The sequence below is a fragment of the Ambystoma mexicanum genome, chromosome 3p, assembly GCF_040938575.1.
Source record: "Ambystoma mexicanum isolate Mex_15411 chromosome 3p, UKY_AmexF1_1, whole genome shotgun sequence".
Classification (NCBI taxonomy): Eukaryota; Metazoa; Chordata; class Amphibia; order Caudata; family Ambystomatidae; genus Ambystoma; species Ambystoma mexicanum.
In genome coordinates, this window is record NC_090925.1 from 1129657482 (window position 1) to 1129729570 (window position 72089).

The window sequence follows — 72089 nt, forward strand, 5'->3', positions numbered from 1 at the left end:
GGGTAGTGGGTGTGTGGGGTGGAGGGCTTGTTCACTTTGTTATGGTTGTTTAATGCACATTTTGGTGACTCATGATTCACATGTGTGGACATTGCTTAGTGCGTATGTAGTCTTTATTGGTGAACAGTCTACATTGTCCATGTCCCGGACACACCCAGTGTCACGAGTGCCACATCCATGTCACACTCCACGTCCATGTGTGCTAGTAACATTGGTTGATCAGTGGCTGACGCATGTCACGTCCCTCCTGTGCATCGTTGCCTCCCTGAGGTGCTGCCCCATCCCCACCCTCCTCATCCTTATCGTCAGGTGGTTGCAGTTCTGCATCAGGGGGCAGGGGCACATTCCGTCTGATGCACATATTGTGTAGCATGACACATGCCATGACGAACTTGGCCACCTTCTCATGGCGGTACAGGAGTGCCCCACCAGACCTGCTGAGGCAGCGAAACCGTGCCTTCAAGAGGCCAAATGTCTGCTCAATCACCCCACGGGTAGTATGTGCACGATTGTAGTCCTCCTCGCGCCTGTTCTGTGGGTTCCAGACTGGGGTAAGGAGCCACCTCCTCAAGGGATAGCCTGCATCACCTGCATGTGGGCAACAATGCATAAGTGTAAGTCATCACATCATATGTGACCTTGATCAATGACACCATAGCATGCATTGATTTCCTGATTGCAACCACATTCCCATGCATGAATGGAGACACACAATGTGACTGCTATGTGTGTATCCTCTTATGGACTGGTGTGCGTGCCATTGACTAGTGGGCGCTGGGGGGTCCAGTTCATTGTAGGTGCTCATGCACTGTGTTAGTCCACGCCAGTTGTTTTCATGATCTGGCTGATGTGCAGTCATTTGTATGCTTTCATCCTGGCACCATTGATGTCAGTCTCATGATGATGTCACTATGCAAAAAAATGATGTAATGCACTTTTGTTGGACCTCTGTGTCAGTGTAGTGGTGCATTAATGTATTTGGGCCTCATTTGATTCCTATGTACGCAGTAATGGGGGACTGTCCTTTCAGTTGATGGTATTTGGTGCTGTGTATTGGCCACAGTAGTTGCTTGTAGCTGCATTGTGTTGAGGGGGTTACAGTCTGATTCGGTACAGTGCACATGTAGATGGCTATGGAATGGTTGTGACACTGCATCATTTACATGTTAGGGCAGCTTTCATCTTTCATTATGTGGTCAGGTGTCAGGTCCAGTCTGGGCTGCTTTGGGGTATGAGCATGGTCCATCCTCTCTGGCACTCGCAGCCAGGTGAAGTATGCATCTCTACCCCCCCTCTCCCATCTCAGCCAGGTGAAGTATGCATCTCTACCCCCCATTTCAGCCAGGTGAAGTATGCATCTCTATGCCCCCATCTCAACCAGGTGAAGTATGCATCTCTACCCCCCCAATCTCAGCCAGGTGAAGTATGCATCTCTACCCCCCCATCTCAGCCAGGTGAAGTATGCATCTCTACCCCAATCACCTCCCCACATCACATTTCCATGGGCCTAACATGCGACTCACCGAGAAGCCAGGATCTCTGCCCTACATGTCGCTCCATGTAGCGTGGTATCGTGGAGTTCCGCAGGACCATTGAATCATGGGTTGATCCGGGGTATCGGGCACAGCAATGTGTGATGAACTTGTTTGAGTCACATACCATTTGCACGTTGATTGAGTGGTATATCTTACGGTTGTGGGACCACCAATTCCACATAGGTGCAGTCGATGGCGCCAATGCAACCAGGGATGCCGGCCAGTGAATGGAAACCAGCTTTTGTGTTTGAGATCTCCTGGGCAGACTGTGGTAAGTAAATGTGGTTGCCTGTGTGCTTCAGGAGGGCATCAAGCACTTGGTTCAGCGTACGTGAGAATAATGGTTGTGATATGCCATGCATGTGCCCCACTGTGTGCTGGTAGGTGCCTGTGGCCAGGAAGTGGAGCACAGACACTACCTTCAGTAGGGGTGGGATGGCGGTGTGTGATTCAATCAGGCTGACAATGTCGTCATGTATCATATCCACAATGGTGGTGATGGTGTCCCGGTCCAGACGGTACAGGGTGTGGATCTGCTCAGGGGTTAGGTTGAATGGACTGGCTCGGATGCGAGGGATTGGGGGCTGCCTGTGTGGTGGCACTGGCTGCACTGGTGGGGCATGCTGGCCCTGCCTCGCCCTCCTTCTCCTCCTCTGTGCTGCCAGTAGTTGTTGTTGTTGTTGTTGTTGTTGTTGTTGCAGCAGTTCCACAGCAATCATATCCTCCAGCCCCAGCATTGCTAGTAGTATTGGAATCATTGTGGAGCGTGACTGGGTGTGGGAAGGGGTGGGGTGTGCTCCTTTTGTGCTGGCCCAGTCTGTATTGCCTCCACCTGTGCTGATTGTGTGCACCAGTGGCAGTTGGGAACACTGCACATGGCCATTTACAGGTGGTCCGCGATGAAGGGAATTAGCTCCATGCCAGTAAGGTACTTTTCGGGCTTCAGTAGGGCGTTGTTTGCATGTCCACCAGACTTGTGATGTTCCCCTGTTTGCGCCATGCCGGAATTTGCGGCATGGATAGTCGCGTGCCCGCGCTCCGGGCGCTATTTACAACACGGTGCCGCTAATAGCGGATACACGTGTCATGATCGGCCGGAGCGGTAACCGATGCCGGTAATCCTTTACCAGCATCGTTGTTCACTTACCGCCTGGGTCGTAATGAGGCCCAATGTCTTTTTCTTTTAAGCGTGTGCATACAGGTTCAGGCCCTAGGTGCATATGTATCCTTTTCATTTTGTCACTGTGGTTACTTTAATCAGGGCTCACCACACTATTCGCTTTGTCACGGGTCCACAATTAAAAAAGACACCACACAAAGCGGTGATAGCTGTTTTCCTAGAGCCAAAACCGTTGTGCACTTTCTAAATACTTATACCTGACCTATAAACAGTATCCTGCCAAGACCTACCCTTTAACCCACCATAAAGCGCAACCTGGAACCTGTAGTTCTGAGCCTAAGAAAAATGACCCTCAGATTGTGCAAATCATAACTTACTCCTGTCTAACTTGTGAATCTACCTCAGAGTACCGCTACCGCGAAACATGAGGACGATCACTGCCAGATCACCCATACATGAAAGGTAACCAGGAACGGTGAGCTCCTAAGAGTAGATAATACATAATACACTCCAGACACTCATCTCTCCTACCACATACAAACAATTCTCCATGAACACTTCAACAACCTGTTATAACTCAGCTACACCCCACGAGAAAATGGGCCTAGCTGCACACATAAACATCTTACACAGGCCTATTGCAACCGCAACCAGAATGCAGTCTCTGAGAGCAACCGCCTGACTGCACACATTTGACTGATCTCTCACTACAACCACATCTAGTGTTAGGATGCAGCCACCATCACACAAATCACACTGGCTGCACACATATTGAGTGCACCCAAGCACTTTACTCTACCCTACTCTCTCGACTGACCTGGACTACGGTCCCCAAGGACGTTTAACCTACAAGCGCTTTGGGATCATACCAATGATATATAGGGTGCTATATAAATGCATGTCTAATACCCTCTCTAACCATAACACATTTTTGTTTTAACATAACAAATGAGCTATAAATTAAAACTGTGGCTGTTTTAAGCAATCTTCACTGTGTCTCTATAAATGGCCTGTCTGTTGGGTTTAGCAGAAAGGGGTGCCACTGTGACGTGGCAATGGTCTGCCCCTGGGTGACGTACCAATTGGGGGCAAGAGAAATTAATATTGACGATGGAAAGAGGTACTAGTACGTCTGCAGATTGGCCTATGTGGGGTGTAAATGAATTAAAGCCCTACTCCCGGTCCAATCCTGTGTAAAAATAAGTGTTAATGCTTCTACATATAATTGTACATATCTCAAAACAATACATCAAATAAAACATTAGAGCTTGTTGGAATTGAAACACAGCTTTATATCAGAGAGTTGTGCATAAAGTAAAAACACAACATGTGGGGGCATATGCATTCAATAACACAATTTATACATTCTTAAAAATAAATATGAAATCCTTCAAAACATGTGTGAAAACAATGATGCAGGAAAAAAAACTGCATGAAAGAAACAAAGCAAGTCTAAACAGCAACAAAGGGTTATTTACCATTTAAGTACTCAATTTGTCCTATTTGAACAACAAAAATGAAAAGTCAATTCAATATTTCTCACAGTGTTGTTACACCAAATAAACTGACAAATACTTTTTTTCAATAATGGATAGTCATATTCAATAGAAATGAAATCCCAAGGTAAAGGTTATTTTACATTGGGATTGGGTCTGCCAACGCATGGGGGGAAAAACAGAAAGTCAGAGGAGCTTCTGAAGGAAGTATCCTTGCCAACTAGTGGACAGAAATACAAGCAATATGAGGTCCAGGCTGCATGAGATATTCTATAGTGAACCTCCAATCCCCTCTTAGCAGTAATGCGTTTCGGCGGTACCAAATGAGTGGAAAAATACTCTTCACAGCTGAAGAAAGTGCTCCGCCTTCATCAGGGCAGTAGGTAGCAGGACCCTGTATTATGAACATGAAGGAAAGAGGAAAGAAATAATTTTAAAAAAGAAAGCAAAGGGTTTGAGGAAAGTAGATTAGTGATAGAAAGATAGAATGGTAAGTTAACATGGTGTAAGGAATGATATATACAAAAGAATTTAATGTAGATAGGATGCAATTGTCTAATTGCAGAACAATGAACATGGTCATGTCTACAGAGCACCTCAACGCCATGTCTAGATATCCTGACGGTGGGGGATCCTCTGGTAGAATACCGATGGGTCCACCCCCGGTGTCTGTTGGGTTTCGCAATGTTTTTATTGTTTTTTCTTAAAATGTGCTAATTTGCAGCATTTTCATTTTTTAGCCTCATGTGTGTATAGTCAGAGGTCAACATTTTTTAAAAATAGTGTAATTGCATGAAACCACATGGCTTGTCCCATTATTGTGTGTGCTGTGTCAGAACTGTATTTGGCGATAGACACTAGCCCCAATGCTTTCATTTTACACAAAGAATGTCCCCGCTGCTGGAAACTTCGTAAACCAACTCGGCACTTAAAAAAAGCTTAATTGCCTAAAAGCCAATGTGTCAAAGACCCTCTCCAACAAAACCACATAAAATGCAGATTACAAAATGACTTATCATGCCAGGCAGATTCCAGAAACAGTTTTTCAATTTCCAGGTGCACTTTAACTTAAATATATAAAAATGCAGGCTGGCAGTTAAACCTGCCTGCAGCTAAAGAATACACACATTTTGTTTTTAAAAGCTATGTTTGCACCGTAAAATAAAAATGCAAAGGGCTAGATTCTAGAACGTTCACTTTTAAAATGGTTTTCACATCTTGTTTAAATATTTTATACTTTTAAAACACAGCTATTTATTTACAAGCTTGCAGTAAATACATAGAATCAGCTCACTTTTAAAAGTAGAATGCTTCTTTTATCACCGGACTTTAGATGTCCTGGGGTCTTCAATTCCAGCCGAGGTTCCACAGATCATGCAAATCTCATGAAATCCACAGCGCTGTCGTGGCTGGCTTCCAAAGCATGGGTTTTAAAGACATCCAATCCCCTCATCAGCAGAACACTCTGCGGACCTTTGAAAACTCCTAGTCACGGGGAGTTTAGAATACAATGGGTCATTCATATGTCCTTTAGGCGCAGCTGTCACATGCCCGCTGAAGATTACAGGCGCCTTGGTGCTACGCTTCCTTTACAATGAATGGGGCCATGCAAATACAGTTTAGTCACAACAGGCACAAATGGCGGCGCTTGATTACAATAGTCTTTTGGCTTCACTGAAAGGTTGCATCTTTCTGATGTGACTTCATATCATTTGTAATACACAGAAAAACCAAAATAGCGGCGTCAGTGCGCTGGCTTGGGTGTGCGTCGTCATCTGTGAATTCTCTGCCCTGCCGCAGCATTTTCATAAAGACCAGCTGCAGCTGTGTTGCTGTGAACACTGTGTTTTGCACACCAGAAAGAATGGTAGAATGCATTGTTGCAGCATTTTGCATGCATTTGCCTGTGTGTTTGTAGCCCTGGAATTGTGTTTTCTCGTTTCATTTTGTTATACATTATAAACCATATATTCACAGGCCCTCTAACTCAGCTGCTTTTAAAAAAAATATAGTGCAGCTTTTGGCATAATATGTTCACACTGCTTGCATGTCAGGGCATGCCCCTGCAACTTAAAAATGCATCCCAAAAATTGATATCAATTTTTTTTGTAATTTTGATACCAAATATTTCTGATGTCAGCCCTTTCTATAAATCCGATATAATTTTGATATCAAAACATTTTGATATCTTATGTTTAAATGTTTATATGAAAAGAATCGATATCATTTTGATACCACATATTTTAAAAAATTTATATAAAAAATTCTGATATAATTTTGATATCACATTTTTTTATTTTGATATAAATGTTAGTAACTTTTTAATGAACATTGTTTTAATATTGATATGAAATATTTAATATTTAATTTGAGCAATTTTGATATACAAAATTGATATAAAAAATGTTTAATGTTGATATCAATGTTTTTTATTTAGATATTGAACATGTGATGATATTTACATATCAATCTTTTGTTATTTTTATATATTTTATATCACATTTTAAAAATTTGGTATGAAAAAAAGTGATATAAAAAACTTGATTTTAATATAAAAAAATCTGATATAGTTTTGATATAGAAAAAAGTGATATCAAAAATGTTTCATAAACAAAAATGTGATATCAAATTCATTTTTATTTTTATATTATTTGTTGCCAAACATTTTTGATATCAAACCAAATGTTTGATAGCACATTTTTTGTTTTTTGTTTTTATAAATAATATGTATATAAAATTATTCAAAGGCTTAAAAAAGGCCAGCTTATATATTACATCATGACGTCATACCATCAGGGCCACAACCCACTCCCACGTCATCAAAGCGTCACCAACGTGGGTGCTACGTGCTCTGCAAGGTGAACTCTTTCTGTGCAGAGGCTGATTTCTGTGTGCCTGGCACTGCGAGCAATATTGGGCTCTTGCCGGTGTCGCTACATCGCGCTTCCTGGAGGAGGCGGGGCGAGAGGGACACGTGACCCGGTCACGTGACTACGGGCCGCTTCAAAGGAGGAAGGCTGCCTCCCGCACTGTGTGCTACGTGCTCTGCAAGGTGAACTCTTTCTGTGCAGAGGCTGATTTCTGTGTGCCTGCCACTGCGAGCAACATTGGGCTCTTGCCGGCGTCGCTACATCGCGCTTCCTGGAGGAGGCGGGGCGAGAGGGACACGTGACCCGGTCACGTGACTACGGGCCGCTTCAAAGGAGGAAGGCTGCCCCCCGCACTGTGTGCTACCTGCTCTGCAAGGTGAAAGCGTCACCAACAACTCACACTCGCCGGATAACTCATCACAACTCACTATGCCATCGACCAAGCAACAGCGCACGCACGCTATCCAATATTAAAAACATTTTAATATAAACTTTATATTAAGATCATTTTTAATATAAACAGCAATCCCACTAAACAATCTCTCCCCTCTGTATATAACTCTCACACTCTACACAAACACAACCACACCTCCAAAGCACTACAAACTGCACACACTTCCCTTCATCGCAACAACAAAACATAACACTCATAGCCTCGCACAACAACACATGACGCTACCAAACGAAAAGCACACCCAATCTCAGTGAACTGTGTTAACCGAACTGAGGCTGCCAACAGAACATCAAAGCGCTCTTGCTCTATTCCCACTCAACCTTACTAACCTTAATAACCCATCCCACCCTCTTCCCTTCTCAGATCCACCATAGCACCAGAGCACCACTACGGTGGTGATAGTGCACGGTTTAAATCTCCTTTAACATAACCTAACATAAACTTTACATCAAACTGATATAAATGGTATCCTTTTCATGTCAAAACATATCAAACTTCCTATAAAAATATACATTTGATAGCAGTTTGATATCATTTTGATATTTGATATTCAAACGAATATTAAAAGCCTATCAAAAGGAGGGCAGGACCAAAGACACAATGGGGGCATTCCCACATGTCAAAATGCACCTGAAGAGGAAAGGGGGCCCCATCTACTACTCTTATGAGTCTGTGAATGGGGAAAGTGATACAATCTTTATCCTCACTAACCCAGCCCTAAGTTAATGCCTGCTATCATTACCTCTTGCGTTTGTGCAAGTGAGCCTATTGGTGAGGATTCACCATGTTGTGTGTGTAGGGCGAGGAGCTGGGGGACCTACCAAGCTGCAACTAGTACTTTGATCACCCCTGCAACATATAGAGTCTGTTGCGGAGGAGTAGTATCCATCAACCTCAGATATCTGAAGAGGTATGTTTCATTCTGCCTGATCTGAGTAGGTATTACAGGGGTAAGTTAACCACACAACATTTGGAATTGTGCATCTATGTGGTTGGCCGTGAGAGCATGGACAGTATGGTATACATCCTGCTACAGTCATGGTTCTGCACTGCGAATGCCTGGGATTTGTTTTCTGATTCTGTGATGGTCTTTTACTTTACTTTAAAATATTTATATAGCGTGGTCATGGACCCAAGGGCTTGTGGGCGCTACTAGACATAAACATTACATTTAACGAGTAAAATCTGTGTTAAAACACACTAAAACCAGATTAAGAGCAAACATCAGGATAAGAAGAAGTAGATCAATATTAGTTAAAAAGTTGGTTCTTCAGCTTGTTTTTTTTTTAAATGTCCAGTGATTCAATCCCTCTCAAGCTTTGGCGGAAGAGCATTCCAAATTTTTGGTCCAATTGCAAAGAAAGCAGAATTAGAGAACTTGACCATTCTACATCTTGGGACAAATAGCAAGTGCTGGTTGTTGGATCTCAGAGATCTGCCATTAGGCTTTGCAGGAAGTAGATGCTGGAGGTAAACAGGCAAATTGCCTTGTCTACATTTTTGTATAATGGTCAGAGTTCTGAATAAGATTCTGGACTCCACAGGGAGCCAGTGAAGAGAACGTCTAGCTAATGTGACGTGATTTCTACACTTGAGTTTCATAACAACACGTATGGCTCCATATTGGCAAACTTGGAGTTTGTTTTGATCTGTGTGGAGCTGCTACCTGCGCGTGTTGGAATGTTGAATTTGGAACTCAAGGCATGCTCAAGGTGACACATTCCTCCAGTAAGACACATGAAAGAATGATTTCAAGTTGTGTGAATATCTCCATTGGAACGCCCCGCTTTCCCATACATCTGGACCTGCAGGGGGTGATGTGGACATTTCGGGTGCCTGATCTCTCAAGGTACTCATGGAATGTGCTACTTTTTAAAGCCTGTCCATTTTCAGTCTACAGAGATTTGAAAATGTCATGGCTTGCTATTATTTTTTCTAATTTTGGGATCACTTCCAGGGAGTTTATGGATATGGCTCAATCCATTTCTGAATGTCTCACAGGGTCATCAATTAATGCAGATATATTCTTCCTGGGGGAGAGCAGAAGTCAGCACTCATTCCTACCCTTCTTGCTCTCTTTCTGGTGTGCAGATTGGAGCTGTTTGATCTGTGGTTTTGGGGGCTTGACACAATGGCAGGTACATGCAACTTCTTTAGGTTTTCACCATAGCGTGCCTTTGTCTCAACAATTCCCAGAGGTCCGCTGAACATTACTCTTTTCATGGGCACACCAGGAATCACAACAGGGGTGCACCTTAGCAAGAGCCCTTTTTCAGAACAGGACAGATCTTCATGGCTTGTTGATATAGCTGTGATTGTCACCTCCACTTGAAGGCTGAAGTGTCTGCTGGTGTTAAAAATGTTCCTGTAAAATGTAATCATTCTCTGTTGCTTGAGCAATTTCCTCTATTGTCACATCTTTTTGGAAGGCTGTTACACGTACAGGTTCCTCTTTGTTCCCCGGTATTTCTTGAGGTGTGGCTGGTCTTGGGTGCCTGGACGAAAATGACTGGTGTTGTCTTGTCCAGGTGATAAGTCAATTCAATCATATAGTCTTGTAGTTGCTCCTTGTAGGCCAGCAGCGCTTTGTATCCTGAAAAATTAAGTTCAGTGTTTTGTGGTTGGTGATGGCATTGAAACGGTGATAACTCATGTTGAGATGAAAATTGCGCCTTCCCTATAACACCACAAACTACGAATAGCTTTGTTTTTGGTGTGTGAGCAATTTGATGTCAAAGGCAACAGGCTAGGCCTTGCCTTTCTGATCCGACCATGCCAGTATAGCTCTAAGAACCAGCAGTCTTGTATCAACGCCAATTCCAGTATTTTTCTATGCATCGAAAAATGACATTTAGGCACTAGCAGTGAGTGCATCTTTGATGGGCTGGAAGACCATTTGAATGCTGTCATTCCAGTCCCAGAAGAAGGAGCTTTTTCTGAGATCTTTCATGATATCGAGCAGCCTTGCAAGTTGTTGTATGAAATGACTAATAGTTTTCATGACTAGGAAACTTCTGTACAGGTGGCACTGGAAAGCCACAGCGCTAGCGGAAAAGACAGGCCAGGAATTCCCATGCCTAATCATGGAAACAGTCAAGGTAAATGGCAATGGTCTGATTTATTAATAATCTATATAAAACAGGGACAGCAATAAACAACAAGGTCTCCACACTCTCAACCATCTCAAGCATAACAACAGTTTAAAAGCAAAAAATAAGTCACAATTGATGTCTCATCAAAATCTGGGTTACAAAAAGCTACAGGGTCTCAGGGTTGGTTAGGTAAATTGTCTACTGTTAGGAATCAGGGCCGGTACAGCTACACAAACAGAAATGAAGCGTTACGGCATACAACCAGAAATCGACTACGCTCATTTGTCCTGCATCGTTCGCCGTTTCTGTCTAGGTACAGGTTACCACGACAATGGTATACGTCTCGTTACACACGGCTATTACCCGGAAGCAGCATAGCAGCTGTCCGCTGTAATGCACAGAGACGTACACATAGAACGTATAAACCCACCCCCTTGACTCCGCGGGTTGCTTCTGATTGAGGTTTTGTCCTGCTCTTGCTTTGTTTCGTGTGTTTAGGATCCCGTCTGTGAAATTGTACTTTTGTTTAGCCCCTTTTTCTCAGCCTCTTCTCATTCACTGTGTTTTCTGTTCTGCCCTCTCGCTACCTCGTCTTTTCCCCCACTTGGATGCTTGTTTGCTGCTTCTGCCTCACGTTTCTGTCATTGGACTGCCCGAAAGTGAAACAGGACTCGGATTGTGCAACGGAATTCTTCTGCCTGACGTTTCTGTCATTGTTCTGCCCACAAGTGAAACAGGACTCGGACTGCTCTTCTCATCTCCTTTTGCCTCACGTTTTGAATGGAACCTTGCCTGCACATTACGAATAAGGATTGTTTACGGATTGCAAGTAGCTATATTTCAATGTCTTCTGCACAATGCCCACACCAGGACTAGAGACGCTTGCTGCCAGCTGCCTGTGTTAGGCGTCCTCGTTCTGTCGGGTATAGGGCCGAGGAATTCACCTTCATCTTCCGGAATTTCCTATTTTCAAAGACCACAGCTGCTATTGGAGACACATCTCAACTTCCTTACTCAGGTACTGTGATAGCCTGTTATTTTCGAATCTGAATATTGTTTGCTCCCTCTTGGTGGTTCCCTTATCTTGGGTTGTTTTCTTTAGATATCGTACTGGGAAATTGGGATCTTGGGGACTTGCCAACATCGCTCAGATTGACTCTTCCTTCTGGACATTCCAGGTTGGTCCCATTTACTAAGACTGGGGAGGGGGCACAGTTTTCTTATCATAGATACTGACCATTTCCTCTGTCTTTGCAGCTGGTGTATCCTGGGCGTATCTCCTCTTCCGACTGCTAGATATTTCTGTCTACTTTGTTTAACAGCAGAGGGGTACAACAGTAGGAAGTATTCCTCTGCTACTGCTTCAGCTTCTTGGAACTCGTCCCCCACCAAGTGATACATCATCCGGAGAGTGGGTCGTGACATCTACGTATGCAATGCTTAGGGGTTCATGTTTCATTGGATATAGATATCTGATGGCCCCACCTTAGACCACCCGTAAAATAATACAGGTAATAAAGACATCATCATAAACAAAAACTATTGGCTACTGCAACAGTTACAAGACAGCATCATTGGAGAGTGTTGATTGGTTGGCATTAGCTTTACCAACCTTCACTACTTGGCAGGTCATCAGGAGCAATGATAGTGCTACGGGGAGCTGCATCAAGGTGCTGCTTCGTCCAATAAAATAGGACACCATCCCTGATTTCTTAAGCCACAAGCCAGGACGTTTGCTTTCAACTTGGCTTTCTCTGGTATCTTTGTTCTGAGAACTTAAGTTAAGTTAAAGAATATTTATACTCTGCACTATCCCCGCCAGAGTGGTCCCTTTGCACTCTGGTGGATCTGAAAAGCAAGAGGGTAGTGTAAGTTAATAGGACTTAGCAGGAAAAGGTTCACGAGAGCTGTGATGTGCTGTTGGCAGCTTCAGTTCGGTTTACACTTTTCACTGAGCGTGGGTGCGATTATTCTGGTCGGTAGCTGTTGTGTGCTGTTGTGCGGGGCTATGTGTGGTTTGTTTCATTGTTGCGGTGTGGTGAAGTTTGCGCGGTTTGTTGTGCAGCCTAGGTATCGTTGTGTTATGTTTTAGAATTTGAAAAGTGCGGCCAGAGGGATGAGATTTTCAGTGGGGTTTGGTTAGTGGTATCCCCCCATCGTACCTCCTATGCTATGGCTGTCTGTGATACGTGTCCCTGCTAGTGTAGTGTATTGTGGCGCTCAAGGGGGACAGATGGGCTCCCTCCTTTATTCTGTGTAGGGCTGTGGGTTGTCTGCAGGGCTATCTAGAGGCAGAGCCACCTCCTCCACCCCTCCACCCAGTGTTGACAATGATTTGTTTCTGCACCCATTTTGCCCTTTGGCCTATACTGGTGCACACCTGCCCCCGCTTTCTTTTTCATTTTTTTTTTAAAATTCATAATACGCACTAGCAGCCCAGAAGCATCGAGGTGCTGGTCCAAGGAAATTTCTTAGTTACATGGTACAATGATTGCTACTGGTTACAATAAGTGTAGTAGTTAAGAGCAGGCAGAGCAATACTTTCTTTAGTTATTTATAGATAAAGTGAGCAGACAATGAGCACCCGGTCATAGAGGGTGATGGCAGGTTCAAATGAAAAGCATGGTCTTGATCGCTTTGCGGAAGGCTAGGATGGAGGTTATTCCTCTGAGGTGGTATTGTGTTCCAGTGGGAGGAAGCAATGAAGGGACAGCTGGAGCCTCCAGCGCGTTTTCTCAAGACCTTAGGTACTGTGATTCAGTTGGTACAAGGGGTTCTGGTGGGTTTGACAGTGTGTGTTCTTGAGATTCTTTGAGAGAGATACAGGGGGGCTGTGTTGTGTAGGCATTTGTGTGTGAGTGCTAGGGAGCCAGTGGGCTTGTTTCCTAGCAGATTTTATGTGGTCTCTTTTGGGGATGCCATGGCCGCCCTGAGTGTGTTTTTTTGGACAACCTTGAGTTTTTCAATATTTTTAGCAGAAGTGCCGGCCACGAGAGAGGTACAATAATCAAGGCTGGATCAAATTATGGCTCTTGCTATGGTTAGGCAGTTTTGCTCAGAGTGGAAGGGTCTAGCTGCCGTTAGTAGTTTGGAGTGGTAGATTGTTGCGGATGCTATGGCATTGACCTGTCTTGACATGGATCGGTTGGAGTATAAGTAGACTCCAAGTATTTTGACGGCATGGGAGACAGAGATTTGAACATTGTTGATGGTGAAGGCGTTATATTGGTCATTGAGTTTCCTTAGGTTTTCAGAGGAGCCACTTACAAGTTCAGTTTTGTCCCCATTTAGACAAAGCCAGTTTTCTGCCATCCATGTTTGGATGGTGGAGTGGATTGAGTTGAGGGTTTTGGTGTCAGATTCGTAGTCGCCTGAGAGTGGGATGAGGTGTCATCAACGTAATTTGTGTAGGTGATGCCTAGTGCGTCAAGGATAAGGAATAATGGCATGGTGAATATATTGTACAGGGTGGGGGAAATGCAGGAACCCTGCGGGACACTGCACTTGATGTTGGGGTGTGTGCAGTCTTGGTTGGAGAAGACCTTCATGGCTCTATCTTTGAGGAATGAGGTGATCCACGCTGTGGTATTTGGGGAGAATTTGGCAGCAGAGGATAAGTGATGGCAGAGGATGTCGTGGTCAACGAGGTCGAACAATGCCCACAAATCTAGGAGAAGGAAGAGGCCTGGTTTGCCTGCGTCTCTAATCTCATCCATTGACTCTTGACGTCTAACAAGGCTGTTTCGGTCCCTTGGCCTGGGCGGAAGCCAGATGGCAGAGTCTGAGAAGGTTCTTGGCTTCCAGGAACTTTTGTACTTGGAGATATGCTGCTTTGTCCAAGTGTGGTGATGGGTCTGTAATTCCCTGGGTTAGTTGGGTCAAGCAAGGGTTTCTTTAGGAGTGGGCGTACCCAGGCTCCCTTAAGACTGGTTCAAACATGCCTCTTGACGAAAGAGGAGTTAATGAATGCGGTGAGAAAGGGGGCAAGAGTAGATGCGCATTCTTTGATGAGATGGGTGGGGCAGATGTCCCCTTTGCAGTTGGATGGTTTGATTAAGATCAATGACTTCCTTTTCAGTGACGTCCTGAAAGGAGAAGAGGTGAGATTCACTCTCCTTGAGGTTTGTGGGGTCTTGTGGTTCAGAGGTTTGGTGGTTCAGAGATTGTTGGTGAGCTCGGATTTTGTTCTGCAGGGTGTCGAGTTTGCCCAGCATGGCTGATTGGATGCTGTTGCACTAGGCTTCGTCTTTGGCAAAGGATTGGGGGGGATAGAGGGGGGTTCTAACTCTCTGAATATAGAGAAGATCTCTTTGGTGTCAGACTTGGCGTTGGCTATTCTAGTGCTAAAGGCGGTGACTTTGGCTTTAGTGATGGCAATTTTGTATTCTTTGGCTATTTTATTGAACTCTAGTTGTGTGGCGTCACTCGGTTGGTGATTATGACATTGAACGTGTGTGCTAGAGATTCAGGGTCATTAGAAAAAGGCAGGCACTGATAGGTGGGGTAGGAGCCTTTCTTTGCTAAGCAGGTGGGAGCTCCTTGTGAGTGCCGGGGGAAGGGAAGACTCTTGCTGGGGGGTAGTCTTAGCGGTGAACAGATCGAAGATAATGATTTGGTGGTCTGTCCAAGGAAGGGAGGAATTAGAGTTGATAGTGATGTGGCAGTTGTGGTGTGCTATCCAGTCGAGGGTGCAACCTTTAGTGTGGGCGATGTTCGTGATGGCTTATTTGAACTAGAGTTGCCAAAGCCTTATCTAGGGATTTGGCTGAGGAGTCATTTGGGTCTTTTAGGCCGATATTGAGGTCTCCTCAGAGAATGGCTTTAGTGGTTCTTTATAAGTTTTCGGTTAGGATGTGCAGTAAGGAGGCCTGGAAGTCAGTGGTGGGTCCTCGGGGCGGTAGACAATGTGGAAGGATATTGTACAGTTGGGGGATGGGCTTAGCTTGAGGAGCAAGGGGTCACAGTGGTTTCCTATCTCACTGTCCACCTTTCCGATTGTGATGGATTCTCTAGCTATTAGTTCCACTGCGCCTCCTTTAAGGTGTGGGTGGTCTTGCCTGAATATTGTGTAGCCGTGAGGAATTGCAAGGACTAGTGCTGGGCCGGAAACTTTGTGCAGCCAGGTTTCTCTGATTATGAGCATGTCTATGTTGTGGCTGGTGGTCTTGTGTTGGGTGGGCAACTCGTTGGATTGCCTTCTGAGTTTTGCATTAGTGTTTCAGTGCCTTATGGTGTCAAGGGTAGTTCCATTTTGTATGTTTCATGTCTGGAGCAGGGGTGAGGGGGTAGCCTTGTCAGTAGCAGACACAGAAGGTGTGTCATGTGAGTCGGTATGAGTAAAGGTAAGTGGATTGGCAGCATGCATAGTGGTTTGTCCCATGCAAGGTGAGTGCCTCAGTGAGGTTCAGAGACTTGCTGGAGGGTGCATGGGGATCAGAATGCATTGCAGTGTCATTGGGTGCACAAAGTTCAGAGGTGGACTTTTTAGCGAAGTGCAAGGGCAAAAAGGGAGGTAGCCTAAGTAGAAAGTGAGTTGGGGGGATGTTGAGTGGGTTGGGGAGTACAGTAGCCATTTGTAGTTTTTGTTGATTGTGGTAAGCAGGGCTCCCCAACTGTGTTATGGTCATCTTGAACAGATGTGCTATGTATAGTGTCAGGGAGGACACAAGATCTATTCTGTGTGAGTCAGTAAGCCAATTATATGTGTGTAGAGTGGGCAAGGGCACAATATTTGGTGCAGAAAGCGACAAGGTACAGCAATCAGGCCGAGGCATAGAATCACTATTTGGTGCAAATAAACAGCAGGGTGCAACAATCAGGCAGGGGCCTAGAATCAGTATTTGGTGCAAATAAGCAGCAGGGTGCAACAGTCAGGCAGGGCCATAGAATCAATATTTGGTGCAAATAAGAACAGGGTGCAACAGTCACGCAGGGGCCTAGAATCACTATTTGGTGCAAATAAATCACTATTTGGTGCAAATAAACAGCAAGGTGCAGCAATCAGGCAGAGGCCTAAAATCACTATTTGGTGCAAATAAACAGCAAGGTGCAACAGTCAGGCAGGGGTCTAGAATCATTATTTGGTGCAAATAAACAGCAAGGTGTAACAGTCAGGCTGGGGCGTAGAACCACTATTTGGTGCAAGTAAACAGCAGGGTGCAACAGTCAGGCAGGGACCTGGAATCACGATTTGGTGCAAATAAACAGCAAGGTTCAATAATAAGTTTTTGGTGAAGGATGGCTACCAGGCGCAATAGAGATTGGTCCTAATATACATTCCTAACTTTGGTAGTGGTGTGCAGTACATAAGCTATGATGTCAACATTGTAATATGCCAATATTTTGAAGTTGATAGGAGCACTAGTTAGCAGTAGTAGTTTGATGCCCCATATGATATGCAAGTATCAAGATATTTGTGCAAATAAGAAGAGGTGAGACAAAGTAACATTAAAGGTCAGACTCAACGTCTATGGCAGTGAATATTATCATTATCACAGTGTGGAGGAGTGTGGAGGAGGTACCAACCAAAAAGTGTGAGCATGCGGCTCCTTACAGATAAGCAGGAATTGGAAGTACGCCACGTGCCACGCGCAGGCATTTTAAAGCTGTTGCTTCTGCCTCTTTGGGGTGCATTGGGGTGGGGCAGGGTGGTGGGCCCTTTTCTCTTTGACCTTGATCTACCTGGTACCCGTGCTTTTATGTTCGCTCACCACTCTTCTCCTTCAACTCTTGTCCCCTCTGTCTGCGGTTCAACCTAGGGCATTCCCATCTCCCTCTTTAGACTCTGTTTGGGCCCTCCATGGGGACCCGAGTCTCCCTCCCAATCGGAAGTCTCTCCAACTCCCTGAACTTGTCATGGTACGCTTTAGTCCTCCATCTTGTGAGGTGTGTTTTCATTCCGAGGGGTGTGGGTGTTGCTCATTTGTTTTCATCTGGTTTTGAGTCAAACAGCCAGGTTATTGGAGTTTTGTGAATTTTAGATTCTCCTTTGTGTTTCGAATTTCTCTTGCTAGGGAGTTCCAAGGTTTTGCCTCTGATCCACCAAGTGTTTTCCTAATGTACTGATTCAGTTCCAGGCAGATGTAGTTGCTTGATCTGAGTGTTCTGGCCGGCTGGTAAATGGTGATTTTCTTTTGGAGGAATTCTGCTCCTTGACCATGGATTGCTGTATGTGTTATGCACATTGTTTTGAATGTGATTCGCTTTTTAATGGCAGCCAGTGTAGCATCTTCAGCGTGGGAATGATGTGGTCTCTTCGTGATAGCAGAGTCTGACCACTGCATTCTGTATATATTGCAGTTTCCTCAGTAGATAATCAGGCAAGGGGAGTTTAGTTAGTTTAGTTTATTCATTTATTAATGCACACCAGACCCAGGGGTATCCGAGGCGCAGCAATTACAGATAATGCGAAGCTTGATTAACAGGTTACATAATTGACAATACAGTATAGGCATGGTAATGCAGAAGTGGTGCACACAAGAAAGCACAGAGTGGAATATACATATACAAATAATTACAGTTTAGCCAAGATACAGAGGCAAAATACATACAAATAGAATATGCAGGTACTGACAAATATACAGGAAGAGTGCAGTGGTGCAGGAGTGTAATCCAGATTAAGGATAAGTAAATGTGGACAGTTAGATGTTGTTCGACTTAAGCCAGTTGATGTATCTTAGTCTGAACTTTGGATAGGATTGATCTTCTCTAATCTGGTGTGGTAAGGAGTTCCATAGTTGGGCAGCTTTGACGTGGAAGCTGTTTCCACCAACCTTAGAGAGCTTGAATCTAGGGATGGTGATGCAGTTGGTGTTGATGAGTCTTGAAGGTCTAGTGGACGTTCTTCTTTGAAATCTGTTCATGAGATAACTCAGTGCAGCATTATTCAGTGCCTTGTGTGTCAGGGAGGCTGTTTTTAATTGAATCTTGTTAAGGGTAGAGAGCCAATTGTTTTGGCGTTTTATCACCAAGATATGTGATCTTTTGGGGATGCCAAGAGCCGCTCTTAGGGTATTATTTTGAAGGATTTGGATGTTTTGAATGATAGATTTGTTGGCACCAATGTATAGTGCATTACAATAGTCGAGCCTAGATAGGATCAGGGCTCTTGCCAGGGTGATGCATTTGTCATCCGAGTGAAAGGGTTTGCCAGTTCTAATCAGCTACATGTGTAGGCTGTGGCAGAGGCCATGGCGTTTACTTGTTTAGCTAGGGAGAGGGTGGAGTTGAGGTAGAAACCGATTATTTTTTCCTCCTTGACCACCTTAATAAGATTGCCATCAATGATGAAAGATGAGTAATCCTGTCCTAGTTTTTTCAGGTTAGTGTGGGTACCCAGAATGATAGAGTGAATGCATGGCCCTATATGTATCTACAGTTAATGAATCAGCACTGTTCTCCAACTATAGGTCACGTGTGAGGAGACCACATTTTGATCTCAGCCCATATTAATGCAGGTCTCTTAACTCTCTCTGGCCACTGGAGACTTGTTTGAGCTAACTTTATTCCAATATTAAGTCTTAATTAATGGGCACCTGGCTTAGTAGTGCTGTTTGTATTTTACGCTTGGGAATTATTATCTACTATTCTCGTCTGAGCCATTCCAAACCTCCCTTTTCCACAGCAACATTGTAAGGAGATGTGTAGCTACTGTCTGGTCTGCACGGATCTGTATTTTCGGCTAATTCAGCGGGTTGAATCCCCCTGCAGCTTTGGGATTTCTTTGATGCTTCCCATTCGCTCGAACGTGGCTATGCCATCCATTTTTATCCAAAATGGCCACTTGTTTCAGTTGCATTTCTACGTTAAGCAAGGTTTGCGTGTATCTTGTTTGTCTTGCGTTACAGCGTATACATTGATTTTTATGTTTCTAGTGTCTATTGATCCAGGTACCATTCTTCATTTCCAAATGTAGGTTTTAACCTAGTGTTCATGTATCTTCATGGTGAGTGTGTATCTGCTTTGTGTCTAATGCATCTACGTGTGTCAGTTTGGCAGTGATATCACTTGTTCTCGTCCTCTTCGGTCACTGCATGTTTGTTTCTTCTTAAGCTTGCAGATTCATATCTTCTTCGATTGATCCAGGATAAGGTTGGTAGAGTCGCCTTACTGAATATCATCTCCCGAACTTGTGGTATGGTGGTGGGGGAAGAGTCAGATGCCATAAATGACGCTATAAATGACGCACTCCTCTCGTTCTTACGATATAGAGACAGGGTAGGGGCTGACACTATGAATTAAGTTCATCTGCCGCTCGACACTTATGTAACTGTTCTCAGAGCTGGTACAATGTTAATGTATAGGACAGTTTTTGGGTCAGTCATGATGATGTCCTAGCTAAACACTAAAACCAGAAATTCCAATCTGTCATCAAGCTATTCACATGTCCCTCAATGTAGCATTAGGTCACAATCTTTCAGGTGCTGTGACATTGCTCATAGTGAAGTCCACTAGAATGTCAATGCTCTTGTTTATGATGCACTGCAAACCACAGAGGGCATTCCTGGCAGGGTGTGGAAAAGTATATGTGGTGGAGGACACTACAAAACTCAGTCTCCTGTATTCGAGAAGACCTAAATGTTTTAAGAAAGTCACTATTTCTTGTGATTCTTTGATGAGTTTGGGTTGGTGATACCCAAAAAGAACTGACCATTTACAAAAGAGGAGGAGTCAAAATTGTCTGGGAAAATCGGGTATATAAGATTCAGTTCCTAAAACAGTGGTTGTGGAGGCCTGTGGATAATCATATTTAATATTCTGGCCTTCATACCCTGCGGGATGAAAATACCAAAGAGATGGTTGCAAGTCTTCCTGAGTAAACCTCATAACTCTATATCAATATTGGATCAGTCATGCTCCTCGCTAACATCCATAAACTAGTCAAAGGGACACCAGGTATCTTGAAATGTCTGTATACTTTGTGGGTTGGTGCAATGGCCAATAGGACATGCGCCTGTAAAGAAAGGAACCAGTGGAGTGAAATCCTTGCCCAAGTGACTAAGAATCATACAAATGTGACTCATCCTTTGGGATTGCTGCACGACAGCCATGTATTGGTAAATAACATGAGCCATATGAACACAGGTAGTGTATGAACCACATGAACCACATATGTAGTGTCAACCTGTTTTTTGATGCATCATTTAATGTTGTTTTGTTGCAATGTGGGAGTTGGATTTAGGTTTTGAATAAACATTTGAAGTCACCTTCTTCAGCGACTATAACGTTTTTATGAATTGTGTGAACGTTTAATACAAATAAATGTATATATCTATTTATGATTTATATACCTTGTCTAGTCCATTTGTTCAGGACTGGAAGTATGAACGGTTTAGAGAGGTCATCTATTCTTTATGGCCCTTAATCTTCTTTTTTGCTCTCCTTTAGGTTATATAAGCATATGAACACAGAGCAGGCCCAATGCCACGGACATTTTGGATGTTTACCATGAATTGCAGTCACCAAGACGTCAGCCAATCCGCAAATTAAGGCACGAATGTGAATGTGTTTTCCCACTGCAATTTGCAGTGTGGGCGGGGATGCAGGTGGTGAACTTTGAAGTGGTGTGGACTTATTACCGGCTTCAAATTCCACAAAGAGCAAGCTAGTCCAACCTGTTTTCAGGGTGGTTAGGAGGAGTTTAAAACCCAAGTAATTGTCAACCCAAACATGAAAGACTATGAATTTTTAAAAAAACAGTAACCCAAAACAATAGCTTAATATAAGGTTCACGGGCAATTTTTAATGGTTACTAATTAAATGTTTCTAAGTGACCCTGGCCCTCACAAAGGGAGTTTGCGGGGTGTAATTATCCAAAATTGCAGTTTCCCAAGAAGTGCTCTTGTGCATGTGATGATGTTATATGTAGTGGGCTACCAGTGAGATTAGGAAAGACTTGAGGGCCAGGCACTCTGTAAACTATGTGCAGGCACAGTTGGTGGCCTATTGTGTCAGGCTGCCTCCGGTCCCCAGTCCCAGTTCTCAGCAATGGAAGGCATGGGTCCAAGTCCACCTGTCCACAGGTCCCGTATTGAGGCACCCGTCCATAGATATCCAGGAAGTCTGGGGTATTAGTGGTCCAGGAGAGGGGAGTATCACTAGTAACGTAGACCCTTAGTGCTATAAGAGAGATGGGCTCCTGGACAAGAACAAAGCCCACTCCCACCCTTTAGGAAAGCAATTGTTGGCGTATGGGAAAAACAATATGACAAGGACTTCCCTGAGAGGGAACCTGAGGTATGAGCTCACTCTCATAAAGTGCAGGTGCCGCAGAGTGCTGCTCAAGGTGTTGAGGTCCATGGGCCGGAGCCAGCGAATACCAGTGTTTGGTTCAATCGAAGATGTGGCCTGCATGTCTAACTAAGAGAATCTGAGGTCTGCTGGCTGAGACAGCTGAAGTCTGTGGAGCTGGTCCACCAGACAAACCCCACTGCCCCTCAGTGGCAGGACAGCAGGGCACAGACCCAACAGCAATATTTTCCAACAGTGCCAATTACCGAAAACAAAGATGGTGGACCACCTTAATAAAGGCTCTGGCTACAGACCCACGTCAATGCCAGACAGGAATTCTACACATCTGTCAAAAGAAGAATTCCAACTATGTGGCGCCAATCAGAAACCTTGGCTGCTCCAGAGGCCTCATTGTAGAACACTGTACAAATAGGGGAAGTCAGTGTGAGGACTTTGCCCTGTAAAAAGGACAAGGATGATTTCACAAGCATGGAAGTTAGGAGTTGCAGTTTGCAGGAGAACAATAGTGGTGAGTCAAATAGAGATGGGAAGCTGATGGAATGCAGTATTCCATTTTGAAGAGGTGAGGAGGAAAAGAGGGTGGGATGGTAGATACGTGGAATAGAGATGCAGAAAGAGGTGTGGTGTGATGGAGGAGGAAGAAGCAGGGGAGGCGGTACAAAGGGGGCAGAAAGTAGTTACAGTCAAGAAAAAAACAGGAAGAGAAAGTAGTGACAATAAGGGGAAGGAGAAGCCAAGATGGCACCAATGAGAGGTGATGTGCCCAGCAAAATACAAGAATGGAAAGGGATAGGAAAGAACATGCAGATGCTGAGAAAAAGAAGGGAACATATAGATTAAGTGGCTCTAAAGAGAAGCTTGGACGCATAAACTAGCCTTTGGGGGCAAGGAGAAGGCAAGGTTTCATGAAACTAAAGCTGATTTGTGTTAACAAGAAGATAGATAAAGGGTTCCCTAGTGGTGAGACAGACATTTGCACCAGAAAGAAGGGTTAACAGACTACCAGAGGTGGGCAGAAGAGAAAATGGCCATGAAAAATCAAAAGGGGAGTTAGTATGGATGACAGGTAGAGAAGAGATAGCGAAACCCAGCCATGAAAGAAAGTTTTGGAGATAATATTGGCCTGGCTAGTGAAGTCAAGGTCTAAAAGCTCCAAGGTAGTTGGCCTATGGGTAAGGAGTCTGATATCCCCTGGTAGCCCCTGATAACCCCATCCCACTACCGCCTGGCATTCAGCAGAGCTGTATCAACATAAATGATGAGCAGCAGATGCCTAATATCCAGGAAGCTGTACAACATCTAAGAAATAAGTATGGTATGTGGCACTCTCAAAGACTGAGAATGATTGACACCACAGAAAGGCACACGTTGAGGAAGAAATGGAATGACTGAAGGGCTATGGGTGAAAAATGATACTTAAGTTGTTTTTTGCTCAACCCTATTTTGCCAGCCTTCTCTATATTCCCCTAATAGTGTGATCTTCAATAAAGACCCTCCTTGCAACTGTATCCCTGGTTACAAATGATCCCTCAACCCTCTGCATTGTCCACACGGCCTTCTTGGGCCTGGTGCCTCAATACCTTCAACTCTCTCTTCCTAAATATCTTCCTTCTCAAGCTCTTCGCTCATCCGCCTCCAACTCATTCAGAGTCAGTCGCTTCTCCAAGCAGCAAGTTGGTGGTAGATCGCTATCTTCTGCTGGGGTCTCCCTTTGGAACAGCCTCCCTGCCTCTCTGAAACTTGAGGAGAATCATCTCCGGTTCCAGAAGCACCTCAAAACCTTCCTCTTTGCTTTCTCTCCTTCTCTCCCCTGCTGATCTCCTGGCTGAAACTGACACTGTACTTGTTAACTGGCTACCCTCTGATCTTGGGCCAATGTCCCCTCACCACCATTTGCACACCTGTACTGCCCCCTGGCAATCCTTGCACGCAGGGACTGTTTCTGTATCCCTACAGCCCCCTACCAGCACTTCACACCTGATGTCTGCACTTACCCTTGCATTTGCCACCAGCTGGATGCACTTTTACATATTGTCTTTATTTATTTATTTTACTGTTATCCTATGTACTGCACTGCCCCTCCCACTTCCCCCCTGCACTTTTCCCCTTCCCCCATCCCCTGCACTTGCACGATCTCAATGTCACCTGGCCTAGTAAGATCGTTGTGTCTGTCTTCCCCCTGTTCCCCCTCCCTTGCCACGTCACGCCTAGAAACACTTGTGTATAGGTGCGTTATAAATGCCACATCATATCATATCATATCATGACACACCACAGATACCAAAGTATGTTTGCTCTATTTGTTAAATGGAGGTCCATTGATAAGTAAAGGTTGGAAGCATACAGTAAGTACACTAGTGCCTCCATGCCTCAGCCATTAACCCACCAAATGCCACTCAAAGGAAACTCATCCACATCATCCCCACAACATCCCTTTCACTTGACATCATGCAAGCATTGCTCTCTGATCGACCTTCCCAGGTCCTACTGGGGTCCTTCCTTTCATCTATTTCCCTTTCTACCTGCGGTGTTCCCCAGGGCTCTAACCTCTCACCCTGGCTTTTCAACCAATACCTGGCAACTCTCGCCCACCGCATTGCCATTTTCTGCTCCAATTTTCAGTGCTATGCGGAGGACACTCAACTCATTTTCAGGCTTCCCTCAGCCCCTCTTCTCCTTCTCTCATCTCTGATTGCCTATCTGCAATTCTGGATTGGTGTGCCACCAATGATCTCTGTCTGAATGCCAGCAAGACGGAGGTCCTCCTCATCGGCACATCTTGACCCTCTCCTTTCCGGTCACTCTCTAGCTGACCTCCTTTGGCCCTCCTCCTACCCCACCTGCAAGGCTAAGAACCCCGGGTTCATCTTTGACTTCACACTTTCCTTCTCTGCCCACATCTCTGATGTCTCTAAAAAGTCAAAATTCCTACTGCACCACCTCAGAGGTATTCTGCATTTCCTCTCCTTTCCCCAGAAGCTCACTGTCACTTTGAGCCCCGGTTCTCTCTAGGTTGGATTATTGCAACAGCCTCTTTCTAAATCTTCCTGCTTCTACTCTCCGCCATTAGCAACTTATCCAGGACTGCAAAACTTGTTCTTGGCCTCAAGCCCTGGGATCATATCTCTCCAGGCCTGAAATCTCTCCACTGGCTCCCAGTGGCTGCAAGGATTACATTCAAGAACCTTTGCATTGTCCACAATTCTTTCTGGGGCCTGGGTCCAAAATACCTTCAGCTGTCCTTCCATAAATACCTTCCCTCCTGAAATCTTCCCTCCTCCACCTCCAACTCCCTCAGGGCCAGTCGTTTTTCAAAGAAAAGAGCTGGGGGTAGATCTCTGTTTTCGGCTGGGGCCTCCCTCTGGAACAGCCTCCCTACCACTCTGAAACTTGAGGAGAACCATCTCCAGCTCCGGAAGCACCTCAAGACCTTCCTCTTTGTTTCTGCCTTTGCCCCTCCTCTCCCCTGCTGATCTGTTCTGTCTCGGCATTGTGCACCTGGTTACCCTCTGACTTTCGGGCCCAGGTACCTGCTCACCCTGCCACCACCTGCACTGCCTCCTGGCAATCCCTTGCACTGGAGTCTGTATCTGCAACCCTACAGTCCCCCCTTTTTTTCTGCACTTATGAGACACCCTGTCTGTTGCCTTAAACCTAACACTTGCCACTCGCTGGCTGCACTACCACTGTGTGTTGCTTTTTATTATTTATTTAGTATTTATTTTTATTTCTTTGCTCAGCATGTTCCACTTCTCCCCCATGCACTTTCCCCTTCCCCTCTCCCATGCACTTGCGCGTTCTCACTCAATGTCATTGGGCCTAGTAAGATTGTTGTTTTGTTCTCGCTTGTTCCCCTCCCCTGCCTCGTCGCTGTCTGAAAAACTTGTCTACGAGCGCGATACAAATAAAATATCAATATCTACATGAGCAGACTCTATGATCATTCTATGGTTAACAAAGAATACATTTTGATTGGTGTCGGAAGCGGATGTATTTTGATTCTGCTGTTGATCTCCACACGGTGCGGCTTGACGCCACAACGTGCCTTCCACTAATTTGTTGCAGTCACTGTGAGTTGCGAGGCGAGCAAGAGGTGAGCAGTGAGGCAGCAGGGACGAAGACCACCACGGTCCTTCCATGACCTAAGGTATGGAAAGGCAGTGGATGACGGGAGCTGCAGGACGGTGAGCAGCTGCTGCGTCTAACTTGGAGACAAGCAGTTTCTGCCAGCCTCATTGCTCCCCTTCTGAGTATTACGGTGAGCAATTGGCAGAACCCCACACTGAGCCAGCAGTGCTCAGTGGATTACCTGCTCCCTCATTGGTCAACTAGCTCAATTAAGAGGCTGAGTGTTTTGCTGGAATCGAGTACTACCATATGCAGTAATTGCAGTTTGTTTACCGGGGCAACCACTTGGGGAGTGTTGAGACAGACCATTTATAATATCCTTTATTGGTGGACCTTTGGTGGATTGTGGCTGAGTGTTTTTGGTGAGTGGGGTTGTGTACGAGGTGGGCTATCCCCGGCTGAGCTTGCTTTCTAGGGCCAGCTGGGGTAACGTCGTCATTTCTTGTCCCCTAGCTTCTGTTGGCCTCACAGCCTTTCTCAGATGTTCGCTGGGCTGCTTCCCCTTCCCTCTTTTGTGTGAGGACAGCAGTTTTGCTTCTTCACTGCACTGAGAATCCTGCGAAAGAGACGACAACGGCTATGACTCAGACTTGGCAAAAGGCCATGATAAATAATCATCGCCTCGTGCCCAAAAAAAGGCAAGCCGGATGCTAGTGGTTCCTTGGAAAATTCAAATAAGTGTCAGAGACCGATAACTGTTTTTTTTACCCCCAAAACGTACTCTTTAGTTGTGGAACAAGATCTACAAAGTGATATAGTAGCAGCAAACACACTGGGCCTCATTACGACCCAGGCGGTAAGGGATTACCGGTACCACTAAGGGCACCGGTGCCGGTAATCCCTTACCGCCCTATTCCGAGGTCCCTTTGCGGGTCCTCCCTTAACGGCTGGTTTTACCAGCCGTTAAGGACGGGACCCACAAAGGGACTTTGGAGGTAATAACGGTACCGCAAATTGCGGTATCGTTATTACCGCCTTCCCCATTCACATTGAGCCCTATGGGGGCAAAAATGGGAATGGGGAAGGGCCATGGTGAATGGGGAATTACCACCCCGCCAACCTTGGAATGGGGCGGTAATTGCTCCATTCACCATGGCGGAATCGGTAAGGTACCGGCGGCAATCATGGCGCTAATAGCGCCATGGTTACCGCCTGGGTCGCAATGAGGCCCACTGAGTAAGTTTACCATGAGTGACACACTTCATTCTTTTAATATTGATAACAATGGCTCTCTCTTAAATATGTGCAATAAACTAAAGCGTAATTTATTGGGGCAAGGCCTTTTTGAAACAGGTCATATTAAGGATACAAACTTGTCAGTAAGTCCTAACCTGACTGGGTTGCTATCCATTTCTGAATATTCAGATAATGATATGGAAAATGAAAAGAAATATGCTGCCGGTTAAAGAACATTCACCCCAATTTAACATTGTCACCTTCCATTCCACTATTCTATCCACCCTGGCAAAAATGGAGGCATTGTTTCAACTCTGCACTAGGTTGGCGGATGAACAGCAGGAAATACATTTGACACTGACTAGAGTGGTGGACATTTTGGGTACTTTGGGGATAAAAGACTCTTGTATGGCTGATCGGTGCAGCCCAATTGAACTGGGTACTAAAGATGCTAAATTTACTCAAGATATTTCCAGTTTAGAACAGACAAGGCCTGAAAATGCCACTGCAGCAGATAAATCCTCTGCATGTGACAGTGGGTGCTATTGGGCACTGTAATGACTCAGTGGTTGTCTTTGCTGAAAATGAGACCAAGAATTCATGGATATTCTTTGTCAAGAAATGTCTATGTTGGAATGTTCGGCGATCACGAAAATAACAGGCAAAGCAAGGAAGAAACCAAATTGGCTTTCCAACACGAATGTACCTACATATTTAAGGGTAGAATGCATCAAGAATAAATGGGACACACTTCCAAATAGTTATTTAATGAAATCAACTGTCCCTTCAGCCTCAGGTAATACAATTATTATATGTGATATGGCTGATGGGACAATGAGGCAGGTTGAACTGAGAGGTCCCCTGGATCGCTGGCTAGAAAACAACACTGCCTCTGGTCGGTCTGCACAGCCATATGATTTGATTGGTAGTAACGTCTTAAGCATGTGTAAAACAATGGATGCTTTTAGCATGGGTGGTGTACCACCTAAACTGCTCTGCTCCCCACCTAAGGTTCAAAATAAGGGTTCTAATGTCGATATGGCTAAACCTAATAGTGGATCTGAAGGAATTAAGCGGAATGCGTTGAATAATTTGGTTAAGCTTGAGGAAACAAATCCCACGGATGATGGTCCATTTCTTAATAGAACTTACATACTATCAATTTGGGAACAAATCCCATGACTTTTGGCAATGACTAATAAAGATCTAGTCAGAGTCGAACTACCCAAATGCGATAGCTCATCAATTTAGGCATTACTCGAGTTTATCTCCCCAGCTATCACTTTGTTACTATGCTCTTGTTCTGATGCATTATTTTGATTTAGGCCTTAGACTTGTATTTAAATTCAATCAACAGATCACCTTGAGAAAGCAACTGCCCAGAAGGTCCTTGCGGGGTTCCCCAAAACCAGCAGATTCAAAACATAATTATGATCTCTTTGATATCCATGGTAGAGGTGGAGCCAATGGCAGCACTACCACTATGGGTAATTGACTATATTACAAATTAACGTCTTTAAAATGGATTAGCTGGAGTACCAAATCCCAAACAAGAAGGCTGCAATGTGTTTCAAGGATGACAGCAACCCTCCCGGTTGAACGGCAGAGTTGGGGAGGTGGGGATACGCCTCTGGTACTAACATTGACTCGTGAATTGAAAAACTGTAAACACAAGATTGAAACACACACAGCAAGTAACATGAAAGACCAATGTGCTAAGCGCAGATTGAAGTGCAACATTATATTGCACAGTTGTAGGCTGCACGCATGTGGATGAGACGTGAAGAAAGGCAAACCTGTGAATGAACTTGGAAGTAAGGATTCCTGTGGAACCAGTGATGCTGAGTAACTGATTGGTTCAGTGACAGGAAGTACCCACTCGAAAACTTCTCTGTGAAAGGTGATATGTTTGGGGCGATAAAATGAATGAACTGTAAAATCAAAGTGATCACAATTAAACCCAAGCAAAGGGAGAGCAAAAGGTGAACGTTGAACTTTGATGCTTATGTCATAGAACTACCCAGACCAAGAAGCACTGGGGCAAACAATACAAGAGTGTTGAACTGTGATAAGTCGAAGTGGTCCTGCGGAGGACTGTAGAGAAAGCCACGCACATTCCGAAAGTCTTTAACATCAGTAAACAGTCCAAGCCCTACTGAGGGAGACCAGAAGTGTAATAAGTTAGGGGAAGGGAACCCCCTAAAGATTGTGAATTAAGCTTGGGGAAGGTGAGCCCCTGCAAGTTTGATGAATTTTTTATTTTGAAAGGTCTGAGCCTGACTGAGGGAGTCCGACGTGAACTTCTGCATTGAAAGGCCTGAGCCCGACTGAGGGGGACCGATGTTGAACTTTGGCTTTAAGAGGTCTGAGCCCGACAGAGGGCCGGCGTGAACATTTTGTGCAACTGTGTTTTGAAAGCTGGAAAGAGAGACTTTAACATGGAAGGCCAGGCGGGCCTTGACCCATGTTTTGAACTGCCTTTTTGTTAAGAACCTGAGCCAGAGTGTGTCATCCTGCCGACAGGGACCGCCTTACTCCGTGCTGTCTAACGTGGGGAGTAGAGCTGACTCAGCCACGTTTATTCTTTATATTTGAATGCTGTTTTCCTTTGCATACACATTCTCCTTCACACATTTAAATACAAGAGACAGGGCAGGCATTAGGTTTTGTTAGTATAGGCCATTTTGATTTGGACTCAACTAGGACTGTTTAATTTATTATTTGATGGTTGAGAATACTACCATCCTAGCTATAGGGCAAAGTAGGAGTTTTTACAAACCCAGAAACTTTAAGGTTTTGCAAATTGTACTTTTTGCATCAGTGTCATACTTGTGATACCATGCCTCCCTCATAATTAATAATACATTTTTAGAAGGGTTTGCATACGAGGAAATGTTAACTATTATCAAATCTATCAACCATTCCGGCGCACCGGGCCCAGATATGGCACCTAGTGAGGAGGTGTTTAAAGAGAATCCTGAATTTTGGGCATATATACTAGAACAATTATTCTCTAAACGATTACCTGAGGGTACTTTACCTTGTAGTTCGTATAGATCGATAATGATTCCGGTGTATACATGTGGAGATCATACCAAAACAGCTAGCTATAGATTACTTGCTATGGTTCGATGCAAGTGTAAGGGTATTCACAACCATTTTGCTTAAAAAATTAAATAGGGTACACAAAGGTCAAATCCTCTCCCCATTTCAAATGGTCTTTCGGAAAGGCAGTAGCACCTTAACTAATATTAGTTTACTACAATATTTTATTGCAGCATGTAAACAGAGGAAGCATGATAGATTATATGTATGTTTTATAGATTTTAGCAAGGCCTTCGATATGGTCTCAAGAATATGGCTCTGAGGCAAGCTAAAGAAATGGGGGAATTGACCCTAACTTGTGATATTTTATTTCTGCATTGTATGCAAACACCACTGTAGCCAATAATGACCAATTAAAATATAATACAAATTAAATTAGAGTCAATAAAGAAGGAGATCTTACTCCAGACATTAATAAAAATAATGGTATTAAACAGGGATGTTTATTGGCGCCAACATTATATAATGTATGTGTCAGTGAATTGGACCAGGATATCAATCCAGTTTGCAACTTTCCTCCCATTATAGGTAGTGCTCCGGTTCCGTGGGTCGCTTATGCTGACGACACTCTTATCATGGATCATACACCTATCGGACTGCAAACATCCCTGACTGTCCAACTATGCTCTAGAGAATCACCTGAAAATGAATAGTACTAAAACCAAAGTAATAATCTTTGGGGCTAAAATAAAAACTTTTATTCACTCTTGGTAAATTAATGATATAAGCTTGAAGTGGTGGATAAACATAACTATTTGGGCTTTCCTATTAAAAATGTGCCCTGTAAAGATTTTTACTTTAGTAGTTTGCGCTTGAAGGTTTTTAAAAAAAAGTGTTTTTTGCTAAAAAACCTTATCTGTAAGAGAGATTAGGAAATAGTGTTGAGGGACTAATTATGGTATATACAAAAAGTATAATTTGAAGTATATTGTAAGGCTTGACTGTTCTATCAGAAAATATGCTGATTGGAATAGAACAGCTTAAAGCAGTTATACTACGTTCAATATTGGGGTTACCACAAACAGTACCTTTGGCTCCAATCTGATTGGAACTAGGTATCCCATAGACACGATCGATTCGACTGATTCAAAAGTGTAATCTTTATATTGCTATGGTTTTATCTGCCACTAATGACAACACAATTTACAGGTTATTGGCAGAGAAGTTTGCTAAAGGAACTAAAAACGTGTTCTTAAAGGATCTTTACAATACAGTTAACAAATATACCTTGCAGTTGAACCTGGAACTAGAAGATGTAAGGCTCAATGAAAAAGAAATCTAGAGTTGAGGATTGCTCTGAAAATGTGGACTATTTGTCTAATTCAATAATATACAAAGAATATAGTATGCAACTCTTTAAACAAAGAGTACCTCATACTTATCCGATGAGAATTTCTTCTATCAAAATGAAAAGATTTATAATATACTTACGATTTAACATCTTGCCTACGTATGAACATACAGGGAGTTGGAAGAAGGTACCATGTGAAGATAGATTGTGTCGCTTATGTGCAACTGATGTGGAATCTACCTGTCATATTTTAACTCAATGTGGCCAACTGAAAAGTGATTATATAAAAGGTTACATTAGTTTTGTCGCTGACATTTCACATTTTAAATGTAACCAATTTTGGGCAACAATTAATAGTCAACGTCTACTGTCATTACGGGTGCAGTATGTCAAATGTGGAAGAAAGTTTGCATTTTGATCCAGTCTATTGTTGAGAATTGCTGAGTGAAGTTTTTTGTTTGTTTTATAAATTATATTATATGCACTCATTTTACTCATGTATTAGAGATATAATAATGATTGGACTGTACATTTCTTTTCATCATAGTTGATTACTAATATATTCGCAGGCGGATTTTAGTGTACAGATGTAGATCTACTAAATAACAGATTTTTCTTTTAAATTGTGTTATATGTATTTTATTGAGATTGTATTTATCATGTGTAAAGGTGTGTATTAACCAAAAACACACTGAATACATACATTAATTAATAGAATATATTTCTCCCTGATGTGGAAAATGTGGGAATAAGTAGGAAGAACATGCAAACATGATTAACAAGTACAACAATCAGATTCGAACAACTCAAGAAATCAGCCACCTCAATTACCTCAAATACCTTGCCATGCAAGACATGCACATTCTTGTTGCAATACTAAGAGTGCCTACCCACATGCATCATCGACTCACTCTATTTAGAACTCCCCCAATCCAGCAAAATGAGAGCTCTGGGCAAACAGTCCTAAAAAGTGCACAGTACACTAGACAACTTAATAAAATGTTGTCTCTTTGATGGCTTTGGAACAGTTAAAAAGGATACTCAACAACAATGACCAGAAAAACTGTCACCTGAAACAGCCAGTCACACTCTGTAAACGTGAGCAACATGACATCCCAGTCAGCCGACAACCCTGCAATTGTGCTCGCCCAAACCCAGGAATGCAGAGCCAAAGGTAGTTGTCATTTTGTAGAAAGAGAATGTTCACGGTGGGGCAGTTGTGGAGGTAATATTGATTCAGACCTCTGCATAAGCAGCAGCAGCCCTTACGACACTCCTCTCACACACCTCCATGAAACGGTCCTTCTTCCATTCCCAATTCCCCCTTCACTAGTTCCACCCACGCCATGCTGTTCCATTCCCTCCAAGCCTACGCAGGAGGGAGCCCCAACACCTCCCAATATTGCACACCTAAAGAACAATATGGTTGAGTGGGTTGGCTAGAAATTATTAGATGCAGTCCTTATTCGCTTGAAACACAGTTCTCTTGAAATACTATGATGTCTATATTGGAAAGCCCTCTCCATCAAGGCTTTTACCTAATCACCGCTCATTCTCACGGCAATCCTAATGGCTTCGATCAGTATGTGGTTAAATCGTTTAACATACCCATTAATCTTCAGAGGATACAGGGATGTTGTCACCTGCTGAATCCCATAATGTTGTCAAAATTCCTTGAATCCTGTTGAAATAAACTGCGCTCTATTATCTGACACCAACTACCTTTTTTGGCAACCCTTAAGTCCAGAAAAATTGCTCTATGAACGTGATAACTCCACCGGTGGAAATATCATTCAAAACACACACTTTTGATCATTTTGATAGTGGATTCATCACCACCAACACATATGCTTGTTCCGCCCCTTTGAAGTTGAATGGACCCAATATATCCGGCACAATCACATCCATTGGGAATTTTGGAGGTTTGGGAACAATCATGCGGGTGTCCACGTCTTCAGGATCATATCACTCTCAGCACACTCCATGCAGTAACCGATAGCCTTTTCTATCATCTCATCCATATTAGGCCACCAGAAATCCACACACATGCGTACCTTTGTCTTCACCACTCCCAAATGACCTTGATGACCTAACCACAATACATTTTCTCTCATCCCTTCTCGGACTACTATTCGATAATCCCTAATCAGGTATCCTTCTTGTATGGCTAGGTCATTTGCCACTCTTTTGTATTCTCTGTTCCTTCCTCCTTTGTCTTCCATAGGCCAACCTTTTTTCTACATATCTGTAGAACCTGATAAAATGAGAGGCCGGATTTGTTATCATTGCAGAATCATTACACAACCATTACCCATCATTACCTATTGTTAGAGAACCATTACCCATTTAGGAATCATTCCATTATTGTATCCTGTTTAGTTATCCATCATATATTCTGATTAGTACGGACTAGTAACATTACACTATCCATATATTGGACTGCCACTTTGTATGCATTAGCCATTTGCTTATAGAATGACACATTGTCATATTTGAAAAGCCATGTAGAGCCATTTAGAGACACATGTTATGTTTTGTAGTTACATGTACACATGTATGCATTGTAGAGACCCCATGTATTGAGTGTGCACTTAGACTATGTTTGTATTATATAGCGCTTGCCATTGCGAGAGAAAGCGTAAACGCTAGAAACCATTTAGCTGGCATTATAAATGCATTCCACTGAATGGAGACACACAGAAGCGACATGGCACTGTGAAGTTGTTATGGTACAGTGTGAAGAAGGAATTCGTAAACAGTTTGGTTGATAAGAGGTCGCCTTTGTCCGAGTAGAGAGACAGCCTGGCTAATCAGCATGGCTTGGGCTGGTGTTCACAGAGAGAGAAAAGGTGGGGGCCATGGAGGCAGCACCACATGGTGAGAGGGAGAGTGTGCTCTTGCAGGGAGAGCCTTGCACACAGACACGGAAAGAGGGAAGCCAACATTGGGAGAAAGAGGAATAGATGGTGTATTGCAGGCATGCAGAAAGAAGGCCATGCTAGTAGATATGATGGCAAATGTCACATTCACACAGAACATGACCAGAACACAGAGTGATTTCAGTGAAAGTACATGCTACACAGACATTCAGGCACTGCCTGAATATAGAAATGCTGACAGACAGAGAGGCCTTTTTGGCTTAGAGAACAAATGTAACCATGGGGAATGAGTACGTCATTGCATAGTATAACCAGGGGAGAGGGGAGTTGCTGGCTCTACTAGTTGTTGGAGTTCTAGATGGTGATAGATGGAGTTTTGGGTGGAGCTGCTCTCTTTGATGTTTGAGAGAGAGGCGTTTTGGTGTGACAGTGATGCAGCCTTGGCATTCCAGCTTTGGAGAGATCGAGAGCTCGGCAAAGGATTGAGGCAGTTCAAGTGACCTGACTGGCTGGTTGCAGAGTAGCGTTAGAGGAGAGACCTGGCAAAGAGAGAGCTGGAGAGGGGAGAGATGCACATGCAAATGGTAAGTATGGTTTATGGCCTAAACTGATTGATTAGAACAGACACGCACAAAGAGCTTTGGGTTTGGGAAAGGGGAAATCAGACAGGGATTGTGCCTAGAGGGAGAGAGTGAGGAATGGTGTAGATTGGAGAGGAATGCTGAATGCTAACGCTTGCATTAGGCTGTATTAGAATCACAGGCTTGCATTAGAAGCCTGTAAGGCTTCTAGTTATTGCATGGTAGATTTGCACCAAAAGCATAAAAGGTGCAAATTCGATATTTGCAAGATATATATATTATTGTTTGCATCATGCCTTGCTGTGCATAAATAAATGCATTCTATTGTTATAATTGAATCGACTCATGTGTTTTCTTTGTGTCTTATGTTATTGTGTCCATAGGAGTAAGATAGTAAGATAGGACTAATCTAGGAGTAACACAGTGCACAAAGGCCCTGAGATATGAAAGCAGGGGGGGCATAGTCATCCATACCCCTCTAGGAGATTGTCTAAGATTGTCTAAGACCGATGCATGATCTCCCACACGGGTCTAGACAATGGTATGATTTGTTTTAGGACTAACATATCCTTTTACTTCCATGTGCCCTTCATCCTGCTCACAGGCCTCATTGCACTTGTCTTTCTTAATTGCTTGTTGCACCAGCACTATTTATTTCACTTCCTCCTCTAGTTCAACATTGTCTTCCGATCTCTCCAACCCTGCAGTGGGATTTCTCGATAATGTATCCTCTTCCCATTGATGTGGCCCACCATAAAGTTTATCCCTTGCAGACTACTTACCAATTTTACTATCCCCTCGGCACCCCATCCATGCCTACTTATTAAAATGCCAACTAGTGGTTTGTGGTCTGTCTGAACACCAAATGTTCTACCACACAGGTAAAACATATACTTCATTACTGCCCACACACATGCCAAAGCTTCTTTCTCCACAACTAAACGGCTAGTTTTTGAGCCCTTTCAGTGTCCTAGATGTGAAGTCAATAGCGCATTCCTTACTTCCCTCACGGTGCATCAGTACCGCCCCCAAAGCAGTGTCAATTGCATCTGTGTACAGCGTAGTTTCCAACCCCTTTCTGAATCTTTGCCGTATTGCGGTGCTTCGATTACATCATTTCTGATCTTCATGAATTCTGCCTGACACTTTGCTGACCAGTCAAGATGCACCCCTTTCTTTATGGGGCACCTCATTTTGTATGCCTTGTCTAATATGTTCCTCACAAACTTGGAGTAAAATTCTATCAAACCCAGAAACAAGTCCAACTCCACTTTGCTTCTTGGCTCAGACATCTTCTGTATGGCCTCCACCATACCGTGATTCAGTTTAATTCCCTCCTGCGATATGAAATGCCTAAGTATTCTACCACAGAGTGACTGAACTTACATTTCTCCATAGCTATCGTTAGACCTGCTCTTCCTAATATTCCAAGCACTTTTGTCAACCTCTCATCATGTTCACTCTCATTCACACCGCACACTAGTACATCATCCTGATAGTACTTGACAAATCAGACTTCTCTCAACAGCGTATGTATGATTTTTTGAAAGACACTTGCAACTGTAATGCTACACATTGCTAGTCGTTTGCAAAGTCTTGTGTACTTCCGCAGCGGAAACTTTTCTTGATGGCGCCAGATTTTGTGCCTCCTCTAGCAGTGGGCATATTTGTATGTGAGTATCCTCTTATGTTTCTGATCTTGCCAGTTGTCTTCTCTACTTGTCAAGTTCTGACCTCTACTCCATCCTCTTGAGGCCTTGTTGGAAACACTTAGTCTATCAATGACATTCATCTCCACTGACGTCTTGCCACTCTCACCATGTAGCTGTTTGATACAGCTTTCCATGTACTCCACTCCTTTCCCAATTTATTTATTTATTTTATTTTAGCATTTATAGCACCAATCCCTCGGGCATCTGGGCGCTGATCACATGGGTAGGTATAGCGCAGATAGGTGATACATGAGTGGAATTATGTGAAGAGGTGAAGCAATTTCAATTGCTTTATCGAATGTCGGACCTCTTTCTCTCTGCAGTTTCTCTCTTATTTTCTCATTAATGTATTTTATCATGAGATGATTGTGAATATGTTACTGGTGGCAATGTCCAAACACACACTTTATAGCAAGACCCCTCAGTGGAGTGACAAATTCTTTGATTATTTCCCCATTCCTGTGCTCCCAAGTGGCGAAGTGGTATCACGCTAGACTATTGTTCTCTTTTGACTGAGTAATGCTTCTCCAGCTTAGCCAAACTGGTTTCAAATTGGTTTAGTGCATATTCTCCCTCAACTACAAATGGTTCTCGCAGTCTCTTGCACATTTCTTACCCTGCGTGGACTGGGCAGTGAAATAGTAGTGCATCCTTCCTGTCACTGGAGAGGCTCATCCATTAACGGCCAGATGCACTTTAAAAAACCCTCCTTGTAGCCCTCCCATTTTATAGAGTTCCCCAGGGGAGGCCAAAGACAGCAGTGGCTTTGGTATGTTTGCGATGTTCCTTTCCTTCCTTCCTGTATAGTCCACTTGCTCTACCGCCTTTCTACATTAGGGTGTTGTGGAAACCCGGGTAATGCTGCTAGAAATAAACATTCTCTGGTTTATTTAAGTTGAGATGTGTATGCTGTGCTTGTCTCCTTAAACCACGTTAACAGGATGGAGACAAACAAGAGCCATACAGGGCATAGTCTATATCATGTTGCCTTCACCATTGCTCTATCTGTGCCTTGCCTCATGCCTTGTCTTGCACTTACTGCCCTTTCTGCCTCTCTTGTAGGGCATTCCTGTGTCCCCGGCAACTTGTTCTAGGCGGCTTTGCGTCCAACCTACGTCGAATCCAAGCAACATCCTCTTTCCTCTAATGCTGAGCTCCTTACTGAGGCTAGGCCTGGTCAGGGTGGTGTATGGGCTCCTCTGAGCCCCTCACTAATGCATGCATCAGGCCTTCCTCGCCAGATACCTCCTTATCTTGTTTTTTGTTGCACGACCCAGAGTTGCTCACAGGGCTGTGCTTAGGCTCACTCTGAATGCCCTGTTCGCAGCAAGGGTAGTGCTGGGGCGGTGGATCCCCCTGGCGGCTGCTCTCCACCTCATCGCCAGATTTGTCATGTTGTACGGAGCGAAAGATCACGCTGGTCAGGAAGTGGAAGTGAATAATATTTCATCAGACCTTGACTTATGCACCTGCAGTCCTTACGACGCTCCTCCTGCACATCTCCAACCAATGGTCCTTCTTCTGTTCTCAGTTTCTTCCTCACTGGCACTCCAAGTATGGTGGGAAAGAGCACATTAAACACAACGAACCATGCTTTCCACCACAGACTGAAGGCGCACATTGTGATGAAATATTTAACCACAAAATCCCATATTAAAAAAAAAAACAATGCACTACCACGAGTGCACAATCAGTTGTAAAACAACTCATAAGCAATAAAGTTTTCAAAACATAGACGTCCAGCAGAAGGACCTCCGAAGCATACTTCGAACAGAACACATCTCTAAACATGAGGAAAAGTCAAATACCCCCTTACAATAAGCTCACAAAAACATACATTGGGGACAAGAACAGAGTCAACAAAAGAAACACATAAGAGTATGAGGTCAAAGAGATTTGGCAGCAAACACCTATTTGTGGAGTTCAAAAACGTATATCCTAACATGCTGGAACCCAACAAAAGGTTCTGTAGATTAACACAAGGAATAAAACAAGCTTCTGAAACCACATTGCATAAATCAATGAAAATCTCTTGAACAAGGGTTTTCAGAACCGTCGAATTCACAGACATCTTTCAGTCTTCTCTCAGTCCTGGCAACAGCACTTAAGATGTTGAAGGCCTTTAAAATGGCCCAGGCATAAGAAATAACACCATCAAAAGTTTAGTATGAATTGCAAAATCACATCTCGTCCCTTCCTTCTTTGCCCTCAATAAAGTCTGCCACAAGTGACAACCCCATGACTACTAAGAACTTGAAAGGCATGGGCTTCCTGAGAGGCAAACGTGTTATAATGTCCTTTTTATTGGCATGTACAGCTCACATTGGTGACCCCAGAATACACTGACGAATACACTGACATAACCACATCATCCTGGGAAGCCATTTCTGCAGAGGTTCCACCATAGTCTTTCCTTTATGTCTGTTGCAGCCATTTAGTAGTGTTCTGTGATAGGCAATGTACCGCTTCACTCCTGTAGACCATGGGGTCTGCAACGAGCATGATACAATTCTCAGATGTGTCTTGTGTTATTTCGTGAACAATCACCCACCGAAAGGAAGACATATAGTAGGCAAGACAAACATTTTCTTTTAGCAAGACTCCCAAGTATCATCTTTTCAGCTGCCTGTCCATGCACTTTCACAACACACCATGCACAATGCCTGCAGAGTCTCTTTTACCATGAGCGAGTCAGCACCTGCTGCATCCATGTTGTCCCAATAACTGGCAAAACACGAGGAACTCAGATCCCTCATTTCCGTCCATTTCATATTATGGACGGTGCATTATCAATAGGGCCCACATGCCCTTTATTGCTGCATGCTCCCTTTAGCCCTGTCATACACAGGTGAGGCTAATGACTGCAAAGCTGTCACCACCTGCTGACTGCAACCTTTCACCCCATATCGACCCAGATATAAACAAGTCCACCGGTGATGGGCTTGCGAAGGAGCTGGTGAGTCAATGGCATTATCAATAGACCCCGTAGGGCCTAAGTGGCTTCATTTATTTGTACTCCTGAGAAACACAGGAGAGGGCAATTACTACAAAGCTGTCACCACCCACTGACAGCACACTCCCCCCCCCATATCACTACAGGCCATAAATGAGTCCACCAGTGATTGCGAAGGGGCTGGTGAGTAGAAGGACAACTTTTATGCCTGAGTGAGTCATCCAGCTGAATCAACCAAACTACCTGATAAAGAAGATTGCATAAGGTTGAAATCATAAAAGGCTGCTTTTCACACAAGGCCTTTCTATTGGAGCATCACATTTTAATCCAGAAAATCAGTGAAATAGCAAGAAATCCCAAAATGTCCACGAACTGCGTGTCCACTCCAGCTGCGTGAGTGGACAAGCGGTTGGGATATTAGCCCATGAAGAAGCCCAGACTTCTGTTGCATAGAGGGTGAGGCGCGGCCACCTCATAAGGTTTACACGTCGCGTCACTGCTTTGGCCTCCGAGGATCTGGTGGAAGAATTCCAAGCCTGCTTCCTTGGAATCCAATGCATGTGAAGCAATAGTGTCAAATTCCACAGTGATCAGATGATCCAGCCTGTTGTTATCGCTCATCGTTGCATGGCAATCCACATTGGCAGTGAAGTAGAACAAGACCTGCCTGATCACAACAAGGCAGGCTTAATTGTCAAGGTGATATGGCACACACCATGAGTCTACTAGTGACCAAAAACGCTGGATAAGTCAGTTAAGGTGCATATATGGTGCAGCAATTTGCAGGGAGCACAACCTAACTCTGACTCTGCAAATCTGATAGGCGCCACAATGCTCTCCAAATGTAATCATTAATCGTCTCAGGAGGATAGCTCAGGGGCAACGTGCTCACCTTGGAAGCAAGAGGACACAGACCACCACAGGTTCGATCCCGGGTCCGCCGTTATAAATATCATATCATATCACTCATAATACCATATGACAGTATGAGAAAATGGCCCTTTTTGGGAAAAGACCTACCCATTTCTCCTTGCCTGAATGCCCCATGCCCAGGGTTTGCAACGTTTAAGAAGGACTTTCAGAATATTATGGAGGTTGGCAGCAGCATGTATTAAAACTTTGATACAACAACAACAAATTATGAATCAGAAAAATAATTGACCTGTAGTTGCACTGAGCAACAATGGACTCAGATGTTTCAGCACAACCAAGGCCTCATATTAAAGTTTCTAGAATTATGCGTTGTTGGAATTCATTTACAGGTTCAGCTAGAGTGACATGAGCGATATCATGCCCCCTGATATACAGTCCCACCTCACAATTCCGGGCAGTACACAGACAATGTGTGTCTCAAAATTCCAAATGGATTTAAAAGAATAGAATCTAATTTTGATCAAGATGGTCTGCAGTTTTACCCACTGGAGATCACCACCATGTTATATATGTATATACATTCTAAAAGCTACTGCACATTCCAAGCATTTCTCTTGCTTCTACCTAGACAACACAATTGAATTTAATGATAACATTGTCGATTGTCAGCAAGTGCATGCATTTTCAATGGAAACTCGCACAATTCCTTACATACACAATTGCTTTAATCCAGTTTCAAGACAAGGATAGTATCGGAGAAAGGTGACCTGAAGAAACCCAGTTTAAAACATATACTCCTTTCACTTATCTCTCCTATACAAGTGGGGGGCTGTGAATGCATTGGCCTTGTGCGGGTCGATTAAGTGTAGACAATGGCCAGCATATGTTTGGCTCACACAGGTTTGTACTCAAAATCAATACTCCCAAGGATTCTTGCACCCTAATATGAACACACATGTATGCAGACCTCCCAGAATATATATGTGCAGCTTTTTAATGAACACGTGTTTGTGACTTTTTACTAAACATGAGTGTGCTTCCTTCTATCTATATTTTATATATGTGTGCAACTTCGGCTAAACACGAGTGTGCTACTTTCAATGTATTTATGTGTGCAACCGTCAATCTATGTATGTGTGCGCAGCTTGTAATGTGCCTGTGTACAGTTTTCAGTCTACCTGAGTTTCCGGCTGGAGATATACTACTCCCCAGTAAAATATTTGCACAATTCTTAGTGAAAAGAACTCATTCCCTATACTCATTTCTGTTGCGCAAACATCTAATATATGGCTAGGCCTCCCCCGGCAGCAATTATGCATGATATCACCTTAGACAATAGTGTGTTACAGTACACTATAGCCCAAATGATCCTGCACCAGTTTAAGCCGTGGATTCTATTTTAAATGGTGCTTAATGTTACAAAAACAATTCTGCATTTAAGTGGCACCAAAATACATTCAGGGCCCGATTCTGAAGTTGGCGCAGTGAGCGTGCTAAAGAGCATGAATCACTGTGCCAAATCAGGGCGCCCCAGCTCCACCACTATTCTCAAGTGGACCTGGGCGTCCTCGTAGTGCACGCCAGTGCACCGCCTTCATTGCGCCTGTTTCTGGCTACAAAGGACGCAATGGGGAACTCTCAGCAGCACCTTTGCAAAATACCGACATAATCGTTATTTTACAAAAGTGCTGCCGAGAACATGAGTTTACCCAAGCCTGCTACTGCGAATGCACCCCCAACCCTAGCTACCAACCCTAAACCCTTCTTTACTGAAACCAACAGTAACACGCTAGTCGATCCCAACCCTGTAGAATAATTAAACTCTGCTCACCCTAACATTCCCAAAGTAAACAGCTTCAACGTTGTATGCTGCCCTGACACAGGATACAATGTTGAAGCTGCTTACTTTACTGGTTTGCCCACCCGCCTGCACTGCGACCGGCTTGCTGTGGCTCTCCTCCACAATACCAGCACAAAAATGGTACTGTATATGTGCGTCACTTTAGCACACATTTCAAAGAGGAGGAGTGCCACAAGAATACCTGTCTAATGTGACAGGTAACAAATGTGGCGGTTGCTAGGTTAGTATCCCACCCATCCTAGCAACCGCCACATATATTCCAAAAGTGGCGCATTCATAGCGACTTCAGAAGAATACACCAACTTCAGAATAGGTCTTAAGTACCAAAAAGGTTGTTAATGCTTTTAACAAGCTTTTCGGTACTTAAGACTGAGTTGAGTATCGGGCCCTCAGTTTTAAATCTTGCCTCTCAATACAAAATGCATTGGACCTTAAGGAAATGAGATGTTACTTTATATTCAATGTAAATGGGAGTCACAAAGTCAGGGGTGAATCCACCCTAATGTAAAGACAACTATTACATCTGATGTGCCAGTGTGAGAGTAAGAAAACCTCTATCACTGTGATCTGTAGAACAGTGCACACATGAGGCCCCTATTGCCGTACCATGCATGTCAAAAGAAATAATAAATGTTTTCAGGTATCTACATATTTTCCATTACACCCCAGGCAAATTTAAAATGATTTAAAAGACATATTTTCTACCCATGCTTTCAATTGATCCCACATTGATAGGACGTTAGATCAAAGACTTATGATTTTTATTAATAATTGCATTTTTGATTTCAAATTGCGCTCGTTATTTTGTGTTAATTTTGGGAGTATGAAGTTGCTAACTTTGTCCATTAGAGGCCACTGTTGATACATCACCAGAACCTTCTGCTTCCTAATATGAATAACATGCCAATGCACAGTTTATTTTGCTGTCCACATCAATCAATAAACTCTCCCATGACATTGCCTAATAGATTTTGTGGGAGGCCTCCTGTGATGGGTTCTGACAGGTATCTTTGAAGTTCTGTTTATGAGCCCCAGCTAGGGTTCCCCTGCTGGCCTTCAGAACTGGTTTCGACAAAATGGATTTTTATTTTGTGACTTCATTTCTGAACTAGGGCTAGGCCTTAGAAATGTTTATCTTCTAACTGTTTCAAGTTACCCCTGAGCAATAAAAGGAATATATTCAAGCAAGTCTTTCTTTGTTATATAAATCATAGCCTTATTTACAGTTTAGTGAAAACATTGTAAGATACACTGGTACTTCACACATACAAGTGATCCGTCTTCTCTCTTTTAACATAAGAGCTTGACATAGGGGCTTTGAATGTAGGTGTGTAATGCTTTTCAATGCAGATGACATATGAGAATGGATTTATGTACTTTGGCTATGTGTCCCACCCATTTAAGCCCATTGCTTAGTGGATTTTCCTCCCATTCCCACCCATCTTCCCTGCAACCACAGCTTTTTGCACTCTGGCTGATTTTGTATTGTGTAGTGAATGTGCCATCCATGTTTACTTCCAAAATGGTGGCCCCCATCTGTTAATGTTTTTTAAAAAAGTTATTTGACTTGATTGATGCTTTAACAAATATTTACTGCAGTTTTTCAGTTCTGAATGATTTGTGGGTGTTGCTCTAGTGTCTTCCTGGGGGCCCATTATCGCTCATTGCTGTAGCGAAGTGTTCCGCATCTAACAATATATCTCAATGTTGGATTTTTTGATTTTGTTCATGTGTGCCTATTTCAGGCCATTTTTGCGTGTACTACACAGCGTATTGTTGGTAAGTGTGTTTTTGTGATGGTATATGTTAATGTACCTATGCATGTATCCTCCGCTCCCCGTAGCGGCCTTATGGTGTGGTTTGTCTAGCAGCGCAGGGCTGGTCGAGGGCCTAAGCCTTTCCTGTTTGTTTCCATGACTACGACTGTTCTTTAAATGGCATTCGATATCTCGCGTCTGAGCGGCAGATTACGCCTTCATTGTGGCCTGAAATGGAGTTTGCTTTTGGGGGAGTCATGCTGCACACCTGGCGTGCATGGTATGCTCGAGATCGGTTAAAGGGGGCTTTGGTGGCCTCAACAAGTGAGGAACTTTTAGATGATGGCCGTGGCGACAGAGGGTTTTGCCAGAGTTTGGCCGCAGGAATATGCCCTAGGCCCCGTGCTGTACAAAGTACGGCACGATGGAGGGCCTGGGGGTTAGGTGCAGGGTGGGGGGGACAAATGGTGCGAAAAGCAAGGGGAGGGGCAGCAAAGTGGCCCCTCCATCCCCAGCGTTGCCCAGGGAACCACAACAACAACAAGGAAAGGAGTGAGAAGAAAGCAACAGTGGGGCAGGAGGAAGTCCGGCCCCCCAAAGGTACAACAAAGGAGCAGGGTATTATAAGTACCCCCACAGTAAGCAAGGGAAACACAAACCAGGTAAGGAGCTTACCTCATTCGGGTAAGCTCCTAGGGCCTGGAAAAGGGGGAGAAGGAAACGTTTTGCTCTTGCAGTCTTATCATGTCTTTTTCTCTCCCACTGCAGACGGAGCGGCGTGAGCGGAGAATTCCAGCGACGGAGTGGGGCTGTGGAGGGCTACAGCTGAAGGAGGATTGCGGGTCGCTCAACGTCCGCTCGGGAGTTAAAGCAGGAAGCCGACAACTGAGGGGGACTCACCGTCTTCGCCGGAGCCGTGAGCGGAAGGGAGCGACGCACTAGAAGCTGGGCCTGCAGCAGGGAAAAGCGGAGGCCAACCGGGAGCAACGAAGCCAGAGCTCCAAGCCCGCGAGCAAGGGAGGAAGAAAGAGTAGCTGGTGCAGGGGGCAGAGCCCAAGAACGAGCGGCAACATTGCCCGGGTTTAAAGGGACAAGCCATCGCACACGCAGATGGTGGACTGAGGAGTGAAGGAGCGGCACAGAATTAAAGGGACAGACACATTTTGGGAGCGAGATAGCAGCCACCAGTGGTTCAACTGATAAGTGCTTGGGCTTATAATGCTGGGGACCTGAGTTCTGATCCAATGTCCGGAACCTCTTGGGCAAGCTTTTGTAAAACACGGGGTTGAAACCCGGGGCCTCAATGAAACGTGGTGATTTATTTTAAAGAGGCAGGCGAATACAAGCACAGCACCCGGATGCAAGAAAGAAAGGAGAGCACCAGGAAGGATCTAACGGCCCAGTGCACTGCAGTTTTTAAGGGCATCCCTGGCGACAAAGCCATGGTGGCTTGGAGAGGGACAGCTACACAGGAGTAGCTGGGACAGAAAGGGGCCGGAGGAACAATTAAATACGAAAATAGAGGAAGGACACAAACGCAATAATCCAAAGTTGGACAACCACTGAAAGGGAAGATTTTCAAAAAATGACAGAAGCAAGAGCAAGAAGAGCACAGGAATTCAGTGAATGGGCAAAGAAAGCAGAAAAAGAATATGGTGCACAATGGGTGCTGGAAGTAATGCAAAAGGAGGAAAGGGCAAGGGTAATGTAGCCTTTGCTGATAGAGGAATCCAGCGGCAGCGAAGAGGAGGACGCAGTACCGCAAGGGCAGAAGAGGATGAGAGAGGAGCCAAGAAGGTCCCAGGAGCAGCCGGAGGCACCAAGGAAGAAGCAAAGGAAAGAAAACAAAAAAGGTACTGTAAAAAATGGTGATAAACTTGGGAAAGAAATTGTTAAAATGTTGAAAACTTGCATCACAGTTCAGGGTAAGTCGCCCAGAACCCGTGGGGTAAAGGGGAGGAAGCACAAAAAGCGCAGGGAGGATCAAGGGGTTGTTACATCAGAAACAGAAAGCAGCGAGGACGAAGAAAGGAACCACTTGCAGGCATGGGTAAAATGGAAGGAAGTAGTGAGCAAGGATAAGCGGAAGGGCACAGGGGGTGCAGATGCGGTCAAGGGGCAGGGGGGCCAGGGCCAATAGACAATGGTATCCCCACGCCACATGGGTTACCAGCAGCTCCTGGCCCACAAGGCATCCTGCCGGGGTCCAGTCCCAAGGGGATTATTCCCAGCCCACCCGTAACGCCCGCAGGGCCTACCCCTATACCAACGCCAGGGGCAACCCCACAAGGGGCAGTCCCAGTAGGGCCACTCACGGGTACAGGAGGAAAGGAGGGTGACAAAATATGGCAGGCCCACGATTCGTAAAGACGCACAAGGCCGATCAATGAAGGCACAGGCATGGTACATTAACGACAAAGTGAAGGAAAAAATATGGAGAAAGGAGTTTATAGACTTTTTTTCACTCTAGAATGCCAGAAGAGGGGTATGAATGTATCAATAGAGGACATAAAAGAAGATGAGAAAGGCTTAGTAAGGAGAGTAACAGTAGCAAAGAATTTTGATAACTGGATGGCGGCTTTTCAAATAATGTCCACTATTATACTGCAAAAATACCCGGAGGATGGGGTGTCTTTGGTCACATACCAGCAGAGAGTATTGAAGGTATAGAAAGCATTTGGGGGGGAGGCATGGAAAGAGTATGACCACGAATTTAGAAAAGAAATGGATTGCTTCCCAGATATAGGTTGGGATGAAGAAAACTTTAACCTGTACATATTCAATGTATTAAAAGAAAAATGGGCCACCAGGGAGCAGAGTTCGGGAGGACAACAGAGAAGGAAATACTGGCAAAACGATTATAGAAATGATTACAAGTATACTAACAGAAGATACGAAAACAGGTATGACAGGGTAGGGGATCAGAGTTTTCGGAACAGGCAGTACAGTTCACAGAGATGTTGGCAGAACAGCATACCACCAACAGCACAAGAGGGTGGTAGCGGATACGTTGGGGCAACAAGGACAGAGGCAGCACAGTGTCGAAATTTCGAGAATGGGGTACCATGCAGCTGGGGGAAGAAGTGCAAATTCAGCCACAGGTGCGAGAATTGTAAGGGAGACTATAGTACCGCAAAGTGCACCAGGGCAACAACAAACACCCTCAGGGGGAATGAGAAACAGAACTAGGAGAGGAGATGAGAAGGGGGCCGCGCTAGTTAGGATTGAAAACATGGAGAGTGGCTGCAGGTTTTTTCCAGACCAGGAAGCTGCAAAGGAGATCAGGAGAGGTTTTCGGGAGGGTTTCAAGATTCCATTCAAAGGGCAGGGGTCTCAGAACATCCCCAAAATCTAAAATCTGCTTTAGAGAACAAGGAGCTGGTGGGCGAGAAAATCAGGAAAGAGGTGGAACTGGGGAGGATAGGGGGGCCCTACAGAGCCCCGCCGTTTAGTGAATACATATGTTCACCATTGGGCCTGGTTCCAAAGAAGGAGATAGGTGAATTCAGATTGATTCACCACCTATCATACCCGCCAGGGGCATCAGTGAATGATGGCATACCACAGGATGCGGTGTCAGTGACTTACTCGGATTTCCATTATGCAGTAGAGGTAGTCAGGAAAGCAGGAAAGGGGGCATGGATGGTAAAGGCCGATATAAAGTCTGCCTTTCGTCTGCTACCTGTTAACAAAGAATCACAGAAATGGCTATGTATGCATTGGGAGGGTGATCATTTCGTGGACAGATGCCTCCCCATGGGATGTGCGATCTCATGCGCCTATTTTGAAAAAGTGAGCTCATTCCTACAATGGGCTCTCACAAAGGAGATGGAGGAAGCCAAGGTTGTCCACTACCTGGACGATTTCTTATTTCTAGTGCCACTGGGGTCAGATCTATTCAGGGCCACATTGAACAAATTCATGGCATTAACAGAGGACTGGGGTTTCCCGATGGCAGAGGAAAAAACTATGGGCCCAACACAAACAATCCAGTTTTTAGGAATAGAAATTGACTCAAGGGAAGGGGTGTGCAGGATCCCGGAAGAGAAGGTGGCGGACCTACTAGAAACAATCAAGAGATTGAAAGGGAGAAACAAAGCGACCGTTAAAGAATTACAAGCATTAGCGGGTAAACTAAACTTTGCTGGTAGGGTCATACCGCAAGGTAAAATATTCCAAAGGCGCATTGAGCTGAGAACAAGAGGGGCCAAAGAGGGGCACCACAGAGTCAGGTTAGGTGGGGGGATCAAAAAAGACATGGAGGTGTGGGGCGAATTCCTGAAATCATTTCATGGGTCAGTGATCTGGCGCTCACCCATAAACGAGGAGGATAAGAGGGTGTTGTTTACGGATGCAGCCGTGGATTTGGTTTTGGTGCAATTTTGGATAGAGAGTGTTGCGCAGAAAGGTGGCCGGAAACATGGCAGGAGGCAGCATGGACTAGTAATATCACACTGCTGGAGCTGTTTCCAATCTGGTTAGCACTGTGCGCATGGAAGACAGAGCTAAATAACAAAGAGTTAAAGGTTTGGTCAGACAACATGGCAGTGGTACACGTGTTGAATAAAGGAAGCGCATCATGCCCACTAGTATTGGAATTAATGAGGACATTTACACTGGAATGTCTAAAAAACAATGTGTGCATAAGGGCAAGACATATCGCCGGAGAATCAAATGTGGTCGCTGACGCCTTGTCTCGTTTTCAGTGGGACAGGTTCAGAGAGCTGAGGCCAGATGAAAAAAGGATAAAAACGCCCACACCAAAAAAGGCATGGGTTCCATTGAGAGCGCTGGAGGAAAAACGGTTAACTACAAGGTTAACACAGAAAAGGAGGAAAGGCCACAGGAACAAGGACGAGTGATAGAAAAATTGGCCAGAAATGCCGTGACGTACAAAACGGGTAAGCAGTACAAGAAGCATGTGAATAATGTGTTAACAGAATCAGGAGTACAAGATGTGGGGGAAATGACAATTACCAAAATGTGTGATTTCTTGGAAAAAGCATTTGCCCAGGGTAAAAGGAAAAGCTGGGCAGCAGCACATTTGGCTGCGGTCGCATATACAGCAAAGGTGGCCGGGGTATCGGACCCAACGAATAGCGCACGGATAAAATATGCAATGAAGGGTTGGGCGAAATTGGAAGGAAAGAAACCAGACAGCAGAAGACCCTTGAACTTTGGGAAGGTGGTAATACTGTTACAGTTATTGCATAGTACATGTAGCAGCAGTTATGAGGCAATGTTGTTCAGGGCAGCTTTTTCGCTAGCTTACTATGGGGCACTTAGGATTGGGGCGCTAGTAGCTCGCAACACGGTGGCAGGGGACGGCCTGGCAAGGAGCGACGTCAGCATAGGGTCCAAAGGTATGACAATACTGCTGAGGAAATCAAAAACAGACCAGGCAGGAAGGGGGAGAGCATTAGAGCTAAACTGCATCAAAGAGAAGGACCATTGTCCCAGATGCATCACTCAGGAATTTCTAGAGATACGGCCGGAAGTCGGGGGTCAGTTACTGATACACAGGGATGGCAGGGCACTCAGCAGGTATCAGTTCCAAGCAGTACTAAAGAAAACAATAGCAAAAGCTGGGTGGGAGGCAGCGGAGTTTGGGACCCACTCTTTCAGAATAGTGGCAGCTACGTCGGCATGGGCCGCAGGCCTGGGAGCAAAAGTGGTGAAGAAGATTGGGGGGTGGAAGTCAGAATGTTTCAAGAGATACGTTAGAGAAGAATTGATATGAACCTCTCTCCCATTCACCCACGCAGATACGAGCCCCTACGAGTCGGCGTGGATAGTTGAGCATTCCTTCGTGACCTGAGCAGGCAGGTGGATCGAGGAGATCAAAGAGGGTCTGCATTTTAAGAAGACAATAACGTCCTGGTGGGGCCTCCCAGGAATGCACTGGGAGGACATTCACGACAGGTTGTCAGACCTGATCGGGTTCAGGGACCCACCAGAGTACCGGGTAATACACCTGGGGGGCAATGACCTGGTCAGCACGAATAGGGGGGGAATTGATGCGCAACATCTGTGAGTCCTTGAGGGCCATATCACACTGCTGGTGGAAAACCAAAATGTTCATGTCTGAGATAATAACGTGCAGAATCTGGTATGGGGCACACAGGAGGCAGGCCATCGAAACGGCAAGGAAAAAGCTAAACAAAGGGGTGGAAAGATACTGTAGGAGTACGGGGCTCCAGTTTATAAAACACGGATTGTCGCAAAACAACCCAGAGATGTTTCACCAAGACGGCATACATCTGTCCAGCAAATGGATGGGAGTATTTTCAGATAACATTTTTAGGGCACTGGCAGAGCTGGCATGCACATAGGAGCGCTTTTGGGGGGACCTGAGCGGCCGAGGCAACACCCACTCAGGTGTGGCGGCACGTGTCCGGGAACGGATGGCCTAGGGTAACGTAGACTAGCTGAGAAGGCTGGGCATCTCCAATCCCTGGACACGAAGTGCCCAAAAGCAAGTTGGTGTTATTTTCTGTTGTGATATTGTGTGGTGTTATTTTCTGTAGAAAATAAACAAGCCTACGGCCATAATTTTTCCACAAACAAAACTGTTGTGTTATTTTCATAGCCAGGGTAGAGGGAACAAGAGCAAAGGGGAGCCCACACTACTCAGCCTATGCCCCAGGCCCCGTGCTGTACAAAGTACGGCACGATGGAGGGCCTGGGGGGTTAGGCACAAGGTGGGGGGACAAACGGCGCGAAAAGCAAGGGGAGGGGCAGCAAAGTGGCACCCCCATCTCCAGCGTTGCCCAGGGAACCACAACAGCAACAAGGAAAGGTGTGAGAAGAAAGCAACAGGGGGGCAGGAGGAAATCCGGCCCCCCAAAGGTACAACAAAGGAGCAGGGGAGTATAAGTACCCCCACAGTAAGCAAGGGAAACACAAACCAGGTAAGGAGCTCACCTCATTCGGGTAAGCTCTTAGGGCCTGGAAAAAGGGGAGAAGGAAACGTCTTGCCACCCAACCCACCCTGCAAAAAGCAAAGAAAGGAGAAATAAGGAGGAACCGGAACGCTGAGTACTTGCTTCGGTACACGGCAAAAGGAAGTCGTAGGCGGTGGCACGTGTACGGGAACGGATGCCCTAGGGTAACGAAGTCTAGCCGAGGAGATGGCTGGGCATCTCCAATCCCTGGACACGAAGTGCCCAAAAGCAAGTTGGTGATATTTTCTACTTGTGATATTTTGTGGTGTTATTTTCTGTAGAAAATAAACAAGCCTACGGCCATCATTTTTCCACAAACAAAACTGTCTGTCGTGTTATTTTCATAGCCAGGGTAGAGGGAACTAGAGCAAAGGGGAGCCCACACTACTCAGCCTATGAGAGGGGGAAGTTGTGCGGCATGGGGAGCGAAAAGGGCACAGGCTTGGGGCATGGGCTATTTACAGGTGGTTCGGTTTTCTCCCGGATATGTTGCTAGGGGGAGAGCACTTTGGTACTGTGGTGGTCGGAACAGGAGCTGCTTTGCTTTACTCCCACAAAGGTATTTGCTGGCCGGCCTCCTGGGGCTGCAGCGTCAGTCGGGTGGATATTAGGGACATTGCTGGCATTGAATTGAAAAGTGCAGAGTGGAACAGTTGGGTCCGTTGCACAGGCACGCATGTGTTGGACTCTCCAATGGCCTTTGCTGCTCCAGGGCTGGTTAGCGCAGATTAACAGTGTGAGTATCTTTTGTTTGTTTTCACGTTGACGCATGTGTTGTGTTCAGGTGTTTTCGGCGAGCATTCAGGCGCAGTGACCGAGTGCTGGTCATTGGCCTCCTTCCCCCTCTTGTGGTTGCAATGAAGTGGGCTGATGGCTCGGCTGACTTTTAGCCATCTGTAGTGATTGTGCATGCAATTGCTTTCTTTTTTGGGTACCGGATATCAGATGGGGTGCATTTTTGCATTCAGGTTTATTTGCTTGACAACATGCAGACATTTGCTGCAGCTGTGCTGTTTTGCATATGATGCATTTGGGATGCGTTGGTATTTATTTACTGTGTCCTCCAACGTCCGATCCAATAGAGCTCGGCCTAAGTTTTTCAATTGACATAGGTGATGTATGTTTTTCACCGTCCTGTGCTTGTAATGAGAGTGTCACTTGTGCATAGACAATCTGCGCTGCCCATACGTATTTCAAGGCCCACGGCACCTTTGTTACCCATCGGTCTTTTAAGCCCTGCGCACCACTTCCGTTGTCCCATGTCATTCTAGATTGATCTGTGCAAAAAGAACACTGTTTCATTAAAAGGTGAATATGTTCATGCAGCTGTTGTAGTTATCGTGTGCAGGGATCGTGTGTGGGTATTTCAACACTTTCAGATGAAAGGGGCCTCTGGTGGGCCCGGGCAGCTACCCCCATTTGCCAGTCCAAAGTCTTATAATACGGTAATATATTCCTTTGGTTCTGGGCCTTAAAATTTGCTCTTTGCAGGACTCTCCTAACAAGCTGTGTTTGCTGGAGCCTACACACATGTTATTACTGTGTTGCCTTTTAACCCTGACAAAGAAGTTGACAAAGAAGGATTTATAGCTTCCCAGTGGTCATTTAGTGTTTCAGCTCCGTGCTGGCCATCTCGCAATAATCTGCGGCTATCAACTTCCCGCTGTGTTTCTTTGTCTCCATTACAATGTATGTGACTCAGACTGATTTCCTCTCTAAGAATGGATGGCCCCCAACCTTCATGGTCAAATGGGCCCCCACACATCTTAAACCAAGCCTGTCTGTGCGGCCTGAGCTCATATCTCATAAGGACGATTAGAACCCTGGTGTAGCGGTCCACACGCTGTCAAGTCTCTCCATGCACTGTTGTTCTCTCCATGTGCTTTCGCTCTCTCTCTCTCCCCGCACATGCTGTCACTGTCTCTCTCTGCGCACGCTGTCCCTCTCGCTCTCTCTCCACATGCGCTGTCACTCTCTCTCCTGCACTCTTGCAGATGTCCCCTTTTCCCTGTTCTCGAACTCTCACCTTTTCTTTCATCCTTTCTTTTTCTCTCATCCTTCCTCTCACACTCACTTTTTCCCTTACTCTCTCACCCTTTCTCGTTCATATGTCCTCTTGCTCATCACTGGCACCCTTTATCAATGGCTTCCTCCATTGCTCTGTTCCCCTTCTCATTCCATGCACACCTGCACCCCTTATTTATTGCATGCTCCTTTACAAACGTGCACTCTCCTTGCACCCTGGAACCTATAAATGCAAAATGCAAATAACAGTACATGCCAAAACTATTGGCATTGCCAATGCTTGTTTCATAGGCCTGCATCAATATTCTTGCGGCCTTTCCCATTCAGTTTCTCCATGTTATGGTATATTGCTCCAGCAATATTTAAATAGGTGGAGGACTGGCACTTTCAAATGAGTTCACCTTTGAAAGAAAAGGAACACATTTAAACTGCAGATCATTTTCATTACACATGGATTCCACATATTGGAATATGGTGAGAAACAGAGTTGTTTTTAGCTTCTGGGCTGCAAAGCTAGCTGTGGCTAGTGTTCTGGCTGTAATGAGCTGCAAGGAAAACCTGGGCTTTTTGCATTTGTTTGATGTTCCCCAATCAATGGTCTGCTGACTGCTGAATTATTTTGGGGTGTTGATGCAGTAAAGGTGTGGGCCTTGTCTTTTAGATGCTGGAACAATTCCAGCTTCTCTGTAATTTTGTGCATGTCCATAGCATCACCCAGCCGGTCCCTAAATTCCTGGCTAAGGCCTTGGAAGTGGTTGCATATGTGTACCCTGTTGGAGAATGTTCTGAAGCGCGAGTGGATTTGCATTTTCAGAGGTTGTTTTTCATCATGACGAATTACATAATCTGTGAACAATGCCTCTCTCACCCTTTCAGAAGGGCCTTTCTCTTGTCACGTTATTTTTGGACATTTACCCTTCGCTGTTACAAGCTAACACAGTTCAAAATGCTACATAATTCGCATGGGGCTTCTCCAGATTAAACATACCCGGAATTCTGGGAGAGGGTAGATGTCCAAAGTTAGGTGAAAGCATAGCAAATATAATGCAAACATTGTGTGAATGTTGACATATCCATTAGTATTGGACGACCACTTATGATAACATCAAGAAAACGGTAGAACAATCAACAATACCCAGCAAGCAATTCACTAACACAACATGCTGAATGCAGAGCATATCTTCATACAAACATTTAGGGCGAGTCCTTAAAGCACAGAGTGGATCGGGACATTCAAGGATAAGAAAATAAACAATGGTATCCACTGTGCTAAAACGAATACTGAGAGAGAATTAAATTAAATTAATTTCAAGTGGTATGTATCCAAAAAAGGTATCACTATAAGTTAGCGCCTCTAAAGATACTGAAAACAATCCATATAGTTAATAAGTCCAAAATGTTATGAATACGTATAAATAGAAAAAAAGCACAACTCAAAAAGAGCGAAGAAAACAAATAAAGAACTGATTTTTTACAAAACAGAAATCCTTTTTCATAATAATACAATACTTAATCAGAAAGAAAAAAGGTCAGACATGAATGAACAAAAAAGAAATTTTGTGTTGACATCAATTAATCTGAAAAAAAGACTTTGGTCGATGAAATTCAAATTTGAAACATAAAATATGTTTAGTATTTTAGAAGAAAGTGGCATATGCTGCTAATTCAAAAGTGCCGCACTGACCAGTTATTTGGTCGGAAATACTTTGTTAGTTGAAAGCAGGTCTGCCAATGTGCTTGTGTCATGAAAAAAGTCCAAAAGGAACTGGACTCCAATGTTACTCAGACAAAAAATCCATATCTTGTCACATCAAAGTCCAAATGAACTCTAGAAGTTTTGAAATAACATCCATGTCACGTTTCGGTCGAGATGCCACCTGCTGGGTAATACATTTTGATAGAAGCCTTCATCAGGGCGAATAGAAGGATAAATGAACCCCTAATAGGGAGCAAAAAAAACTGTGTGTATGCTTGCTGGAAACTGGCTGTGGAGGCCCACTGAAACAGGCGTGCGCCACGGGAAAGAAGACAAGCAGGCTCGGGTCTCAAAGAAGGCGCTGTAATTCTTAATATCAAGTCCTGAATGGAGATTCTTGGTCGATTTGTTACAGCTTGTGAAAAACTGAAGGTTCTGGTTCTTGAGTCCCAATTCACATTGTCATGTGGACAACAAAGACATCTAGTGCGATGTGTCCTTGCAGTCTTGTTAAGATTGCCGGGTTGCCGTCTTAGTTGACTGGATATAACGGCCGCGCCGTGATTAATAGTCCAATGCTAAAAGGCAGTCTGTTTCTGCAGAGGCTGAGTCATGTTCTGATTTGCATCGAGACTCGTCAGTGACCCCCGTGGTCAACCTGTTTATTCCTTATCTGGCCTCCTTTCGTGGGTCTTGTTCCTACTCTCACCATATAGTCCAGCCTAGAACTCACCCGGCAGGCTGGAACCATTCTGATCTGTCTGTTCACCTCATCTTCTTGTCACCACCTCCTAATTGCATTTTCTCCTCTGTTATAACACTTTCAACTCCTGTTATGACTACATCTTTCTCCCCACTTGATTTTACCACCTATTTCTCACTATCCCCTACATGTCCTGATGTTATCACCTCTTCCTGTCCCTTGTCCCCTCTTGTCACTTGCTTAAGGCTCTTTGTATCTCTCTCCAACTGTAAACAAACACTTGCCACAAGAACCGAAACTGGCTGATCAGAGTCTTTGCTAATGTATGGCTCTGTCCCCCACATGGTTAGATTCTATGTTATTGTCTGCACCTGTGTTCAGTAATGGTTGTGGTGGCTGCCCGACGAGAGAAGGCCAGGAGAAAAGGCCTTCTGTGCCCTTTGCAGCTCCGCTGCGAGCACTTCTCTGCCCCCATCAGCTGGAAATCAGATCAGCTGTGCACGTTTGTTTTGGAACAGGCTGATGCTCCAGCCTGCTCACAGCCGCGTGTTCAGCCGTATTCACTAAGATGGATGCCCGCATCTCAATGACTTCAGCTACAACAAAAGGATCAGCTGAAGCCACAAAGTTCACCGCCGCAGCCCAAGGTCCTGATTGCTACGTCGGCCCGTCTGCCCCTCCCCTCCTGCTTTAAATGGAGGGGGAGTGGGCCGAGAGGCGAAGCCGACGAGAGAAGGCCAGGAGAAAAGGCCTTCTGTGCTCTTTGCAGCTCTTCGCTGCTAGTTCGCCACTTGCCACGAGGTCATGCCGCATCAGGCAGGTAAGGAATCAGACCACCCCCACCTGTATTCCAACCCCACCCCTGCTACCGTAAGAAACCTCAAACTATGTGCTTGCATTCCCAAGTCCAACTTCTGTTCCAAGCCACTCGCTACAAGCACCCGCAATTTGAGGCTATGCACCTGGACTCTGCAACCCACCTTCTACAAAGTTGCCACTTTACAGGCAATCAAGGCCAGAGCCCCCCGCCCCACCTGCAGAGACAGTAGAGTCAACCTCCATACAGTTGCCAATGAAGCAACACACCCCACTGGTAATCACATTGACTCAACATTAAATGTCACCCCATATGCGCCCACTGAAAATGTGCCCCCCAATTCAAAATCTGTGTTAGGCAAATCTTCTACCACCATTTTGAATGCTACTGTACCAATTGCCACTCCGTGTGTGTCCGCCTCCTCTCCCTCGCTCCCCTCCCCCCCTCTAGATGCCACACAACCCCATCTCAAATGCGCCATGATCAATGCCAAGTCCGTTAATACTCATGCTCTGGACATCCACGACCTCATAATCTCTCATAATCTTGATCTGCTCATGATCTCAGAAACCTGGCTACATGAAGCCTCCGGTCCTGCACTCTACTTTGCACTACCTCTGGGCTACTCCATCACGAGACAAGATCGCCTCTCTAAAGGTGGAGGTGTAGCAATCATTGCCAGAGACTCTCTCTCCATTAGAAAGATAGAGAAATCCCTGCACAACAACAGTGACTACCTTCAAGTCAAAATCAACCTTTCTCCCCACTGTACCATTGCTGCTCACATTGTCTATCGCCCTCCAGGCCCAATAGGTGACTTTCAAGCCTCGCTCATCCACCTCCTTTCAGACAACCTTAAAATGAACTCTAAAGCTATTCTCCTTGGGGACGTCAACCTAGGCCTCCTTGACTGCAAGGACCCAGCAGCCAAATCCCTTGACTCAGCCCTCAAGGCATTAGGCTACAAAAACACAATTTTCAGCCCTACCCACACCCAGGGATGAACTCTCGACTGGATTCCACAGCACAACTGCCCACTCACCATCACTGGTAACACGCCCACCCCGTGGTCTGACCACCATATCATCACCTTCAGCATCCCCACCACCAGCCCCTTCACCCCGGCACCTCAACCCTTGCCACCCTGCCTCGCAAGAAGCTCCCGTTAGCTCACTAAGGAAAGGCTACTGCCCTTCCTCCAAGGCCCAGCCTTCAGACCTCCCTTCTCCACAGACCCAGAAATACTTGCAACAGCATACGACAGTGCTATCAAAGGAGCCATCAACTCCATTGCCCCACTGAAACCTCGCAAATCCAAACCCACCACCCACTACAATTCCTGGTTCACCCCAGACCTTCTCACACTTCGCATCGAGAAAAAAGTGGCACTCGCACAATGGCAAACATCCCACTCGGACAAAGATAAGATGATCTTCAAAGCCCTCTCTTCCAAATACAAAAATGCAATCGCCCAAGCAAAGGCTAAATCCTTCGAATCCAGAATCTCGGAGGCCCAATCTAGCACTAAAGAAATCTTCGCCATCTTCAGGGAGCTAGAGACGCCCACTCCCGCCCCTCAGAACTTCAACAAAGACAAAGCCTGGTGCGACCAAATACAAACCGCGATCAGGCCAAACTGAACCTCCTCCAAAAGAAAATATTAGCCACTAAGCAAGCCATGCCTAACACACATCCCTGTCCCCCAGCCAGCCTCCGACCCCCCCAAACCCTTCTCTTTCAAACCCATACAGCTAAAAGACATGATCAACATAATGAGGACTATCAAACCCTCTAACTGTAAAGGTGATGCATGCCCAGCTACCCTCATCAAGGACTGCACTGAAGCACTAGCTCCTTTCTTGACAGCCTTTGTCAATGCCTCCTTTGCCACGGGGACAAGTCCCCGCCTGCCTCAAGGAAGCCTGGGTCCGCCCTCTACTAAAAAAACCTACTCTGGATCCCACATCCCCTAACAACTATAGACCCATCCCCACTGTCCCATTCCTCCTCAAAATACTGGACAAAGCAGCCTATCTGCAGGTTCCGCATTTCATTGAAGAGAATAAACTCTTAGGTCTCCGACAATCTGGGTTCCGCCCCAAACACGGGACTAAAACCACGCTATTTGATCTGAAAAACCAGATGGACGATGCCAGAGACATGGGCAAACCAGCACTTCTCCTACTTCTCGACCTATCAGCGGCCTCCGACCTCGTAGACCATGACGTCCTTTGCCACCACCTCTCCACCACCGCTAAATTCTCTCCTGACGCCACAGCATGGATCACGTCCTTCCTTCAAGACAGAACCATGCAAGTATTCTCTGACTTAGCCTCTGCCTCACCCACCATCATCCTCTGTGGTGTGCCCCAAGGCTCCTGCCTCTCCCCCACTCTCTACAACATCTTCACACGACGCCTCTTCCTCATCCTTGATGCCATGAGTATCTCCTACGCCAACTATGCTGACGATACCCAGATCCTCCTCACCCTCACTGGCAACTATGACACCGACTCACTGACCCTCAACAACCTCTACAACACCATCCAAGCCTGGATGGCTGACAATGGATTATGCCTCAACTCCGACAAGACCAAACTCCTCGTGGTAGGCTCCCCCGACAGGCTAAAAAATCTAGACTCCCAATTCAGTCATTTCACCATTGACTCCATTAAAATACCTGTCTCAGACTCGGTCAAAACTCTTGGTGTCTACTTGGATTCCAACCTCTCCATGGACAGACAAGTCAACGCAATAGCCTCCTCAGCTGCATACCATGCCAAACTAATCAACGCAGTCAGACCTTTCCTCTCCAAAGAGAACTGCACAAACATAGCCAGAGCAATCACCGGCTCCAGGCTAGATTACTGCAATGTACTCTTCCTAGGAACCTCCAACAAAAACCTAGAAAGGTTACAAATCATACAGAACAATGCCCTCCACGCCGCCCAAGGTATTATGAAAAGAGAACACATCTCTGAGGCCAGAAAACTAGCCCCCTGGCTACCAATAAGGGAAAGAATCATATTCAAAGCTCTAACACTGACCCACAAGTGCATCCACCTCACCGTCCCGGTCTACCTCTCACAAAGAATCCACCCAGTCTCCTCCACAAGGCCAACCAGGTCACCAAATACCAACATGCTCTGTGTACCACTAGTAAAAAGAGCCAGAGCTGGAGGATCCAGCTTCCCTTCTCTCTCACCATCACACTGGAATGCCCTACCTCCCACAATCCGAGGTGAGCCCTCCCTCATTGCCTTCCGGAAAGCTACGAAAACCATCCTCTTCACATAAGGTCTCTCGCAGCACCATGTGTGCCAATAAACTGTCTGTAATGTAATAACCAAAGATGCATGAGCTGTAATGACTAATATGTTTGTAGCAATCATAATGTGCCAACTACTGCTACCAATCCTGTACCCCCTGTAATTAAGATCCTGCAAGTAACAGTGCCACAATGCCCCTGGGCTGTCTGTGCGCTATATAAATATAAATAAATAAATACATTTAAGGGCATGCACACGCTTCGTAGTGATGCAACTCCTCTGCATGTGTCTTTAATAAGGGGGCGTTCCACAGCCGTGGCAGAGCGACCGCAGAGCCCAAACTCAGCACACGTGTCCCGTGTGTGTTCTGTGCAGTGGGGAGCACACAAGGGTCCCGGTGGAACCTGTCACTATGCAACAGTGGCGACAGAGGCAGGGATCCGACCCGGGCAAAGGCGGTGAAGTAAGCAGAGCATTTATTTTTCTTTTATCCATCTTCTCTTGCCGCGGAGCCGGCGGTGACCACGTGGTTTTGGCCACCATCTTACGAACATCGTGCACCCCCCACATGTAATTTTTGGATTTCCTGCATAGGGGACAGTACTGTGCTGTGAGTTCTTCGATTTTGAAGTGTTTGACATTTCTTATATATCGAGTGTGAGGTGAGGAGCTGGGGGAGGCCTACCATCCTTTGTTCTTTGTCCCCTGGGCCCATCCCACTCAATTTCTGGAGCCTTCATCCATGGAATAGGAGTTATTTCTTTATTATTCCTGGCTGTTTGGACATTGGTGGAAGGGGCTACTGTATTTATTGCCCTAGGGTATTAAAGCTCCAAGTGGCATTACGCCCACATTTTTGGATATTTGGAGAAGGTGCCTGGCTGGCTGTGTGGCGGTGGAAGATCATCAGAAGTTGCTCCAAGGGGTGTGTCTGGCCAACATCCTCACACTCGGCATCTGGACGCAGTTGTGTTTGGAGCAGTACGTCAGTGAGTTGCGGCCCCCGTACTCTATTGGGGTGCCTGTGCGCTCGCTGCCATGGATGGCCAGGGTGCTACAGCGGCCCCGGCCGCCCAAATACCAGCGCCAGCTGGCCCAGTTGCTGCATATGTCTGAGACAGCAGGGGGCACTCACACCAATGCCCGAGTTTGATATCTCACGGGCCCCATCCAGCCTGGGACCGAGATGCAGACTGTGAATTGCTAGGTTTGACATGTACTTCCGAGCCACTGGGGAGACGGATGAAGACAGAAAGGTTTATATGCGCCTCTACTCAGCAGGACCGGAGGTACATGAGGTGTTCCAATCCCTGACACCTGCAAATACAACGTATGTTTCAGCTAAAGAAGCGCTGCAAGAGCATTTCATGCCACTTGTCAATGCAGATTACGAGCGTTTTGTGATGTGCAGCACCAGGCAAAAGCATGGATAATTTCTATGTGCGGCTGCGCCATATGTTCCAGTCGTGTGCCTGGGATAATCCTGATACAATGATTAGGAACCATCTCATTCAGGGATGTTAGTCTGGAAAACTGCACAGGAAGGTGCTGCGAGAGCCGGGACTCACGCTGACTCGCATATTGAAACTCAGATGCTGCCAAGAGGTGTCAGAGGTGCGTGCATAAAGGATGGATGTTGCTGTGTGCCCAGGGAAAGTGGACGATTTGTATGCTGTGGGCCGCGGTTAAGGTGGCATAGGAGACAGACGTCCAATGGGAGGCCAGCGGGACAGGGGTGCAAGGGCCCTTGATTTGTGTATAAAGTGTGGGTACGACCTCCCACACCCCGCTGAATGAACGGCGCAGGGGATGGCTTGTGGACCTTGCAGGGCACTGGACCACTATGCCCGCATGTGCAGACCTTCTGTGCCAGTGGTGATACCAAGGTGGCCAGTGTGGGCAGGGTTCTTTAGGCCAAATCGCCCGCCCTATGTCTCCCAGATAGATCATTGGGAGGGTGGTGCCCCTCATGAGGAGGATGACGTAGAGGAGGAAGAGAAAATCTTTTTCATCTCAGTGCGCTGAGGACAACCAACAGGAGAAAGGCACAGTGTCTGGTGAGAGTGAATGAATCAACAGTGCTGGTGCTGCTGGTTTTTGGCTGGAATTATGGTGGTCGCCAGCACATGCTACACGCCGCCTTCCTGCCAAGTTTCAGCTTCCCAGCATCAAGGGATACTGTCCTGGAAGGTCTTCTTCTACCATGACTGGAGAGAAGCCTGCTGTCGTCCGTGTGCGGTGAATGACTCTGGAACCAACTTTCCAACTTTCCTCCATCTGGTAGAGTGTCCTTAAGAGGCCTGCATTGGTGCCTGCTGCATTTCTTTGTCGAAAAGAGTTGCACTGAGCTCCAGGACTCGACTGGAATCAACTCTCCATACGCAGCTCCTGAGCATCTTCTACTGGATAACAGCGGGAAAGCCTACCTCCAGCGACTCCCGGTTGACCTGCCTAGTCACTTGGGAAAATTGGAGTCAAGGGGGTGAGTACTTTCCATACAAAAAACCGCCCCTATCTGTCCTATAATAAACCTTAGAATAAACGTTGGTTTAGCCATTCCATCGCTTTTTGAACGTTTATTCTAAAAGCTGTTCTAAAGGATCAGAGCATAGTCTTAATTACTTTTAACATTGTTGAGAAGTCCCCTGCAACATTTTTAACCACCTTTGCTATCTTTGTCCCCTCTCCTGAGAAGAAGCTTTTGTGACTTTTGGGCACAGGGCCCCATTCAACATAGGGATTGGATTTATAAAGTTAGGGTATTATTCTTTTGAACAGGTTTTACTTACTGCATCATTACCATCCGTCTTTTAGTTGCTTACATTAATTGTATGTATTTCTACAAATCTAAGGTGACTATATAAATGTTTGATAACTGTGTGTTGTGTATAATATTACCTGCTTGATACATTTTTCTAGTGTGTTTTGGGCCTATTATAGAGTATTTTTGTACTTACGTGTCTAAGTGGAATTATTGTGTGCTTCACTGTATGGACTCATTGGGTACCTCTTATCACACTCACTCACTGCTGAGACTAAGGGCCTCATCATGAGTTGGGCAGTAGCCCTTAAATGCAGCAGTAATTTTATTACTGCTGCATTTAAGGGAACGCCCAATATCGATTTGGGCAGGAAGTTTGTAGTTTTACTTGCAGCTTTTTGCTGGAGGTAAAAATCCAGCTTTTCGCCCATTTTCTGCGATTTTATGTGCTATTACCGTCTGCGGTAATAGCACCTCCCAATCCCATTGGATCCAATGTACCCAATGGGGAATGGGAACTTACTGCTGCGCTGCTACTCGTGATCCATCGTTAATAGTCCCGAACCAAGTAGCATTAACGCTATTTGTGTTGGCAGTATCCCGACAGAATTTCCGCCGGGATACCGCCAAGGCTCTGATAGAGCCCTAAGCCTTGACCACTCTCCACCTTACCTTGATTGGGTGTGGCTAACCTCTGAGTTCCCCAATTCACTATAACTAGGGTGGCCTCCTAAAACAGTCCACCATGCCATATTCTAGAAACCCATCTTAACAAGGCCCTTTGGTTCCAGCTCAAAATCTCTGCTATTCAAAATTAGACATCAGGAGATAACCAATGCGGCTGTGTACTTCTGATTCAATTAAGTCTTTTACTATAAAGTCTTTTTGTAAAAACTTAATCTTTGTAACTTATATACATTTGATAAGCATATTGAATATTTATAAATACATTTCTCAGACAGCAGATTACAAAAGTGTAAGTGAAAATATTCTTAGTTACAAAGTTTCTCTTCTCCAATTCCACCTACAGACACACATTTCAAAATGGATTCCTTTTCTCAGCCTTATGCAGTGAGAATTATGAAGGCCTAGACTTTCTTGAACCAGCATGCTGTTTACATTTAAATTCACATAGAATAAAATTTCTCACGCACAATCCTTAAAAATTCATAAGGATATATTTGCATTTTTCCTCCATATCAGGCTCTTCTGTGGTAACCTTGTGTCTCATTCACCTGCAAATTCTCAAGTTTGGCTGGCAACCTTTTTCTTTCACAGGCTTTGCATGTTCAGTCCACCTTCCATTATTGTATCGAAGGTTTCTGCTTCTGGCACGATTTAGTTGTAACTATCACGCCGGATGTCCTTGTCCTGCTATACTCATTTTGAAATTCCTTTTGTTCCTTATCTGCTCAACTGGCTTTTCTAAGTCTTGGGAGGATAGCTCAGGGGCAACGTGTTCGCCTTGGAAGGGAGATGAAGCCAAGCAACACAGGTTCGTCCTCGGGTCCATGCTTAGAAACCTCTGGGTGTTAAGTGTATTATAAAAAAACAATTATAATTGAATTGTGGCTAGAATGGTACAACCTTTACAAGTGTCTCAATATTTTACAGACCAGGTTTAGCTATAAAACCGACCTACATGCAAGAGGGCTCAGGTGCTGCGTCTTTTCGCTTTCCCTGATTTGTCTAGTTAAAAGACAATGCTTAGGACTTATTTTTTTAAGAAAGCCTTAGTGGAACTCTGACTTAGTGGCAATATTGTTTGGTTCAACTGCAGCTTCATTCCTGATAATGCAGGGATAAGAAAGCGAGTTAAGCTAGCGGGACACGAGTTCATTGCTTTGCGACCTGACCGGCTGAAGGTCAGGTGCTGGGGGCTTCTGGCTGAGCGAAGTTATGGCTGCTGAGAGGGGCTATGAAAGGGGTGCACCGTGTACAGCAGGACAACTCTTAATAAAACTCGCTGGCCACTTATTCTACTTAATGTGAGTGCTTGAAATGCGTTAGTCCTGTGAATTCGTTAAATCTATTATATGAACTATGAAGTAATACTATCAAGGTATTTTGTTTTTTAGGACCATCGCGATATTAAAAGGGGAATATATATGCAGCAACCTATGTGTAAAAGAAATAAGGTTCAGTAAGTGGCTCTATGATTATTCCTTTTCTTAATTAAGACCATTGTTGTATTATTTCAATTAAGTTAGATATACAGGCCTTCGTTTACAAAAGCTTGTTTCAATGGGAAAACCCATTGAAAAATGCTTTGTAAATCAAGCCCACTGTGTCTTCATTATTTAGACGTGTTACTTAAAGTTGTCTACTTTGTATTTGAGGGTCATTAAATTGAATGTGAAGATTAAAACAATGACTGTGGTTAGTGCACTACATTAAATGTTCAGAAGTAACAGTCTCACTCATCAAATGGATGTGAAAACCAAGGGGCATCCACTGTTTACTTCTGACATGTACTCATGAGGGATGGTGCATCCTGTGGAAGATCCCTGTTACTAATATCAAGAGAGGCTAAAAAATGGGTGTAGGCGCAATGTTTATGTAGCACCTGCATTGACTAGTGTGTGGCAATTATATTTTAATTTCTGGAAAATTAGTCATGCGTTTTAACAGTAACTAATGTTTTGATGTACTATTTCCCTTGTCGGTTCTCGTAAGAATTGTGTTCTTTAGGCACGGCACCTCACTTTTCTTGCACTTCTCTCTTTTTCCATGAATAGGTACATGTCAGTTTTAAAATGGATGCCTTCATGAATTGTAATTAAAAATTGTGTACAAAATAGTAAAAAGAATAAAATACCTATACATATTATGGCGTACCAGAAGGAGTCAGACTAAGTAGTGCCATGGTACAAGTGTGTTTATTCAAAATAAAAATAAAATGCAGATCTGGCCCCATCACTATGATGGAGTTCCCTACCTAACAAACTAAAAGTAAGTATGCTTGTCCAAGTACAAAAGAAAATAGTCCTCAGTCCAAATCATATTAACTAACTGGCCCTACCACTTTAGGAAAACTTAACAAAAAGAAGGACAACAACGGCCTCTATCGTTGGCTCCTGTCTGGCCCAACACTTGGTTCCCTTTTCCAGGAAGAAGGTTTAAAAGATTGTCACGTTCTGTATTTCTTAGCATAACGTTAATCAGATTCTTGCAGTTCAGTCCTCAGCCTCTCTGCAGGTTCTGTATGCCAAATGTTATTCTTTTTATAAATTTCACACCGTTTCCTTTTACAAAGCACAAGTATTCCTTAACAAAGTACCACAATTTCTTACTTGGTGCTTGACAATGTCCTTGTCTTGTTAAACACTGGATCCCTCCAGGTTCTTTCTCCTCTTTTTTATCAATAGTTCACATTCCTGTTCCAGGGTTCGGGTTTACCGGTTCCCGTAACCCTAGTTCACCCGTCTCAGCAGCGTTAACTCTTTGGAATCGGGCGCGTCCCTTCCAGCCCTAGGTAAGTGTAGAAATCAGGACAGTAGGCGAAGTGGAGTTTTGTAGACCTTTATTACACAGTGTCTTAACCAAGGTAGTTGAACTCCAGGTTTGACCCCACAGTTACTTCACTGTGAGTAAAAGGCACCAGGAGTTCCTCTTCTTTTTGAGTGTCTCCTACTCTCACGGACCCGGATAGGCCCACCAGTTGCTCTCACTCTCCTCTCCTTCGCCCTGCAAAAAGCAACAAAAACGCCATTAGACCAGTCCCTTTTATACCTGGGGTTTGGAGGGAAAAAGGGCCAATCGGGGACAACTTCCCTCCCCCCCTGTCTGATTGGTGTGGACCCTAGGCACCCACCCTCTGTGAATAGTGCTGCCTCCTCCCCACCTCCTCCTTTATTCTGGCTGCCTGGCTCTAGCTTCCCCTCCCTGCTGTCAGCCACACCCTCTCCATTGGCCCCGCCCCCCCAACAATGTGTCTCCCTCGAGACATGTCTCCCGGAGGCCCGTCCTGCTTGAGGCCCCAAGCCACCGTTCTGGGTCTGCCCCACATGAGGTAAGGAGGGGGTTCTGGTTGGTTGCCCCTGATGGGTCCTTGCCCAGCTGTCTGGCGCACCTCCGACGCCGAGCAGTCGGCACGAGTCGGGCTCTCCAGTTCCCGAGCCTCGCCGCCGGAGGCCGCCGAGGTACGCTGTGCTCGCGGGTCTCCCAGCCGCAGCGCCAGTGAACCCGGTCCTCGTGGGCACACGCGGCGCTGCGGCTGTGAGCACCCGCGGCGCCGCGGCCGCAACGCCGGCACCGTCGCGGGACACCGACAAGGCTCTCCCTTTAACAGGGACGCCTTCCCGGCGCCCGCGTTCGGCGCCGCACACGCCCGCGGCACAGCGGGCTCCTCTGGCCGTGCGTCCCGCTTTCCCTCTCCGTCCACCCTCACATCCTCACATACCCCCACCAAAGATCCAGGCCGGTCGGGCCGGATCGAACTCCTGGACAAGTAATCCGCCACCAGCTGAAAGCTGGCAGGTCTATGCAAGGTAACGAAGTCGAAGGGCTGGAGGGACAGGAACCACCGTAGAACACGTTGGTTGGTGTCCTTGTGTCTCGCCAACCACTGCAGGGGTGCATGGTCGGTATATAACGTAAACTTCCTCCCCAGTAGGTAGTATCGCAATGAATCCACCGCCCATTTAATGGCGAGACATTCCTTTTTGATAGTGGAATACGCTAACTCATGCGGAAGGAGCTTCCGACTGACAAAACAGATCGGTTGCAGGAACCCGTCTACCTCCTGCGTCAGGACCGCCCCCAACCCCATGCCAGAGGCATCCGTCTGCAGAAAAAAATGCTTCCGGAAGTCTGGGCATACCAACACCGGGTGGGATGATATACTGTGCTTCAGCCCCTCGACGGCCAATATGGCGGCGTGATTGGTTGACAGGTCTGGGGAACCCCCGATTTTCAACGCCTCGGTCAGTGGTGCAGCCAGGGAAGAAAAACAGGGAATAAAGCACCTATAGTACCCTATAAACCCCAAGAAGGCCCTAATTTGTTTTCTGTTAGTTGGTACTGGGATCCCCTGAATAGCCTCGATTTTGGACACCTGTGGCCGAATCACGCCGCCACCGACTATATGTCCGAGGTACTTGGTTTCCTGGGTCCCTAGTACCGATTTCACTGGGTTGATGTGGAGTCCGGCCTGGGTCAGGGTGCCGACCACCTTGCGTAGATGGGTTAGATGGTCATTCCATGATGCGCTGTATATCACGATGTCGTCCAGGTAGGCTACAGCGTATTGGTCGTGGGGCTGTAGGAGGACGTCCATCAGCCTCTGAAAGGTGGCCGGAGCCCCATGCAACCCGAATGGTAGCACTTTGTATTGAAAGAGCCCCTGGGGTGTAGAAAATGCATTTTTTTCTTTGTCAGATTCCCGTAGTGGGATCTGCCAGTATCCCTTGGTGAGGTCCAAGGTACTGAGATAACGGGCAGCACCCAGCCTTTCCAGCAGTTCATCCATCCTGGCCATGGGATAGGCTTCGTATTGGGATATCAGGTTGAGTTGCCTAAAGTCCATACAAAATCGTACAGCCCCGTCTGGCTTGGGTACGAGCACGATTGGAGAACACCACGCACTGGTTGAGGGTTCAATGATATCCAACCTAATCATTTCTTCGATCTCTTTCTTAATGATCAACCTTCGGGCCTCTGGGATCCTGTAGGGTCTCAGCCGGACTATCTGTCCGTTTAGGGTTTCGATACGATGCTCCATTAGGTCGGTCCTTCCAGGTAAATGGGAGAAGGTGTTGCGATGTGGTTTGAGCGTCTCCAGGATCTCGTTCTTCATGTGTTCAGTGAGTGTTTCACCCCACTGCACCGCATCCAATTGGCCGGTCGCGTGTAACAACCCCGTATCCTGGGTGGCCAGAATATCGACCGGGGCAGGCTCGGTCCATTTCTTTAGTAGGTTTATATGGTAAACCTTATATGATGGGCTTCGGTCAGGTTGGTATATCCGGTAATTTACTGGTCCTACCACGTCCTTCACCACATAAGGGCCTCTCCACCGAGCCAACATTTTGTTCGTACTGGTGGGTAGTAACACCAGTACCTTATCCCCTGGTTCTAGCTTTCTTAGGCGACAGCCCTTGTTGTATGTCTTCTCCTGTCGGTCTTGGGCTATGCTTAGATGGGATTCCGCTAGTCCCCTTAAAGTAGATAGATGGTTCTTAAGGTCCTCAGCGTACTCGGTGAGGGATGTTTCCTTAATATTTTCCCAATCCTCTTTAACCAGGTCTAGGATCGTTCTGGGCTGTCTTCCAAACAGTAGCTCGAATGGGGAGAATCCTGTCGAGGACTGGGGGGTGTCCCTTAATACCATAAGGATCAGGGGTATGACTCTAGCCCAGTCCTTCCCCTCTGGGCCTGTTACCCTCTTCATCATTTTCTTTATTGTTTGGTTGTACCTTTCCACCAACCCATCCGTTTGGGGGTGGTAGACTGAGGTACGTAGACGTCTGATCTGTAGTCTTTCACAGACTTGTCGCATGACAGCTGACATGAAGTTGGTACCCTGATCGGTGAGGATTTCGGTGGGTAGGCCTACCCGTGCGAAGTAGGGGATGAGCTGGTCACATATTTGGTTAGCCGACGTCCCCTTTAGGGGAAAGGCCTCGGGGTACCGGGTGGCATAGTCCACAACGACCAGCAGGTATCGATATCCACGACTGACTGGCTCGAGCGGGCCTACCAGATCTATACCTATCCTTTGAAAGGGTATGGTGATCAAGGGCATCCGCTGCAGAGGCGCTTTGGCTGGCTTTTCCCCACTCGTCAACTGGCAGACTTTGCATTCCTTACAGAATTTCGCCACCTCCCCATAGACCCCCGGCCAATAGAAGCGTTTTAGAATGTTTTGCTGTGTCTTTAAGGGAGGCCATGTGGCCGCCACAAGGGTGATTATGTGCCAACTGGAGGACAATGCCCCTGTGTGTTTTGGGTAGGAGTAGTTGTTCCCTCCGTGCACCTCCCTCTTCTTGGTAAACCCGATAGAGTAGGCCTTGTCTAGATATGAAACCGGCTCCCTTGGTCAGGTCTGGGTCCCCATTAGTGATGGCCCTTTCGCGGGCCAATGTTAAGGTAGGGTCCGTCAGGGTTTCTCCCCGGATGGAATTCTCATGGTCCTCCAGGTTCCAGGCTATCCGTTGGGTGGCATACATGGATGCGCACTCAGCAAGGCGAGCTTCCCTTCTTTTCCTAGTGGGTCTCTCTCGTCCCTGGGTGTTCGGGGGGATGGGCTCCCTGGCAAAGGATGCTTCTTCCCACCATCCCTGGTCTAGGGCTTTGATAGTCTGGTGGAAGTGGGGTAGATCGGTCCCAATCACCACTGGGGCGGGTAAGGAGGGGAGGACGGCAGCTCTCATCTCTGCAATGTTAGGGCCCACCTCTACTGTTATGGATTTCATGTGGTAGGTCCTTACATCCCCATGTATACACCGGATCGGGATACTAACATTGGCGAGATAAGGAGAATCACTTACGGTTGGTAGTACCGCCGTCTGTCGACTTCCACTGTCGAGTAGGGCCCTGGCTTGGTTCCCGTCCACCCGGACGTCCATCTCGTAGAGACCTTGGCATCTTGGTCCTTGCTCGGTCCTCATGAATCCGATCTCCATCGGCTCGGTGCCTCTCTTCCGGGGACAAAACCGGGCAAGATGGCCCTACTCGCCACAGTCATAACATTACGGTTGTCGGTATCCCGTGGACAACTGGGTGGATCGCGGGTTGGGACCGCTCCTCTTCTCCTCGGATCCAGAAGGGCGTCCTTCCGCTGCTCTCCATTTGGGAAACCCTCCTCGCAGGCTCTTGGTTGGGAGGAATTCCAATGGTGGCATTGGATTGCGAATGGGAGATCCGACTCCGAAGGGTTTACCAGCTCCCCCTGCCTTTTGGTAGGCCGACGCGATGTCCACCGCCTCAGATAAGGTGGGCCTGTGATGTTGTCGGACCCATCTTTGCATCGGAGGGGGTAGGGCCTCAATGAACTGCTCGAGGGTGACTTTATCTAAGACATCTTGGAGGCCTGTTCCCGGTACTTGTAACCATTTCTCGGTGAGGTCCTTAACTCGGTAGAAGAGTTGTCGGGGGTTCTCACCCGGTTTGAGTTTAGTGTCGCGCAGCCTCATTCTGTAGGCCTCTTCGTCAAGTCCCAACCGGTCCAATACTGCCTTTTTGATTTCAGCGTAAGGCGTGGTTCCGTTTGGGTTAACGGTCTGGTAGGCACCTTGCATGATGCCAGACAAAAGGGGAGCAACATACTGGCCCCAGCGGTCCACCGGCCACTGAGCGTTTCGGGCGATTCTCTCAAATGTGGTGAAAAAGAAAGCCGGGTCTTCACCTTCCTTGAATTTTTGCAACACTGCGGAAGGGACCATGGGCTGGTTTCGGGTGCCGGTAACAGCATCCGTCAGGTGTTTTATCGTCTCTTGGTGTTGGTCTTGAGGAGTGGACTGCAGGGTACCTTGCAATTGTATGGCCTGTTGAAAGGCTTGGCGATCAGCGGCCGCCTGCTGGGCCTGAAGTTGGAAGAGCTGTTGTAACTGTTGTTGCCCTTCTGACAGTGTCTGTATTATTTTCTCCATCGCGTTCTCCTTAATCCAGCCGACTACGCCACTTGTAGAAATCAGGACAGTAGGCGAAGTGGAGTTTTGTAGACCTTTATTACACAGTGTCTTAACCAAGGTAGTTGAACTCCAGGTTTGACCCCACAGTTACTTCACTGTGAGTAAAAGGCACCAGGAGTTCCTCTTCTTTTTGAGTGTCTCCTACTCTCACGGACCCGGATAGGCCCACCAGTTGCTCTCACTCTCCTCTCCTTCTCCCTGCAAAAAAGCAACAAAAACGCCATTAGACCAGTCCCTTTTATACCCGGGGTTTGGAGGGAAAAAGGGCCAATCGGGGACAACTTCCCTCCCCCCCTGTCTGATTGGTGGGGACCCTAGGCACCCACCCTCTATGAATAGTGCTGCCTCCTCCCCACCTCCTCCTTTATTCTGGCTGCCTGGCTCCAGCTTCCCCTCCCTGCTGTCAGCCACACCCTCTCCATTGGCCCCGCCCTCCCAACAATGTGTCTCCCTCGAGACATGTCTCCCGGAGGCCCGTCCTGCTTGAGGCCCCAAGCCACCGTTCTGGGTCTGCCCCACATGAGGTAAGGAGGGGGTTCTGGTTGGTTGCCCCTGATGGGTCCTTGCCCAGCTGTCTGGCGCACCTCCGATGCCGAGCGGTCGGCACGAGTCGGGCTCTCCAGTTCCCGAGCCTCGCCGCCGAGGTACGCTGTGCTCGCGGGTCTCCCAGCCGCAGCGCCAGTGAACCCGGCCCTCATGGGCACACGCGGCGCTGCGGCTGTGAGCACCCGCGGCGCCGCGGGCGCAACGCCGGCACTGTCGCGGGACGCCGACAAGGCTCTCCCTTTAACAGGGACGCCTTCCCGGCGCCCGCGTTCGGCGCCGCACACGCCCGCGGCACAGCGGGCTCCTCTGGCCTTGCGTCCCGCTTTCCCTCTCCGTCCACCCTCACATCCTCACAGTAAGTAAGGAGGGGAGGGCCATCCGGTCCCCCCGTGGTGACACAGGTGCATGTTGAGGGTGCATGCAGGTAAGTTCAATATTTTTTTTAAATGTAATGTGTATACACGAATGCATGTATGTAGGTGTTTTATGAATGTGTGCATGAAAGGAGTTATATGAGTGATGTGTGCAGGTGTTTATGTGCAGGTGTGTTTCTGGCTGCTGA